This window comes from Labrus bergylta, chromosome 22, assembly GCF_963930695.1.
Source record: "Labrus bergylta chromosome 22, fLabBer1.1, whole genome shotgun sequence".
NCBI classification, from domain to species: domain Eukaryota; kingdom Metazoa; phylum Chordata; class Actinopteri; order Labriformes; family Labridae; genus Labrus; species Labrus bergylta.
The window spans coordinates 11,436,040-11,508,128 of NC_089216.1; the positions used below are offsets into that span (position 1 = coordinate 11,436,040).

Here is a 72,089-nt window from a genome sequence, read left to right on the forward strand (position 1 = left end):
CGCAGCAGCACAGAATATATTGAGCTTGAAAAGCAAGTTGTATGGATGGTGCGTATAACACAAAGTACCCTATTCAAAGCATCTACAGCACATGTTCAAGAGTTTCATATAGCGCTTAAGCAAAATGAAAGTTCTCATTGAACTTACACAAAGAGAAGGTCTTGTAATTTTAAAAGCCACTGCAATTTAAGCACGTTTTATGTTTGACATTGTTCCTTCTTGTTCACAGTGCGACTTCATCTTTGGACAGTTTTTTGGGACTGATTTCAACCAGACCAATGTCATCGAATTTGGGTAATCTTTAGAGGCTTACAAGTCTCAGAAATAAACTACATCACATTATAACAGGGAAACCATCTTTTGGCCAATGGTCAAACGTATTTAAAGACTTCAGTTGGCCATAGGAATTGCAATCTAATATTAAAGTGGGGAAAAATCCATGCAATTTTTAAAACTATTGTAATTTATGTGTGTGTTTTTAATTTTAAATAGTCCGGACATGGAAAACGTCAGAGTATCGGTGGATTTGAAGTTTAACAACACACTTCCAAAGGATGAAATTCCAGAGGCTTCCAAGGTCGTAGATGTCTTAGTGGAGGCTGTGCAAAACAGCAGCATGACCTTCAACCTCACTATTAATACCACCTCCATCAAAGTAATTGGTGAGTCAAAAATTCCTACATGAATTGACTTTTCCATCCCTCAAGTATCAATTCTGGCCAGATCACATCCTAATAATTACCTTTTGTCATCCATCACACATGACCTGTAGACTCAACAAATGGTGGATCAACAACCAGTGGATCAACAACCAGTGGACCAACGACGACTGTAGACACTGAAAGGCTGCCTGTTGTGGCTCTGGACGTAACCTTAACAGGAAAACAATTTGAAGAAGCACTCAACAATCGCAGCAGCACAGAATATATTGAGCTTGAAAAGCAAGTTGTATGGATGGTGCGTATAACACAAAGTACCCTATTCAAAGCATCTACAGCACATGTTCAAGAGTTTCATATAGCGCTTAAGCAAAATGAAAGTTCTCATTGAACTTACACAAAGAGAAGGTCTTGCCAGTACTCTTTGTGATATTATTTTAAAGCCAGACTTGATCCATGATAAGAAGGCTGCCTCGATTAATTTTGCCTTTGTGTCTAATGTAATTTAAAAAGCCACTGCAATTTAAGCATGTTTTATGTTTGACATTGTTCCTTCTTGTTCACAGTGCGACTTCATCTTTGGACAGTTTTTTGGGACTGATTTCAACCAGACCAATGTCATCCAATTTAGGTAATCTTTAGAGGCTTACAAGTCTCAGAAATAAACTACATCACATTATAACAGGGAAACCATCTTTTGGCCAATGGTCAAACGTATTTAAAGACTTCAGTTGGCCATAGGAATTGCAATCTAATATTAAAGTGGGGAAAAATCCATGCAATTTTTAAAACTATTGTAATTTATGTGTGTGTTTTTAATTTTAAATAGTCCGGACATGGAAAACGTCAGAGTATCGGTGGATTTGAAGTTTAACAACACACTTCCAAAGGATGAAATTCCAGAGGCTTCCAAGGTCGTAGATGTCTTAGTGGAGGCTGTGCAAAACAGCAGCATGACCTTCAACCTCACTATTAATACCACCTCCATCAAAGTAATTGGTGAGTCAAAAATTCCTACGTGAATTGACTTTTCCATCCCTCAAGTATCAATTCTGGCCAGATCACATCCTAATAATTACCTTTTGTCATCCATCACACATGACCTGTAGACTCAACAAATGGTGGCTCAACAACCAGTGGATCAACAACCAGTGGATCAACAACCAGTGAATCAACAACCAGTGGACCAACGACAACTGTAGACACTGAAAGGCTGCCTGTTGTGGCTCTGGACGTAACCTTAACAGGAAAACAATTTGAAGAAGCACTCAACAATCGCAGCAGCACAGAATATATTGAGCTTGAAAAGCAAGTTGTATGGATGGTGCGTATAACACAAAGTACCCTATTCAAAGCATCTACAGCACATGTTCAAGAGTTTCATATAGCGCTTAAGCAAAATGAAAGTTCTCATTGAACTTACACAAAGAGAAGGTCTTGCCAGTACTCTTTGTGATATTATTTTAAGGCCAGACTTGATCCACGTTAAGAAGGCTGCCTCGATTCATTTTGCCTTTGTGTCTGATGTAGTTTAAAAAGCCACTGCAATTTAAGCACGTTTTATGTTTGACATTGTTCCTTCTTGTTCACAGTGCGACTTCATCTTTGGACAGTTTTTTGGGACTGATTTCAACCAGACCAATGTCATCGAATTTGGGTAATCTTTAGAGGCTTACAAGTCTCAGAAATAAACTACATCACATTATAACAGGGAAACCATCTTTTGGCCAATGGTCAAACGTATTTAAAGACTTCAGTTGGCCATAGGAATTGCAATCTAATATTAAAGTGGGGAAAAATCCATGCAATTTTTAAAACTATTGTAATTTATGTGTGTGTTTTTAATTTTAAATAGTCCGGACATGGAAAACGTCAGAGTATCGGTGGATTTGAAGTTTAACAACACACTTCCAAAGGATGAAATTCCAGAGGCTTCCAAGGTCGTAGATGTCTTAGTGGAGGCTGTGCAAAACAGTAGCATGACCTTCAACCTCACTATTAATACCACCTCCATCAAAGTAATTGGTGAGTCAAAAATTCCTACGTGAATTGACTTTTCCATCCCTCAAGTATCAATTCTGGCCAGATCACATCCTAATAATTACCTTTTGTCATCCATCACACATGACCTGTAGACTCAACAAATGGTGGATCAACAACCAGTGGATCAACAACCAGTGGATCAACAACCAGTGGACCAACGACGACTGTAGACACTGAAAGGCTGCCTGTTGTGGCTCTGGACGTAACCTTAACAGGAAAACAATTTGAAGAAGCACTCAACAATCGCAGCAGCACAGAATATATTGAGCTTGAAAAGCAAGTTGTATGGATGGTGCGTATAACACAAAGTACCCTATTCAAAGCATCTACAGCACATGTTCAAGAGTTTCATATAGCGCTTAAGCAAAATGAAAGTTCTCATTGAACTTACACAAAGAGAAGGTCTTGCCAGTACTCTTTGTGATATTATTTTAAGGCCAGACTTGATCCACGTTAAGAAGGCTGCCTCGATTCATTTTGCCTTTGTGTCTGATGTAGTTTAAAAGCCACTGCAATTTAAGCACGTTTTATGTTTGACATTGTTCCTTCTTGTTCACAGTGCGACTTCATCTTTGGACAGTTTTTTGGGACTGATTTCAACCAGACCAATGTCATCGAATTTGGGTAATCTTTAGAGGCTTACAAGTCTCAGAAATAAACTACATCACATTATAACCGGGAAACCATCTTTTGGCCAATGGTCAAACGTATTTAAAGACTTCAGTTGGCCATAGGAATTGCAATCTAATATTAAAGTGGGGAAAAATCCATGCATTTTTTAAAACTATTGTAATTTATGTGTGTGTTTTTAATTTTAAATAGTCCGGACATGGAAAACGTCAGAGTATCGGTGGATTTGAAGTTTAACAACACACTTCCAAAGGATGAAATTCCAGAGGCTTCCAAGGTCGTAGATGTCTTAGTGGAGGCTGTGCAAAACAGCAGCATGACCTTCAACCTCACTATTAATACCACCTCCATCAAAGTAATTGGTGAGTCAAAAATTCCTACGTGAATTGACTTTTCCATCCCTCAAGTATCAATTCTGGCCAGATCACATCCTAATAATTATCTTTTGTCATCCATCACACATGACACTGTAGACTCAACAAATGGTGGATCAACAACCAGTGGATCAACAACCAGTGGATCAACAACCAGTGAATCAACAACCAGTGGACCAACGACGACTGTAGACACTGAAAGGCTGCCTGTTGTGGCTCTGGACGTAACCTTAACAGGAAAACAATTTGAAGAAGCACTCAACAATCGCAGCAGCACAGAATATATTGAGCTTGAAAAGCAAGTTGTATGGATGGTGCGTATAACACAAAGTACCCTATTCAAAGCATCTACAGCACATGTTCAAGAGTTTCATATAGCGCTTAAGCAAAATGAAAGTTCTCATTGAACTTACACAAAGAGAAGGTCTTGCCAGTACTCTTTGTGATATTATTTTAAGGCCAGACTTGATCCACGTTAAGAAGGCTGCCTCGATTCATTTTGCCTTTGTGTCTGATGTAGTTTAAAAAGCCACTGCAATTTAAGCACGTTTTATGTTTGACATTGTTCCTTCTTGTTCACAGTGCGACTTCATCTTTGGACAGTTTTTTGGGACTGATTTCAACCAGACCAATGTCATCGAATTTGGGTAATCTTTAGAGGCTTACAAGTCTCAGAAATAAACTACATCACATTATAACAGGGAAACCATCTTTTGGCCAATGGTCAAACGTATTTAAAGACTTCAGTTGGCCATAGGAATTGCAATCTAATATTAAAGTGGGGAAAAATCCATGCAATTTTTAAAACTATTGTAATTTATGTGTGTGTTTTTAATTTTAAATAGTCCGGACATGGAAAACGTCAGAGTATCGGTGGATTTGAAGTTTAACAACACACTTCCAAAGGATGAAATTCCAGAGGCTTCCAAGGTCGTAGATGTCTTAGTGGAGGCTGTGCAAAACAGTAGCATGACCTTCAACCTCACTATTAATACCACCTCCATCAAAGTAATTGGTGAGTCAAAAATTCCTACGTGAATTGACTTTTCCATCCCTCAAGTATCAATTCTGGCCAGATCACATCCTAATAATTACCTTTTGTCATCCATCACACATGACCTGTAGACTCAACAAATGGTGGATCAACAACCAGTGGATCAACAACCAGTGGATCAACAACCAGTGGACCAACGACGACTGTAGACACTGAAAGGCTGCCTGTTGTGGCTCTGGACGTAACCTTAACAGGAAAACAATTTGAAGAAGCACTCAACAATCGCAGCAGCACAGAATATATTGAGCTTGAAAAGCAAGTTGTATGGATGGTGCGTATAACACAAAGTACCCTATTCAAAGCATCTACAGCACATGTTCAAGAGTTTCATATAGCGCTTAAGCAAAATGAAAGTTCTCATTGAACTTACACAAAGAGAAGGTCTTGCCAGTACTCTTTGTGATATTATTTTAAAGCCAGACTTGATCCATGATAAGAAGGCTGCCTCGATTAATTTTGCCTTTGTGTCTAATGTAATTTAAAAAGCCACTGCAATTTAAGCATGTTTTATGTTTGACATTGTTCCTTCTTGTTCACAGTGCGACTTCATCTTTGGACAGTTTTTTGGGACTGATTTCAACCAGACCAATGTCATCCAATTTAGGTAATCTTTAGAGGCTTACAAGTCTCAGAAATAAACTACATCACATTATAACAGGGAAACCATCTTTTGGCCAATGGTCAAACTTATTTAAAGACTTCAGTTGGCCATAGGAATTGCAATCTAATATTAAAGTGGGGAAAAATCCATGCAATTTTTAAAACTATTGTAATTTATGTGTGTGTTTTTAATTTTAAATAGTCCGGACATGGAAAACGTCAGAGTATCGGTGGATTTGAAGTTTAACAACACACTTCCAAAGGATGAAATTCCAGAGGCTTCCAAGGTCGTAGATGTCTTAGTGGAGGCTGTGCAAAACAGCAGCATGACCTTCAACCTCACTATTAATACCACCTCCATCAAAGTAATTGGTGAGTCAAAAATTCCTACGTGAATTGACTTTTCCATCCCTCAAGTATCAATTCTGGCCAGATCACATCCTAATAATTACCTTTTGTCATCCATCACACATGACCTGTAGACTCAACAAATGGTGGCTCAACAACCAGTGGATCAACAACCAGTGGATCAACAACCAGTGGATCAACAACCAGTGGACCAACGACGACTGTAGACACTGAAAGGCTGCCTGTTGTGGCTCTGGACGTAACCTTAACAGGAAAACAATTTGAAGAAGCACTCAACAATCGCAGCAGCACAGAATATATTGAGCTTGAAAAGCAAGTTGTATGGATGGTGCGTATAACACAAAGTACCCTATTCAAAGCATCTACAGCACATGTTCAAGAGTTTCATATAGCGCTTAAGCAAAATGAAAGTTCTCATTGAACTTACACAAAGAGAAGGTCTTGCCAGTACTCTTTGTGATATTATTTGAAGGCCAGACTTGATCCACGTTAAGAAGGCTGCCTCGATTCATTTTGCCTTTGTGTCTGATGTAGTTTAAAAGCCACTGCAATTTAAGCACGTTTTATGTTTGACATTGTTCCTTCTTGTTCACAGTGCGACTTCATCTTTGGACAGTTTTTTGGGACTGATTTCAACCAGACCAATGTCATCGAATTTGGGTAATCTTTAGAGGCTTACAAGTCTCAGAAATAAACTACATCACATTATAACCGGGAAACCATCTTTTGGCCAATGGTCAAACGTATTTAAAGACTTCAGTTGGCCATAGGAATTGCAATCTAATATTAAAGTGGGGAAAATCCATGCATTTTTTAAAACTATTGTAATTTATGTGTGTGTTTTTAATTTTAAATAGTCCGGACATGGAAAACGTCAGAGTATCGGTGGATTTGAAGTTTAACAACACACTTCCAAAGGATGAAATTCCAGAGGCTTCCAAGGTCGTAGATGTCTTAGTGGAGGCTGTGCAAAACAGCAGCATGACCTTCAACCTCACTATTAATACCACCTCCATCAAAGTAATTGGTGAGTCAAAAATTCCTACGTGAATTGACTTTTCCATCCCTCAAGTATCAATTCTGGCCAGATCACATCCTAATAATTATCTTTTGTCATCCATCACACATGACACTGTAGACTCAACAAATGGTGGATCAACAACCAGTGGATCAACAACCAGTGGATCAACAACCAGTGGATCAACAACCAGTGAATCAACAACCAGTGGACCAACGACGACTGTAGACACTGAAAGGCTGCCTGTTGTGGCTCTGGACGTAACCTTAACAGGAAAACAATTTGAAGAAGCACTCAACAATCGCAGCAGCACAGAATATATTGAGCTTGAAAAGCAAGTTGTATGGATGGTGCGTATAACACAAAGTACCCTATTCAAAGCATCTACAGCACATGTTCAAGAGTTTCATATAGCGCTTAAGCAAAATGAAAGTTCTCATTGAACTTACACAAAGAGAAGGTCTTGCCAGTACTCTTTGTGATATTATTTTAAGGCCAGACTTGATCCACGTTAAGAAGGCTGCCTCGATTCATTTTGCCTTTGTGTCTGATGTAATTTAAAAAGCCACTGCAATTTAAGCACGTTTTATGTTTGACATTGTTCCTTCTTGTTCACAGTGCGACTTCATCTTTGGACAGTTTTTTGGGACTGATTTCAACCAGACCAATGTCATCGAATTTGGGTAATCTTTAGAGGCTTACAAGTCTCAGAAATAAACTACATCACATTATAACAGGGAAACCATCTTTTGGCCAATGGTCAAACGTATTTAAAGACTTCAGTTGGCCATAGGAATTGCAATCTAATATTAAAGTGGGGAAAAATCCATGCAATTTTTAAAACTATTGTAATTTATGTGTGTGTTTTTAATTTTAAATAGTCCGGACATGGAAAACGTCAGAGTATCGGTGGATTTGAAGTTTAACAACACACTTCCAAAGGATGAAATTCCAGAGGCTTCCAAGGTCGTAGATGTCTTAGTGGAGGCTGTGCAAAACAGCAGCATGACCTTCAACCTCACTATTAATACCACCTCCATCAAAGTAATTGGTGAGTCAAAAATTCCTACGTGAATTGACTTTTCCATCCCTCAAGTATCAATTCTGGCCAGATCACATCCTAATAATTACCTTTTGTCATCCATCACACATGACCTGTAGACTCAACAAATGGTGGATCAACAACCAGTGGATCAACAACCAGTGGATCAACAACCAGTGGACCAACGACGACTGTAGACACTGAAAGGCTGCCTGTTGTGGCTCTGGACGTAACCTTAACAGGAAAACAATTTGAAGAAGCACTCAACAATCGCAGCAGCACAGAATATATTGAGCTTGAAAAGCAAGTTGTATGGATGGTGCGTATAACACAAAGTACCCTATTCAAAGCATCTACAGCACATGTTCAAGAGTTTCATATAGCGCTTAAGCAAAATGAAAGTTCTCATTGAACTTACACAAAGAGAAGGTCTTGCCAGTACTCTTTGTGATATTATTTTAAGGCCAGACTTGATCCACGTTAAGAAGGCTGCCTCGATTCATTTTGCCTTTGTGTCTGATGTAATTTAAAAAGCCACTGCAATTTAAGCACGTTTTATGTTTGACATTGTTCCTTCTTGTTCACAGTGCGACTTCATCTTTGGACAGTTTTTTGGGACTGATTTCAACCAGACCAATGTCATCGAATTTGGGTAATCTTTAGAGGCTTACAAGTCTCAGAAATAAACTACATCACATAATAACCAGCAAACCATCTTTTGGCCAATGGTCAAACTTATTTAAAGACTTCAGTTGGCCATAGGAATTGCAATCTAATATTAAAGTGGGGAAAAATCCATGCAATTTTTAAAACTATTGTAATTTATTTGTGTGTTTTTAATTTTAAATAGTCCGGACATGGAAAACGTCAGAGTATCGGTGGATTTGAAGTTTAACAACACACTTCCAAAGGATGAAATTCCAGAGGCTTCCAAGGTCGTAGATGTCTTAGTGGAGGCTGTGCAAAACAGCAGCATGACCTTCAACCTCACTATTAATACCACCTCCATCAAAGTAATTGGTGAGTCAAAAATTCCTACGTGAATTGACTTTTCCATCCCTCAAGTATCAATTCTGGCCAGATCACATCCTAATAATTACCTTTTGTCATCCATCACACATGACCTGTAGACTCAACAAATGGTGGATCAACAACCAGTGGATCAACAACCAGTGGATCAACAACCAGTGGACCAACGACGACTGTAGACACTGAAAGGCTGCCTGTTGTGGCTCTGGACGTAACCTTAACAGGAAAACAATTTGAAGAAGCACTCAACAATCGCAGCAGCACAGAATATATTGAGCTTGAAAAGCAAGTTGTATGGATGGTGCGTATAACACAAAGTACCCTATTCAAAGCATCTACAGCACATGTTCAAGAGTTTCATATAGCGCTTAAGCAAAATGAAAGTTCTCATTGAACTTACACAAAGAGAAGGTCTTGCCAGTACTCTTTGTGATATTATTTTAAGGCCAGACTTGATCCACGTTAAGAAGGCTGCGTCGATTAATTTTGCCTTTGTGTCTAATGTAATTTAAAAAGCCACTGCAATTTAAGCATGTTTTATGTTTGACATTGTTCCTTCTTGTTCACAGTGCGACTTCATCTTTGGACAGTTTTTTGGGACTGATTTCAACCAGACCAATGTCATCCAATTTAGGTAATCTTTAGAGGCTTACAAGTCTCAGAAATAAACTACATCACATTATAACCGGGAAACCATCTTTTGGCCAATGGTCAAACGTATTTAAAGACTTCAGTTGGCCATAGGAATTGCAATCTAATATTAAAGTGGGGAAAAATCCATGCAATTTTTAAAACTATTGTAATTTATGTGTGTGTTTTTAATTTTAAATAGTCCGGACATGGAAAACGTCAGAGTATCGGTGGATTTGAAGTTTAACAACACACTTCCAAAGGATGAAATTCCAGAGGCTTCCAAGGTCGTAGATGTCTTAGTGGAGGCTGTGCAAAACAGCAGCATGACCTTCAACCTCACTATTAATACCACCTCCATCAAAGTAATTGGTGAGTCAAAAATTCCTACATGAATTGACTTTTCCATCCCTCAAGTATCAATTCTGGCCAGATCACATCCTAATAATTACCTTTTGTCATCCATCACACATGACCTGTAGACTCAACAAATGGTGGATCAACAACCAGTGGATCAACAACCAGTGGACCAACGACGACTGTAGACACTGAAAGGCTGCCTGTTGTGGCTCTGGACGTAACCTTAACAGGAAAACAATTTGAAGAAGCACTCAACAATCGCAGCAGCACAGAATATATTGAGCTTGAAAAGCAAGTTGTATGGATGGTGCGTATAACACAAAGTACCCTATTCAAAGCATCTACAGCACATGTTCAAGAGTTTCATATAGCGCTTAAGCAAAATGAAAGTTCTCATTGAACTTACACAAAGAGAAGGTCTTGCCAGTACTCTTTGTGATATTATTTTAAAGCCAGACTTGATCCATGATAAGAAGGCTGCCTCGATTAATTTTGCCTTTGTGTCTAATGTAATTTAAAAAGCCACTGCAATTTAAGCATGTTTTATGTTTGACATTGTTCCTTCTTGTTCACAGTGCGACTTCATCTTTGGACAGTTTTTTGGGACTGATTTCAACCAGACCAATGTCATCCAATTTAGGTAATCTTTAGAGGCTTACAAGTCTCAGAAATAAACTACATCACATTATAACAGGGAAACCATCTTTTGGCCAATGGTCAAACGTATTTAAAGACTTCAGTTGGCCATAGGAATTGCAATCTAATATTAAAGTGGGGAAAAATCCATGCAATTTTTAAAACTATTGTAATTTATGTGTGTGTTTTTAATTTTAAATAGTCCGGACATGGAAAACGTCAGAGTATCGGTGGATTTGAAGTTTAACAACACACTTCCAAAGGATGAAATTCCAGAGGCTTCCAAGGTCGTAGATGTCTTAGTGGAGGCTGTGCAAAACAGCAGCATGACCTTCAACCTCACTATTAATACCACCTCCATCAAAGTAATTGGTGAGTCAAAAATTCCTACGTGAATTGACTTTTCCATCCCTCAAGTATCAATTCTGGCCAGATCACATCCTAATAATTACCTTTTGTCATCCATCACACATGACCTGTAGACTCAACAAATGGTGGATCAACAACCAGTGGATCAACAACCAGTGGATCAACAACCAGTGGACCAACGACGACTGTAGACACTGAAAGGCTGCCTGTTGTGGCTCTGGACGTAACCTTAACAGGAAAACAATTTGAAGAAGCACTCAACAATCGCAGCAGCACAGAATATATTGAGCTTGAAAAGCAAGTTGTATGGATGGTGCGTATAACACAAAGTACCCTATTCAAAGCATCTACAGCACATGTTCAAGAGTTTCATATAGCGCTTAAGCAAAATGAAAGTTCTCATTGAACTTACACAAAGAGAAGGTCTTGCCAGTACTCTTTGTGATATTATTTTAAGGCCAGACTTGATCCACGTTAAGAAGGCTGCCTCGATTCATTTTGCCTTTGTGTCTGATGTAGTTTAAAAGCCACTGCAATTTAAGCACGTTTTATGTTTGACATTGTTCCTTCTTGTTCACAGTGCGACTTCATCTTTGGACAGTTTTTTGGGACTGATTTCAACCAGACCAATGTCATCGAATTTGGGTAATCTTTAGAGGCTTACAAGTCTCAGAAATAAACTACATCACATTATAACCGGGAAACCATCTTTTGGCCAATGGTCAAACGTATTTAAAGACTTCAGTTGGCCATAGGAATTGCAATCTAATATTAAAGTGGGGAAAAATCCATGCAATTTTTAAAACTATTGTAATTTATGTGTGTGTTTTTAATTTTAAATAGTCCGGACATGGAAAACGTCAGAGTATCGGTGGATTTGAAGTTTAACAACACACTTCCAAAGGATGAAATTCCAGAGGCTTCCAAGGTCGTAGATGTCTTAGTGGAGGCTGTGCAAAACAGTAGCATGACCTTCAACCTCACTATTAATACCACCTCCATCAAAGTAATTGGTGAGTCAAAAATTCCTACGTGAATTGACTTTTCCATCCCTCAAGTATCAATTCTGGCCAGATCACATCCTAATAATTACCTTTTGTCATCCATCACACATGACCTGTAGACTCAACAAATGGTGGATCAACAACCAGTGGATCAACAACCAGTGGATCAACAACCAGTGGACCAACGACGACTGTAGACACTGAAAGGCTGCCTGTTGTGGCTCTGGACGTAACCTTAACAGGAAAACAATTTGAAGAAGCACTCAACAATCGCAGCAGCACAGAATATATTGAGCTTGAAAAGCAAGTTGTATGGATGGTGCGTATAACACAAAGTACCCTATTCAAAGCATCTACAGCACATGTTCAAGAGTTTCATATAGCGCTTAAGCAAAATGAAAGTTCTCATTGAACTTACACAAAGAGAAGGTCTTGCCAGTACTCTTTGTGATATTATTTTAAGGCCAGACTTGATCCACGTTAAGAAGGCTGCCTCGATTCATTTTGCCTTTGTGTCTGATGTAATTTAAAAAGCCACTGCAATTTAAGCACGTTTTATGTTTGACATTGTTCCTTCTTGTTCACAGTGCGACTTCATCTTTGGACAGTTTTTTGGGACTGATTTCAACCAGACCAATGTCATCGAATTTGGGTAATCTTTAGAGGCTTACAAGTCTCAGAAATAAACTACATCACATAATAACCAGCAAACCATCTTTTGGCCAATGGTCAAACTTATTTAAAGACTTCAGTTGGCCATAGGAATTGCAATCTAATATTAAAGTGGGGAAAAATCCATGCAATTTTTAAAACTATTGTAATTTATTTGTGTGTTTTTAATTTTAAATAGTCCGGACATGGAAAACGTCAGAGTATCGGTGGATTTGAAGTTTAACAACACACTTCCAAAGGATGAAATTCCAGAGGCTTCCAAGGTCGTAGATGTCTTAGTGGAGGCTGTGCAAAACAGCAGCATGACCTTCAACCTCACTATTAATACCACCTCCATCAAAGTAATTGGTGAGTCAAAAATTCCTACGTGAATTGACTTTTCCATCCCTCAAGTATCAATTCTGGCCAGATCACATCCTAATAATTACCTTTTGTCATCCATCACACATGACCTGTAGACTCAACAAATGGTGGATCAACAACCAGTGGATCAACAACCAGTGGATCAACAACCAGTGGACCAACGACGACTGTAGACACTGAAAGGCTGCCTGTTGTGGCTCTGGACGTAACCTTAACAGGAAAACAATTTGAAGAAGCACTCAACAATCGCAGCAGCACAGAATATATTGAGCTTGAAAAGCAAGTTGTATGGATGGTGCGTATAACACAAAGTACCCTATTCAAAGCATCTACAGCACATGTTCAAGAGTTTCATATAGCGCTTAAGCAAAATGAAAGTTCTCATTGAACTTACACAAAGAGAAGGTCTTGCCAGTACTCTTTGTGATATTATTTTAAGGCCAGACTTGATCCACGTTAAGAAGGCTGCGTCGATTAATTTTGCCTTTGTGTCTAATGTAATTTAAAAAGCCACTGCAATTTAAGCATGTTTTATGTTTGACATTGTTCCTTCTTGTTCACAGTGCGACTTCATCTTTGGACAGTTTTTTGGGACTGATTTCAACCAGACCAATGTCATCCAATTTAGGTAATCTTTAGAGGCTTACAAGTCTCAGAAATAAACTACATCACATTATAACCGGGAAACCATCTTTTGGCCAATGGTCAAACGTATTTAAAGACTTCAGTTGGCCATAGGAATTGCAATCTAATATTAAAGTGGGGAAAAATCCATGCAATTTTTAAAACTATTGTAATTTATGTGTGTGTTTTTAATTTTAAATAGTCCGGACATGGAAAACGTCAGAGTATCGGTGGATTTGAAGTTTAACAACACACTTCCAAAGGATGAAATTCCAGAGGCTTCCAAGGTCGTAGATGTCTTAGTGGAGGCTGTGCAAAACAGCAGCATGACCTTCAACCTCACTATTAATACCACCTCCATCAAAGTAATTGGTGAGTCAAAAATTCCTACGTGAATTGACTTTTCCATCCCTCAAGTATCAATTCTGGCCAGATCACATCCTAATAATTACCTTTTGTCATCCATCACACATGACCTGTAGACTCAACAAATGGTGGATCAACAACCAGTGGATCAACAACCAGTGGACCAACGACGACTGTAGACACTGAAAGGCTGCCTGTTGTGGCTCTGGACGTAACCTTAACAGGAAAACAATTTGAAGAAGCACTCAACAATCGCAGCAGCACAGAATATATTGAGCTTGAAAAGCAAGTTGTATGGATGGTGCGTATAACACAAAGTACCCTATTCAAAGCATCTACAGCACATGTTCAAGAGTTTCATATAGCGCTTAAGCAAAATGAAAGTTCTCATTGAACTTACACAAAGAGAAGGTCTTGCCAGTACTCTTTGTGATATTATTTTAAAGCCAGACTTGATCCATGATAAGAAGGCTGCCTCGATTAATTTTGCCTTTGTGTCTAATGTAATTTAAAAAGCCACTGCAATTTAAGCATGTTTTATGTTTGACATTGTTCCTTCTTGTTCACAGTGCGACTTCATCTTTGGACAGTTTTTTGGGACTGATTTCAACCAGACCAATGTCATCCAATTTAGGTAATCTTTAGAGGCTTACAAGTCTCAGAAATAAACTACATCACATTATAACAGGGAAACCATCTTTTGGCCAATGGTCAAACGTATTTAAAGACTTCAGTTGGCCATAGGAATTGCAATCTAATATTAAAGTGGGGAAAAATCCATGCAATTTTTAAAACTATTGTAATTTATGTGTGTGTTTTTAATTTTAAATAGTCCGGACATGGAAAACGTCAGAGTATCGGTGGATTTGAAGTTTAACAACACACTTCCAAAGGATGAAATTCCAGAGGCTTCCAAGGTCGTAGATGTCTTAGTGGAGGCTGTGCAAAACAGCAGCATGACCTTCAACCTCACTATTAATACCACCTCCATCAAAGTAATTGGTGAGTCAAAAATTCCTACGTGAATTGACTTTTCCATCCCTCAAGTATCAATTCTGGCCAGATCACATCCTAATAATTACCTTTTGTCATCCATCACACATGACCTGTAGACTCAACAAATGGTGGATCAACAACCAGTGGATCAACAACCAGTGGATCAACAACCAGTGGACCAACGACGACTGTAGACACTGAAAGGCTGCCTGTTGTGGCTCTGGACGTAACCTTAACAGGAAAACAATTTGAAGAAGCACTCAACAATCGCAGCAGCACAGAATATATTGAGCTTGAAAAGCAAGTTGTATGGATGGTGCGTATAACACAAAGTACCCTATTCAAAGCATCTACAGCACATGTTCAAGAGTTTCATATAGCGCTTAAGCAAAATGAAAGTTCTCATTGAACTTACACAAAGAGAAGGTCTTGTAATTTTAAAAGCCACTGCAATTTAAGCACGTTTTATGTTTGACATTGTTCCTTCTTGTTCACAGTGCGACTTCATCTTTGGACAGTTTTTTGGGACTGATTTCAACCAGACCAATGTCATCGAATTTGGGTAATCTTTAGAGGCTTACAAGTCTCAGAAATAAACTACATCACATTATAACCGGGAAACCATCTTTTGGCCAATGGTCAAACGTATTTAAAGACTTCAGTTGGCCATAGGAATTGCAATCTAATATTAAAGTGGGGAAAAATCCATGCAATTTTTAAAACTATTGTAATTTATGTGTGTGTTTTTAATTTTAAATAGTCCGGACATGGAAAACGTCAGAGTATCGGTGGATTTGAAGTTTAACAACACACTTCCAAAGGATGAAATTCCAGAAGCTTCCAAGGTTGTAGATGTCTTAGAAAAGGCTTTGGAAAATGGCAGTAATATCTTCAACCTGACAATTAATTCTACATCTATTGAAGTAATTGGTAAGTAAATATTTCATATTTTATGAATTTTATGTATTTGTTTTTTAAATCCAAAATTTTCCTTCATTCAGAACCATATTTAATTTTACTTTTCCGTTTTTGTTCCTTAATTTTTTGTGTTATTACACTCTATCCAAATGGGCAACAACAATTTTCCGGTGACACAGCGATCATATTATAACTTTGGGGGCATTGTTTTCAACTAGTCAAAAATAGCACAAGTTAATGAATGTGTGTAGCCAACAGCTAATTATTGAATATGTAGCTTTCTCACAACATTACTGGTATCTAGCACCATCTGCTGTACATTAAAACAGGTGTACTAGTTATAATACTGTACAGGTAATTCCTTGAGTGACTCTAAACTAGCTGGAGTAAAATAATATTTGCTTTAAGTCAAAAATGTTGAACAGTATCATGTTTTTGTTTACCTTTGGTTTAATATAGATTGATATAAGGAGACAGGTGAATAAACATATGTGTTATACTGTTGTAGCGACTGTTGAAGTGAAATATAGAACTAGGGACACGGTTAGCCTACACAATTAGCGGTTCATGTGGATAAGGTGGCCTGGATTGGAGTCAAACTCTCAGCCTGACTGATGATCCAAGTCCGCCATTGGCTGGTTGGTCTATGATTTTTGTCAACCATGATAAGATAAAAAGTGAGCAAAAACAAATGTGTGAACATTTGAAAAACAAAAACTATCAAACCAACAAACAAAGAAAATACAACAACAAACAACCAGACATGACCCAATCAGGTTTGGAAATTAACTTTTAGCCTGCCTGCCACTGTGACTGGTGGATTAAAAAATCTACCACTCGTTCTTTTCCCCTGCCACTTTATTATGCAGCTTTAGCAGAGCCACTATAAGCGTGATTTTAGAAAACGCTGTCGGGGTAAGGGACTTTTGTGCTCGGCGCAGCCGCTCCAGAATTGACTGAGCGCATCGTGGGAAAAAGTCAGCTGGGAGACAAATATATTTTAGCATACATAAAGCTGTTGCTTTTCTCTAAAAGGAGCAACAATTTAAAAAGCAAAAGCATTTAGAAAGCAAAGATAAAGCCTCCTATTTTATTTTCATGATTGCAACGGCCAAAAGTGACATTGATGAGCGCTTTGACTCTGCGTCTTGAGCTGAAAAGTTGAAAATGTTTAAACTTTTATGCGTGCCCAAACCCCACTAGAAAAACCTTGTTCGCGACATCAGCAGAGTAGAACACCCAGCAAACCCGCAGTGCAAATTCACCTGTCACTAAGCACGTCACAAAAATCACCTGCACTTGCCGGGTGACGGGTGTTAATTTCAAACTCTGGACCCAATACAGAAATACAGACAATAGACCTAAACGTGATTTTATGATTATGTACGATATTGGTAAATTGAGTGAATTTTGAACGTTAGTGTATATATATATATATATATATATATATATATATATATATATATATATATATACCAACTTTGTCTTTTTTTACATTTCAGTTCAGGTAAGAACACTATTATTTAATCATTAAAACATGAAACCCCCAGCAACAGATCATGATCATTACACGCGCAACATTTTTCCACCATGTAAGTTACTGATACCTAAGACAGTTTCAAGGCTACGTTCTTTTTGGTTATGAAATTGCCGTTGTTTGTATTACCAAAGCTTTTATGGTTGATTTGGGGGCAATATTTGATGAAAGTGTTTCAACAATTGTCACATCATGAATTGTCATCTGTAATGAATTTTGCTTGCTCATATAATCCATGACAACACAGACAGAACCAGTAATGGTTGAACAATTTTTAAAAATGTTTTAAGCGGATTTTTAGTCTCTTTTAAATGTAATGTTCAAAGAATAGAGCCCATCTGAGTGGCAGATGAGCACAACGTTAGAACTGAAGAGCATTCAGTGGAATATGCTTGAAGAGTTCCTTTACACCCCTGAGACACTCTACAGTTTTTTCAGTGGTTAACTTTTTTTATAAGACTGATGAGGATAGTCTGTTTTGCTTGGCAAGCTTTTGCTAGTAGTTAATAAGATGTTACTCTGCTTGCTAAAGACACACAGTTAACTGTGATGGGAAAACACTGAGAAGGTGGACTCCTTGCTATGATGTGCGACCTGACTTGTAGCTGATAAGTAGCTAAGCTTTTGCCCCCCCCCCCCCCCCCCCCCCAAAAAAAGCACATTCTTAACATTTGAAAAAGAAAAGCAGTTAAAAAAAACACATGATACTTGTGCTGTAAACTTTTGTGACTCAGCATTAAAACAATTTAATAATTTCTAATACTTTCTGCACTCAGTATGATTGCCAGTTAACCTATAAATGTTTGTACCTTTTATTTCTATTTTGAAACACTTTTAGGGTCGACAATATCAAATGGAACAACAACAACAACGGCTGGGCCAATGACAAGTGGTGGATCCACAATAGCTGGTGCTTCAAGTACAGTTGGTGGGTCAGGGGCAACTGAAGCAACCGTGACCACCAGTGGGTCAACAAATATTGATGGATCATTAACAACTCGTGGGTCAACAACAAGTGGTACAACTGGAGCACCCACCACTGTAGCTCCCACAACTGCAGCACCTACCACTGTAACACCCACAACTGTAGCATCTACCACATCAGCACCTGCCACTGCAGCACCCACAGCTGCAGTGCCTAACACTGCAGCACCTACTACTGTAGCTCCCACAACTGCAGCGCCTACCACAGCAGCAGCTACAACTGCAGCACCTACCACTGTAGCACCCACAACTGCAGCACCTACCACAGCAGCACCTACCAATGTAGCACCCGCAACTGCAGCACCTACCACATCAGCAGCTACCACTTCAGCACTTACCACTGCAGCACCTACCACTGCAGCACCTACAACTGCAGCACCTACCACTGCAGCACCCACAACTGCAGCACCTACCACTGCAACACCAACAACTGCAGCCCCAACAACTGCATCACCCACCACTGTAGCTTCCACAACTGCAGCACCTACCACAGCAGCAGCTACCACTGCAGCACCTACCACTGCAGCTCCCACAACTGCAGCACCTACCACAGCAGCAGCTACAACTGCAGCACCTACCACTGTAGCACCCACAACTGCAGCACCTACCACAGCAGCACCTACCAATGTAGCACCCGCAACTGCAGCACCTACCACATCAGCAGCTACCACTTCAGCACTTACCACTGCAGCACCTACCACTGCAGCACCCACCACTGTAGCTTCCACAACTGCAGCACCTACCACTGCAGCTCCCACAACTGCAGCACCTACCACAGCAGCAGCTACAACTGCAGCACCTACCACTGTAGCACCCACAACTGCAGCACCTACCACAGCAGCACCTACCAATGTAGCACCCGCAACTGCAGCACCTACCACAGCAGCAGCTACCACTTCAGCACCTACCACTGCAGCATCTACAACTGCAGCACCCACAACTGGAGCACCTACCACTGCAGCACCAACAACTGCAGCCCCAACAACTGCATCACCCACCACTGTAGTTCCCACAACTGCAGCACCTACCACAGCAGCAGCTACCACTGCAGCACCTACCACTGCAGCGCCCACAACTGCAGTGCCTAACACTGCAGCGCCTACCACTGTAGCTCCCACAACTGCAGCACCTACCACAGCAGCAGCTACAACTGAAGCACCTACCACTGTAGCACCCACAACTGCAGCACCTACCACATCAGCAGCTACCACTGCAGCGCCTAGCACTGCAACACCGACAACTTCAGCACCTACCACTGCAGCACCTACAACTGCATCACCTACCACAGCAGCACCTACCAATGTAGAACCCGCAACTGCAGCACCTACCACATCAGCAGCTACCACTTCAGCACTTACCACTGCAGCACCTACAACTGCAGCACCTACAACTGCAGTACCAATCAATGTAGCTCCCACAACTGCAACACCTTCCACAACAGCAGCTACCACTGCAGCAGCTACCACTGCAGCACCTACCACTGCAGCACCCAAAACTACAGCACCTAACACTGCAGCACCTACCACTGTAGGACCCACAACTGCAGCGCCTACCACTGCAGCACCTACAACTTCAGCACCTACCACTGCAGCACCCACAACTGCAGCACCTGCCACTGCAGCACCAACAACTGCAGCCCCAACAACTGCAGCACCTACCACAGTAGCAGCTACCACTGCAGCTCCTACAACTGCAGCTCCTACAACTGCAGCGCCTACAACTGCAGCGCCTGCCACTGGAGCACCTACCACTTTAGCCCCCACAACTGCAGCACCTACCATAGCAGCAACTACCACTGCAGCCCCCACAACTGCAGCTCCTACCACTGCAGCGCCTACAACAGCAGCAGGTACCACTGCAGCACCCACAACTGCAGCGCCTATAACTGCAGCGCCTACCACTGCAGCACCCACCACTGCAGCACCTACCACTGCAGCACCCACAATTGCAGCACCCACAACTGCAGCACCCACCACTGCAGCCCCCACAACTGCAGCACCTACAACTGCAACTGCAATTCCCACTGGAGCACCTGCAACAAATATTGATGGATCATTAACAACTCGTGGGTCAACAACAAGTGGTGGTTCTGTTACAACAAGAGGGTCGACAACAATTGGTTCCATAGTGACCCAAGCTTCCTCACCAGTTTTTACTCTTGCAGCAACCTTGGAAGAACCTTTTGTGGACGAACTCAGTGACCTAAACAGTGTTCAATTCAAAGCACTTGAAGTACAAGTTGTAACAGTGGTTCGTAAAATTTAAGTTTCTGATTATTCAAAATGCATTTCAAGGCAAATTCCTTTAAGCTTTTGCTTTATTTGATTAAGGGGCTTCTTCCATTGGACTCATTTCTTTTGCCTTTTATTTCCCTTCACAGTGTGATATAATCTACCGTGCAAGATATAGATTTTTCTTTATTCGCACCATTGTGATACGATTCAGGTAATACTCCAAGCCTTGAAAGCATTGTTCTGAATACATTTTCTTATAACTGAAAGAGTACATTGTTGGTTTTGAGTCTCAACTTAAGTGAGTTTTGCAGTAACTATGAATGTTAAAAAACATGCATCAAAACACATTCTAAATAGCTGGAAAAATCTGATTAAGTTTTGTGTGTTTTTCTTCTTATTAATTTAGACGTGCAATAGTAAGGACTCGAATGGAAGGCACTCGAGCGGAGGTTGCTCTCGTGTTCAACAATACAGTTACAGAAGAACAAATCCCTGCAGAGGTTGAATTGGTAAAAACTTTACAAGACGCTTTGGATAACCCCAACAATACGTTCAACATCTCTGTTGATCCAGCGACCATTGAAGTCATGCGTAAGTAACAATGTTTTCGATTTTGTTATTATTATAATGTATTTGATGTTTTTTCTTCTTCATCTTCTAAAATATAATCTGTTCATTTGGGATTTTGTTAATATTTGTTTATATGCAGGTAAAGATATTTGTGAATGAACCCAAGTTTAGCATTTATGAAACAAAAATTTCCAAGACATATGAAAATAATAGCTTTAGTTAAGTAACATTCATGAAGCCTCCAAATACGTCTTGAATCCTTCATTGAATTCGTCCATTTTTTTGTATTACTGGTTTTTAAGAAGAGCATACATTTTCTGAAGTTAGTGACTGTTCTGTACATCAGTTAATCTTATGATTTTTCAAAATCTGAATGACTATTGACATAAAGTATATTATTAACTGCCTTTTTGAACATTAAAGAATTAAAGTTAAATAGAAGGGCTTCCTAGCATAAATGAAAGAGTGTTAACGCAAATTTGATTTTATTGGGGTTGAGAGATTGAAAATGATGTTATGTGTAAGTGTTCCTTTATATAGGCATAAAGGGAACAAAAATTATGAGCAGCCAACTTTATCTAATATTTTTCATTGTTTTACAGGATCTACAAATACAACTACAAGTTCTCCAACTGCAGCCCAGACTTCAATTGCAACAATGTCCTCTGTAACAACAGTTTTGGCAACAACTGAACAACTTGTAACACAGACACTGACTTTCCGCTCTGCTGGAGAGACATTTACAATTGACTTGCTGAATCCATCTTCTTCAGCATTTATCAATCGAGCTGCAATGATCAAATCTACTGTAAGTCTCTATCTTAACAAGATGATCTGCATACAACTGACAAATCACATTAAACACTACCCATTCAAAAATGTTTTTAAAAATGAAAAAGGATCTCTTATTAAGGCCTTTTTCCCAAACATAAACTTAATGACCCACATCTTGGAGCTTTCTTTTAGTGTCAGCCTGGCAGCACTCACAAGATCTAGGTTCTTGGTCCTGCTTGTGTTAACACTGTGTTAACAAATTGGGAAATTTTGGATATCATTTTTAAATAGATACATTATGAAACTATCAAGGCCAATGTTGGTTTTGTTTTACTGCTCTGTGTGTTTAGGTCAGAGAACAGTAAAGAGAATGTTAACATTTACATGTGTAAATATTTAACTTTATGCATTGTGCATTTAAAAGTCGAGCCCCACCAAAAGAGAAGGCTCAACTGAAGCAGTCAAAAAAGGGAAGTGGCTTCAAATCTCACACCACTTAACAGCTCTTTGGTTCCATGTGTGTCCCACAGTTGGCACCCCCAAACGACATCACGGCTGTTTGTCCTAATCTCCCACTGCTTACTTTTTCTATAAATTAAAGTGAAGACCGTTAAGAACCTCACAGATACTTGAATGAAGGAATTTGGAAAGTGTTATTCTTGAGACAATGTATAGTGTAGTGAAAGTACACCATAAGATTGCTGAGCTTAATGGACTTGGATTTGTTTCTTTTATCCCTGCAGCTTGAACCAGTCTACAAGGCAACATTCTCTTCATTCAGGAACTTGACTGTGACTTCATTCAGGTAATTTGTCTGTGTTCTGTCGATATGATCAAGGGGATGTTTTTTTATTAATTTGTTGAAAACTAAAACAGTATTTCTTCTGTATTTCTAATGCAGTAATGGATCGATTTTCAACAACATGGGCCTTTCATTTGCAAACACGAATGTTCCTAATGGCACTCAGATTGCAAATGTTTTGGTTGCAGCAGCTTCAGATATCACAGCCTTTAACATTGACACCAGCTCAATATTTGTGAATGGCATACGTAAGTTATATAAATAAATAAATAACCCTGTAAATTGAATTTATTATTTCATCAGAAAAGAAAATACACAGGCAGAAGAAATAGTTGTATGTTCAAACAACAACTTAATTTCTTTTTCCCCCTCTTTTACAGAAGTTTCAGGCGGAGCGAGCCACAAAATCAGTCTCCTCACTGCATCCTTCCTTGTGCTGCTGTCATTGCTACTGTCAAACCAGCAATAGCGTCTGTGCTGGTATCCCTTTAAAACCATTTAGAAAGTGAATGCTATCACTGGGATAAAAAAGAACAACTGAGAGGATATCCTTTTCTATATGGCTGGGGTTGAATGATCATATATACTATTTAATCCTTAGTTAACAGGACAAGCATAATAATGTTTAATATATAAAAATGGCCTGTTGCCCTTTGCAGGTATAAGGGTTCATTCATGTTGCAAACTTTAAGCACCTTATCTTTAGATGATATTTATTATTGAAATTATAGGCATCAAAATCAGACACAGCAGTCATATTTGGACTATTATTTTGATGATTCCTTACATAATATTTCCAGTTTGTGAAAATAAAAGACAAGGATAACCAATTAAATATTAACTTACTGTAGTCCAGATTGTTGGTTGCAATTAAATGAAAAAAAACGTGCCTTTTCAAATATAATAATTTCCTTGTGGAATTTCACTTGTCTAGTCAATAAAGCTGTCAGACATAAACACCTCAGATAAAGTCAAAGGATTTATCCTGCTCTTTACTCCAACCCTGACAGGGTCAGATTGATGTTCAAGGTCATGTAACTCTTTAACATGCTGTCAAAATAATGCTTCTTTTTCACTTCCTGCACTTATGATGTAATGTCATGATATCTGTGTTCTTAGAATTTAACTTTATTATTGTCATTTTTGTGTTTAAGTTAAGAAAAACAATCTGTCAACACTTCTAACATTCTATAATCATTTTTGATGAACTGGGAAAAACAATTATTTCTATTAAAGCTATTCTATATATCTTCAAACTTTTGGACCGTGTCTCATCATTTCCTTTTAATTTTTTTTTTTTTATGCTATCATCATAGCATATTAACCAAACGATCTGATTTGCTCATCTTTGACGTAACCCACAACAACTGTACATTGATTTAAGATCTTGCACAGAGGTTGATTTAAAAGCACAAAATCCCTCACAAAAAATCAATGTAATTCAAGATCCAGATTGTTTGAATGTGTGAGTAAATATGTTTATGAAATCATTAAGGCAAAAGTAGATCTGACGTTAATTACATTTGATGTATTCTTATTGCGTTGGGTGTGACCATTTTAGCCTTGTTCGTTCAAAATCAACCCCAGTGATTCAAAGCGCTCATGGGAGCAAATAAAATACAAACATAAAAACATCATTCAAAGTGGTGAGTGGCTTACTTTCATAGCTTATAATTACAACAAATACTATGCTTGAATCACTTTCTGTTGTAGGATGATATCGGTATACAAAAGCCCTGGTTCTGGTAAGGGCCACATTGAATGTAGTTTGTGGCCCAGCATCAGGGTCAGGATAGGGGGTCATCAAAAAGGGCTGACAGCTGTAGCCCCTGTTACCCAGCAGCCCTCCACTGAACAGCCCTGTGGATAAATTGAATATTGCCATGATCAGTATCACAAAAGTCATTTTAAAGAACACACAAATTAATATACAATGTACAGTTGCCTAACCCTGCTCAAGTCTGTGGCACAGCACAGACTCCCTGAAGATGCGGGAGTCATGGACCGACCCAGGCCACTTGGCATCAATGCTGGTGACCATGCACTGATGGTCACAAGTCATCTGGAAAATCATTTGGAGTTAACAATAGAGTGTTAAAATAAATGTGTATTTGAAAGGACTCCAAGGTGGAGATAAAGGTGGTCCAACTGTGACACATGTGCTGTGTGAATATGTGCAAAAAGAGAATAAATTACCTTTAATTATCCAGTCAATGTGTCAGTATGACCAAACAATCAGTTTCCATTTGATGAGTAACAGTAATTAATTTTCTCCAAGGGAAACTTTTGTGTTACAGTGGCTACATAGAAAAATGTGTACTGTACTATAAAATGTAAAAAGTAGAAGAAATACAAAGGATATAAAGCCAGACAAGAGCAACATATTGCTATCAATGTGAAAGTTAAATGTAAAAATCTACATTGTGCATTTGCAAGATTTACCTGAATGTTGAGGCTGTGGAATGATTTGAGATTCACATAATCCGCCTTCATTATCACCCAGATGCGCACTGATTGGTATGTGTGTGCAGTCGATTGCACCGATCACTCTGGGGAATCCTATGAAAAAGGTAGTCTGTATTTAATATACAACACGAGATAGGGTCTACATTATATACATATACAAAGTTGATGTATAGGTAATGTAGCCCGTTTTATATTATACTGTATTTGTCATAAAAGCCCTCAAAAACACATCCATTAGTTGTGTGAGAGCCCTTGCTACCTTGTGAATGGCATCGCAGACTGTCTTTTTACTAATGCACTCTGCATCACCCATAGCATACATCAGGGTTCGTACAGCTTTTTAAGACTAAAATTCAAGCACTTTTCCAGCACTTTCAAGATAAAACGTCAACTTTTTCAAGGAAGCTGAAGCTTTAAATAGACTCTATATATACATATACTGTATATGACAAATAATCCTCCCTGTTTACCTTCATTTCTGTTTTACTGTTGCTCTTTTGCAGAAATGACAACCAAATTTACATACCAAGGGAACAATCCGCTATGAATGATAAATAAACACAATAACTTTAATTTAATTGAATCTTTACTTTCAAATTTAGCAAACATGTAATAAACATGTATATTTAATGTACTTTACGTGCAAACAATGCAAAGTTATAACAAATGTACATTCGCGTGCACATTAGGCAAACATTTAAACAAAATTTAATTGAATTCAAGTGCAAATAATGTCCATTTATCAAAAATAAATAAAATACATTCACATTCATTACTATCACTAAATAGTTCACAGCAAAATAAATTCATAGGGCAAAGGAATAAGTGCAATTGTAAATAATTTTCTGTCCAAAAACAAATTTAACCGTCTGTTAACAATGAACATACTGTAAAGTCACAAGAGCACTTTTTTTTGCAGTTATAACATATGTACATTCACTTACACATTAATCAAACATGAAAAAAAAAAAAAATTCTTCCAGTGCAAATAATGCACACTTAACAAATAAAATCTACATTCACTTTTCTTCACTATAATATAGGTCACTGCTATACAATTGAATGGGAAAACATACTGTATAGGGACAATAACACTTTTCTTTGCATTTAGATAAAAAAAGAATGCATGTTTCTATGGCTAATTTATGATCAAAACCAACATAACCCTGACTTTGGTCAACACTGGCCTACTGTTTCAATCGTATGGCAACTCCTTCAGCTCCTTAATCTTATCTCCTAACTGACTCTCCACAGTCTCAAGAGACCTCTCTTTTTCTTTTGCAGCCCTCTGAAGTCCATTCGATTTGGAAACAAAGCTGAGGTTTCCAAGTGTCTCTGCTTTTTCTGCATTGCGATCAGCAGACATGCTCAGAACCTGAATGTCTTCCACCAACCGCTTTTTCTTTGCTTTTAATTCTGCTATCTCCTCCATTATTCCTTTCCTTTTTTCAAACTTTTTCTCATCCCTCTGTAACCTTTCCTTTTCGTCTAGATAAAGCTGATACTTCTGTCTAGCAGAAGCTGCTGAAAGTAGTAGTTCTTTAGTGTAGACTATGTTCTGCAATCCTCCAACACTCTTCACATGGTCAAGAATGACACGCTGGGCCACCAGGGAGTGCTCTTGCAGGTTCTCCACCACCACTTCTTTGTTAACTGAAAAACCTCTTTCAACAGAGGCTTGGCCATGTGAAAGGATCAAGAGATCCCTCACTGTCTCCCACAGATGGCACCACTCTGTTTTGGTGGACAACATCTCATGGTAGAACACATCCAACCTCTCACTCTGTGGGTTGAAGCTCCTGAAACAATCAGACTTCAGGCTGTGGTCATAGAACTGACTGAACTCCTTCAGAACCTCATCACAGGTGCGTCCAGCTTCCACAAGGATCTGAAGAACACAGGTGAGCTTCCTTGTGCTCGTTTCCTTATTTCTAATGAGCACCCTCGGGTCCAGAACAGACAGATGTCTCACAAGAGGATACCTGATTGGAGCCTTCTCAAATAGCTTGGAGACCATCTTCATTAAAAACAGATTACAGTTCTGTCTGAACTCCAGCCTCAGCCTCTCAGCATTTGGGTGCTTCTTTCTGTGCTCTTCTAGAGCTCTCTCCGTCACAAATCCAGCTTTGATTTTTGTTACATCAACATGGTTCTCTGCATTTTCATACTCAACCTGTAAGAGTTTCAGTGTGGTGGTAGCACTCTGCATGACACTTGGCTTTATGAATTTTTCAAGTAATCCTCTCAGCAGACTGGCAAGGTCCTCATTCATGAATGGGAGCATGGGTTCATCAGACTGGTACAACTTAAGGAATGGAGTGATTTCCCTTGCCACCATGAGAAAAAAAGTTGAGTTTTGCCAGGAAGAGGTCATCTCCAACAACCTTTTCTGCAGTCTTGAAAGACTTGGTGGATGGCTCTGCTACAGTTCCCTTTTTTGCAGCACTTATGTATGTATTTAGGAAGGGCAAGATCTGTAGTGCACGCTCTGCCACCTCAACATTTTCTAGCCACCGATGACTACAGAAATTAAGGGGAAAAGATGAGGAACCAGTTACCTCTGTATAGTCCTCCCTGCGTGCTGGGACATCCTTAAATAACTACTTGAGGCTTGACAAGGCATTTCCAAGCTCCCATTCAGTTGCTGCACAGCCTGTTCTGAAGGAATTGTGCAGTATGTGTAAACCACAGCTTCCAACATCCACCATTTTCATGCCTGTTTGATCTTTAATGTTTTGTTGTAACAGTCTCAAAAGCTTTAAGTTCACATTGGGGCCATCCATTGAAAGCTGCATAAGGTTGTGGAACCCAATATCTGAACAAACAGTTTCAAGTTTCTCGTACATTTGTACTGCAGTGTGATGACCCATGAAAACCGAACTTAGATACCTTGTTTTTACATGGTTATCGTGCCAGAATCTCACGTGCATATCAAGCTGACTTTTCCTCATTACATGTTCAAACTTTCATCAAACAGAAGCACATATTTATCTTTCTTGACTTTTTCTTTCATCAGAGACAGGAAATGAGGGGCTATCCCAAACGTGGAAAGATATGCTGCTTTCTTCTCCCCACAAGCAAACTGTTTTGCAACCTCACTGTCAGGAAACATGGTTTTGAAAACAGCTCCAATGTTTTCACATGACTTGTACGAATAATGGCTGGTTATAATTTTTGTTGTCCAACAAATCTCTGCCATCAGAGCTGGGTTTGTGCTAATGAAAGGTCTCATGGTGTTTGCTGAGGTGTCCTTTTCACAACTGGCTGTTGCTGGAGTAGCTTGGGCTGCACCGTTTGATGTTGAAGTTGAGCAGGTCACGTCTCCACTGCTAGATGCATTATGTGGCTGTTGGAAATAAGCCCCAAGGGAAGGACCGGACCTATGCTTTAAATGGTAATATAATGTTTCCTGCCTGAAAAAAAGGGGAAACAAATCAAATGTTATTGAGAGAAGCAAATTGGAGAGTACGGCCTTTAACAGATCTTTATCAGTTTAGTTCACATGAGCAAAATTACCATCTATCAGGTTAATAACAACATGACTATATGACTATGAATGAATGAGAACTAGCTGGCCAGCTAATTGCTAATGGTTTTGAGCGTCAATTTAGCATGCTATTTCTTTGTATCGACAAGTCAATAACACACACACAAACTCGGAATTTGGTGTAACTTACAAAGGAGAACATGAATGAACAGTAATCCAAAGTGACATTGTCCGATATGATTGAACGAAAACTTTGTCTCAACTCACTTACCTTTGGCATGACTTGTAAGTGCCGATTCCCCCATCGTATACAGCTTGATGTCCTTTTTGCAGACCGTACAGTATGCCTGCCGGTCATTTGGGCCTCGTCGTAACCAACTTTTATATTTATCATTTTCAAGCCAGTTGGCATTGAAATGGCAACCTGGCATGGTCGTATCGAGAGCGATAGGTCCATGTGAGCAGCGACGTGGTTCTGGATAATTCCTGAAGCGATCGCCAGGTAAGGCGTGTGCGCAAGGCAAGAAAACACGGGGAGCAACACTCATACAAGACGGCGGAGAAAACATCACAACTTAATTTTTTTTTAATTTACAGAATACAATTTTTTTTATTTGTTAAATTACAACACTGGTCAATATAGAGTAAATCCAGCATTTTCCAGCACAGTGTTCAAATTTCAAGCACATTTCAAACCTTGAAAACACTATATTTAAAATCAAGCATTTTCCAGACTTTCAAGGCTCTTTACGAACCCTGATACATAAAGGAACCAGATGAAAAAAAGCGCAAGGCAATACAAACAGTCTGAGGGATAGTTATTGGCGATAATTAGACATTTGTGTATGCAAGAGCTGGGGATCTTTCAACCCTCCAGTTGAGAGACAACTGACTTTACAACTGAGCCACACACAGCCACCCCTTGGGCCCTCGTGATGTGGTCCAAAACATCGATGGAGATTAACAGGACAGCCTATTCCTTCTCATTAATGCTATGCTGTGGAGCACAAGGCTGTAATTATTCCAAGGTCCTTGTCTGATGTTGTTTTATTCAGTTAAGACACTGTTCCATATACTATCCTTTCTCTTCATTGAAAAACAAAGTGACTGTAGTGTTTCTATTTGCCACCAGAGGGCGCCATAAAATCTAAGCCCTTTGATAAGATCACAATGCCTTCAGGCACAGAAATTCAAATTCAAATTCAAATTCAAAAAACTTTATTTGTCCCCGGGGGGCAATTCAAAGGCACACAGAGCAGTAAATTAACAACAGTGCAAGTAAACAAAACATTTTAACCTAAATAGAAAGTGTCAATTTAAATACAACTTAAAGCTTAAACTTAACTTAAAAATACAAAATATAAAAGAGTAGATATAAGTGGACAGTGATCGGACTATAAGATGTAAACAGATGTAACCAGAACTATGTGCAGTAGTGACCAGATGTAAACAGAACTATGTGCAGTAAACGAGAAATAAATATATATATATACAGAACTATGTGCAGTAGTGACCAGATGTAAACAGAACTATATGCAGTAAACGAGAAATAAATATATATATATACAGAGCTATGTGCAAGTAGGCAAATACTAAATGACAAGTTATTAAGGTGCATGGTGAATAATGGAACAACAGAACTAATATATACAATATAACTGTAAGGTAAGAATTAGATAAATAAAGTGACCGTAGTGCAATGATGGATAAGAACAACAGGAATACATTAACCAGAACTGTATGAATACTGATATAAAATGGATAGAATAAAGTGATGTAGTGAATGAGACCAGATAAAACAGAGGCAGTTAAGGTGCATGTCAATATAAAGGAAATTCACAGCTGAGAGTGTGCATTGGGTGAGAGGTGTTGGTGGGGGGGGGGTTAGGAGTTGAGGAGCTGGACAGTCCTGGGAACGAAGGTTGCTCTTCTCCTCTGTGTCAGGGACAGTGAAGCCGGCGTCCTGAGGGGAGCCACTCAAACACTGGAAAGAGAGCGTGTGATGGGTCCTGCATAATCCGACCTGCAAGCCTGATTGTCTGTTGCTCATAGATCGATGTCAAAGTCCTTACAGGTGATCTTACAATGATCTTAGAGCAGACTGTGACCGTGCTCTGCAAGGCAGTTTCTGTTCTGGAGGGTGGTGGAGTGGAACCAGCATGTTATCGAAAAAGTAATAATGCTCTCAATGAAGGAGTAGTAGAAGGTCAGAAGAATGTTCTTACTGACTCCAAAGGAATTGAGCTTCCTTAGGAGGTATTTTCGCTGCTGACATTTCCTGAGAATCTCCTTGGTGTTGGAGGCGAATTTCAGCAGGCTGTCGAAGATGGTACCCAGGTACTTATACTCCTCTACTAGTTCGAAAGGATTCCCATGGATTGTGGTGACTGCTGATGCAGCCAGTTCCCTCTGCTTGTTGGAGAAGGTCACCACCATGTGTTTGGTCTTGCTCACGTTCAGTTCGAGGCAGGACCTGTCACACCACTCCACAAACTCCTGAAGAACTGGTCCATGGTGCTGAGAGGGGCCTGACAGCAGAGACAGGAGAACTGTGTCGTCCGCGTACTTCACCAGAAATGCAAGAGGAAACACTGAATGTGCAATGTTTTGGACATGTCTGCATTGTACAAATTGTGTATAACCAGACATTTCTGCAGGAAATCATATGAACAAAAAGCTGATCAGGAATGCACAATTGTAGTAACTATTCACATTACTTTTTTTGAAGAAGAAAATCAGTAACTCACACATTTCAACAGGATGCCTATTCAATGAACAAATGTCAATTGCTCCGCAGGATCTAAAATTCAGAAGCTCGACATGAAATACAAGAAGTTAGAGTTAAGATGTTGGAGATAAAGAACAAATTTAATAAACACATTAAAACATAACAGTGTCACACTTTGGGCTGTAAGTTTTGTTTTTTTTGTTTGTTTTGTCTTCATGAATGACTTCATCAGGCACAGTTTTGTCTCAAATTATACAAACTTAACTTTCCCTAAAACTTGGTAACTCCAAAACACAAGTGAAGTAAAGACAAACATAAATACAGATTCTTGTTGAAGTCCCACTGTTCTCACTTTACCTGTAGGGCTGGGTAGATATCTTCCCATGACTCAGCCATTTGAGCAGTCTCTCACGGCATATAATTATAATCTTGTGATGTCACAGGACGTTTCAAGAGTCACTCCGAGGCTCTTTAAAGACTGAAACCTTGATTTCTGATGGCTGCTTGAGGCACTGGTTTTTGCTGTGAGAACATTTAATGCCCTCTTCACTTCTGTTGCTGGTCCTCAGTAGGTTGTCAGCAACAAACACGTGTTTAAAGCTCCTGTGAGCATATTTGGGGTAATGTAGCTTTTGGCACCCCTTGTGGACATCTTATCTCTTTGCTTATCTCTTCCTGTACAAGTCTTAAATGGAAATCCCAAATTGTTCTCTTTTATAAATGTCAAACGTGCTACTCACAATGAAACTTAGGCTTGAACATTTTTACATTTTTATTTATTGTTTATTTTTACAGGGGCAGTGCACAATTAAATGTAATTAAAAAAGTTCAGTCTGTTTCAAAACCAGCTAAGAAGCTCCCCACTTTGAGCTTTAAATATGACATTTGATGGTTAAATTAGATGAAAACATGATTCACACAAGTCAAAATAATGTGTCTTTTGTAGAAGTGTAGTAAACATCATTTCCATTTAAGTGGAAGTTTAGTAACCACTTTAAAATCCTTCAAATAAAATCTATACCAGATCCAGTAGGGGATGATCTTACACTGTTTGTCAAGTTGAAGTGTTTGCCTTGCAAAGATAGAATCAGAGTTACAGTAGCTGCAGACAGCAAGCAATGCTAGTTGAACAGGAGCTGAGTGACATGTATGATAGCCTCCTCTAAACCTCAGTGAAAGTTTTGTATGTACTGGAATGAATGAACGAATTAAATTAATCTTTTATTTTTATGTCTGGCCTCATATGGCCCATCCCTATGGGATTATAAAGACATATTTAAGGAAAACATTTCCTAATGCCATCACACTGACACAAAATGAAACAAATACAAAAATGATTCAAAGATAAAGCTAACAATTCAACAGCAAAACACTGGTATAACTCGATAAATACCTCATTCAAAAGAAAAAGAAACAGAGGGACAGAGATTAGATAAGAAAAGATCTCTATATAGCTGTACATACACACAGGCCACAGAACTGTATATACACCATTAGTCTTTAATAAAATAATCTCTTTAAATCTTAATATTTGTATTTTATATTTCTGTAAATTGTCTGTAGTCATCTGTAAATATTGTAAAAGCTAAATTACATTTTTATCTTGCATTTAAAAAAAACTTAAACCTGCACAGCTCTGTTAGTTTAATATTTAATCTTTGTTATTCTTTAATTGTACTTAATTTTGTGTTTTATTTTGACTAAAATTAGATATTGTGAAATTATGAGGTTTTGAAAAAGACATTTAATGATATCACTATCCTGAAGCATGCTATGTGTGTTGGTACTTCGTCATAAAATGGACAATACAGTAAAAAGTGAGTTTCGCCTTCTACTTCTCCAGGCTCACAGTAATGACATGATCTTTGGTCTTCTTCGGTTCCAGTATATTGACCAGCAATGGTAATATCCCAGAGTGAAACTGGGAACAGAGAGAATGCAGGCTCTTTGATAGGTCATACACAACATATTTTTCGCATTCATGAACAGTTTTAAATGGACAATACGTCCGTAATTTCGCTGCTTAAGCGTAATTTCGGCTTGTGATTAACCTGTTTTTTAAATATTACGGCACGTTCTTTAAACATCCCCACATCCACCTTCTGTCTGTGGCTGTCGAGATGCCCAAGCCCATGCTCATGAAGAAGATCACACATTTTTGACCACATTCGCATCCTTGTGAGAGATCCCACATGGAAATCTTGCTTGCCACTCTGCTGTTTTTAATGTAAGACAACCTCTACGAGAGAGTGTGTGAGAGAGAGAGAGAGAGAGAGAGAGAGAGAGAGAGAGAGAGGGAGGGAGCATGCCATAATACATAGAAGTGGATAATGGCAAAAACATAACTTGGTTGTATGTCCAATGTAGGGCTAACTAAGTTTACAAGTGAAGCGTGTGAACAAAGACGCAGACTCCATTTAACAGATTGACGTTGTCTTCTATAAATAACTTCAACAACTGCCGCTCAATTAACAACCACAACCACATGCATTGAGTGTGCAAGAAGGGTGTCTTAGCCTCCACAAGGGTTGACAAAGGGCTTGACATACGCATATACAAACAAAGAATAAGAACCCAGACACAAAAGAACCCCTACACTTTAACATATATATATGTTAAAGGAAATGCATAGGCAATATAAATATAATTACGACAGTGATATAATGTGAATAATAATATTGTGTTGTTCCTAAGTTGCCATGGTGAGATCCTTATGTCAGTTTTGGAATTTAAAAGCAATATTGGTTGAGGGATTTAATGAAGTGGGATTTGAGAATGAAAATAAAAAGGGGGCTTAATAAATTTGATGAAAGTTGACTTTTAGGCTTTGATTTGGATACAACAAGCTTGACTCAACACCCCAATCTCATAATCATAACGCTTCCTTACTGAGACGTGGTGTTCAATTGAACTCCGCCGAATGGTACCAAGGCTCCCCGTCGAATTTAATTCTGGTGGTTTCGTCAAAGAATTTCGCAAAATGGCTCAGTGGCGCTCCCTTGAAATTTTCAAAATGGCCTCCCTATAAAGGGTTTTTTCACGTACACTCACGAAAATTGGTACGCATATTAAGCTTCTTGGGATGGACTAAAAATCCTCTTGCGGTGTTTCAAAAAACCCGACAGGAAGTCCACGAATTCAAGTTGAATTTCACAAAAATGGCCCAAAATGGCTCAAAATTGCCAATTTCAGCCTTCCTATTTGAAGGAGCTTGCCCGAAGGCGCTCATCCGATCGCCGCAAACTCAGTGTCAGTGCGTTCTAGACAGGCTCAGCATATCTCGTTGTGCTCCGCACATTATTTTGTCAAAGGGCGTAGTCGTGGCCTGTAATAGAACTTTTCTGCGCGTTTTGGCAACTTGCCAAAAAAGTAAATGCTTATATCTCAGCTATGCAGTGTTCAATCATATTACAATTTCTCATGCATGATACGGGATCCGCCCTGAACTCATCAATGATGGACATTTTTTGATTAGTCACAGCGCCACCTGTTGACACCAATTCCCCCTCAAAATTGGTGTGGACCATGCTAACACCTTGGCCATACAAGACGTTCAAGCTCAAACGCCTACGTCCAGCGCTGTCGCCATACGGACGCACTGTCGCCATCGAACAGGAAGTAGTTTTTTCACGTGCTTAACATAGTCGTTCAGTTCCGAAACTTCATACATATGATCCTGGTGGTAAAGTCAAACATTTGATACCGTTTAAATGAGTAGGCGTGGCTTAATGGCTCAGTGGTGCCCCCTACAATATTTCAAACATTCAGCCCCCGCAGCACGTTGAACCTACTGTTCTGAATTTTACAATGCGTATCCATCTTGACAACACCTACAATAAACCCTCTTGCACCCAAATCCTCAAAATCCAACAGGAAGTCCACAAATCACATCGCCATAAACAGGAAGTGGCTGTAACTCTTGCTAGCTAACGCTAACTAGCTAAACTTATAAAAATAAATAAATACAGGTATCAAATGAACCTGCACGAAATACTGCATCCATTGGTACCAAACATGGATGCTATCATGTCGGGAAGAGGGGCTAATAACGCTCTCAAGTTAAGGTAGTTCAAAATTTCTCATGCATGATACAGAACCCGTCTGAAATTAAGGCAATGCTGCCATCTTGTGGTGACTATCCATGATTTAAATATTTTAATTTAGAGTGTGGTTCCAATTTGTTCCACAAGGAGGCGTAACCTCCAAGTGAGACAGCTTAGTGTGCTCGGTAGCAGAGGCAGGACAGGAAACACACCTGTTGCTATTATTTCCCTGTTAGGCCTATTTACAGGTGAGTGTGGTCTATATATTCTTCTATAGCATATGGAAGGTAACGCCATACTTTAGTGTGTGTCAGGATGTGTTTTAAATTTGTTTTGAAGGTTTTAAGGTACTTTAGCTATGATGCTCATGAGCGCTAGCTTAGCTCATCGCCATGTTCATATAGCCTATGTCTGTCATGGCTTGTACCTAGCTCCCATGCGCTTTTGCTAGTTTTGTAAAGCTCCTGCATATCTCTTAAAGTAACCGTAGGTTAATGAAGAGTGTTCGTTTTCATATTTTGTACTTATATTCATGTAAAAAGTGTAGCGCTAACTCCGCTAGCTTTGCTGTTTCTCTATGGGATTTCCCATGTTATTTGTCAGCATAATGCGAGAATTGAACTTTTATTCAGTTAAACTGGAAACCTGTTTGCAACTGTATTACATTGATAAGAAGCTCTTAAGTAGCAGAATCAAATTATTTTACATTTGTGAAAAGAATAATAACACACAGAAATGTTTATTTTGCATTTTTGCATGAAATAAATGACAAGTATAAGTTTATGTAAATTGCTGTGAATATTGTGTTGAACTATGGATAAAATGTTGTTTTTGAAGAAAGAAAAGAAAACGGAAATACAGTTTAAGTAAAACTGAAATACATAAACAGATGTATAAAAATAAAGACTGGCAGAAGCGAAGCCGAAAGTGTTCAGCTGTTGGATGCAAACTTAGTGTCAGTGTGTTCTACTGATCAACATATGCAGTTGTGCTCTGCACGTTATTTTGTCAAAGGGTATGGCTATGGCGTGCGTTCAAAGTTTGATGTGCATTTTGGCAACTTGCCAAAAAAGTAAATGGTCATATCTCTGCCATGCAGTGTTCAATCATATTAGAATTTCTCATACATGATATGGGGCCTGCCCTGAACACATCCATGATTGAAATGTTTTGCTTAGTCACAGCGCCACCTGTTGACAACAGGAAGTTACTGCTTCTCAGTTAGCATTAGCCATTGCTACAAGGTAGCTCATTTCCCGCTCAGATTTGGTGGGGACCATTCAAACTCCTTGGCCATACAACACTTTCAAGCTCAAACACCTACGTCCAACGCTCTCGCCATACAGATGCATCATTCGCTGTCAAACAGGAAGTGGTTGTAACTCTCATATACTTTGTCTGATCTGCCTCAAATTACACATGTATGATCAGGGTTGGCCTCTGAACATACTGACATAACAATAGTCAACTTTAACCATAGCGCCCCCTCCTGCAAGGAGTAAGTACTACATCCTATATACTTTGTCTGATCTACTTCAAATTACACATTTATGATCAGGGTTGGCCTCTGAACACATAGACATAACAATAGTCAACTTTAACCATAGTGCCTCCTACTGCAAGGAATAAGTACTACACAATGCTCAATTTGCGGTCGCAACACACCCCGACATGCACAGGGGTGCAAGGGACCTTCATCACCGCTTGCGGTTTTAATTAGTATTTACACCTGCTATTGCTTGTCAGCCATTGCTCTGCATCAAGACTTTGCCTGCACTGCATGAAGCCCAGTTTTTCATGGCTGACTGTTGATTCACCAATTTCATACAATAGACAATCAATCCCTGTGTATTAGTATTCCACAAGACTGCCTTGATCAGGTATCAACTACAGTCAGTAAAACAGGTTTGGTAAAAAATATGACAACTGGGAGTGACAGTTTATTTGGCTATTAGATTGTTCTTGAACTATTGTAAGAAATGTGTTCAATTTAATATAAAATACTTTAAATAGACACTAGATATTAATAGACATGTGTGAATAAAGCTTGAGCTCATCATGATAGGCGTTATTTTTTTTAGCCATAAATCTAAAACACTTGCTGTGTATCAAAAACACTAGGGACATTGGTTATATTTACACAGTTACCTCCCCCCCCAAAGTATTTATTGCTCTTGGTATATCTCGCAAGGTGTTTTGCACACATTACAACCTTTTTATACAATATATCAAGTGTTTGTTAATGATAACCAAATGATCTGTAAACCTTTAAGAGATCCTTTATAGAACATCTATAGACAATACATAGATAAACACAAAAAAAGAATAAGTGAAGATTATAAAGGGTCGTAGCTGTTCAAATATGATTTAATTGATTCCTTTTATATTCTTTATTACATCCCTGGTTCAGGAGATGCCTTGCAAACAAAAAATATCAAAATGTGTTCCAAAATATTACCATGTTTATACGTATTACAAATATTTAATTTATAAAAAATCTCAAAATATTTTTCGATACATTTCTTCCTTCTTCCCAAAATGTTTTGTGGACCGGATAAAACCTGCTGTCGGGCCAGATACGGCCCACGGGCCGTATGTCTAACATCCTGCATTAAGGAGTTATTGTTGCGTCCTGACGATAGACCAGTTGAGAAGAACTACTGCAAATGGCTGAGTCAGAGCTTAGTTAAAGGCCAGTTATTATTTACAAATTATTATTTAATATACTGCTGGTTTGTTTTAATTACCTGTATAATGATTCACTGAAAGAGCTGACCAATTTCACCCTAATTAAATCAGTGTGAGAGAGCGTCGGGACTGACTCTGGGACAATGGTCGGGCTGCTTATCACCGAGCCCCCATTGGCTGCTAAGGCTTCGGCGATGAGCACCTCAGGGTGGCTCTTGGCCTTGTGGGCAATAACCGAGTCCTTTTTCTCAAACTTTTTGTTGCAAATAGAGCAAGAGAACTGGTAGGAGGCTTCTGCATCATGCTTCTTCATGTGCCAGTTTAAGGAGGCCTTCTGACAGCAGGTGAAGCCGCAGATCTCGCACCTGCCACAGGGGGGAGGCAAAGCCCAAGTTATGATCAGAACTGAAATGAAACTCCACAATTGACTCTATTACGAGTGCAGGTCCTGCACCAACAATTTTACTTCAGAAAACAAATATATTTAAAATATCAGTAAAAAACTAATTATAAAGACATAGCAGTCATATTTTATACTGCATACTACTAGATGTTCAATATTACTTGCATTTCAATACTGTAACTCAGTGTTTCTCAATAGGTGGGATGGATTTCCAGTAAATAAATGTCATTAGTTGAACAAAGTCAGAAATTTGGGTCATGATGTCTCACTAAGGAGTTATTGTTGCGTCCTGATGATAGACCAGTTGAGAAGAACTACTGCAAATGGCTGAGTCAGAGCTTAGTTAAAGCCCAGTTATTATTTTCAAATTATTATTTAATATACTGCTGGTTTGTTTTAATTACCTGTATAATGATTCACTGAAAGAGCTGACCAATTTCACCATAATTAAGTCTTAATAACAGCAAAACAAGTCAAACAGACTGCTCACACCTAGTTACCTGAATAAACAATAGCCAGGAAATAAACAGCATTGCATTACACGTTAAGAGCTGACTGACCCACCCATTACTCCCGAAGATACAGCCTCAGCAATACATACAGTGAGATGGATGTTCATTTATAACGCCTTTGTTCATTCATACTTGGATTAACCATGCTTCAGTCTGCATGTGTTGTACTTCTATTTCTGTGCACAACGTGGATTTATATAACTGAGCTCCACTTAGCTTTTATAAATAGTGCGCTGACAGAAAGGGCTTAAAAAGCTTAACAATAGAAAAAATGAAGAGTTGTTGAAGCACTCCTTCTTTTGTTAAAAAAAAAAAACGTCTTCATGTATTGTACATTGATGGTAGAAGACCACATAGACTGGTGATTTGAAAGCAATTTGGGTTTATTGAAAATAAAGAATTCTATAAAAAATTAGACACATTTGAAATCATGCTGATGACGATCACGTCATGTCTATTTTTAATCTACCTCCTCGTACGCAGCACATGTCGGGGCGTGCATGACACATGTTCACCCTACTCACTGTATCGGCTTCTCCCCTGTGTGGATCATCCTGTGCACAGCCAGGTTGTGGGAACTCTTGAAGGCTCGAGCACAAAACTCACAGATGTAGTCCCTCTGATCTAAGAGACAAACAACAATTAGATTGTGTTATTTTTATCCAACAGTAGATAAGAATAGAAAGAGGAAATGACAGGTTGAAATGACAATCTCTTGTTGATTTGTTATCTCCTAAAAGGCATTTCAAGCAGCTCAGGCACGCGTGGCCTGTTACAGACTGAACAGTGTATGACCCTCACTTCACCTGTGTGGTGTTTGGCATGGCGCAGCAGCTGCTTCTGGAGACGAAACAAGCGTCCGCACGAGGGATGATCACACATGTACTTCTTTTTTAGCAGGTGCTGGTATTTTATATGGTGCTGAAATAAAAAATAAAAAAATAAAACAAGAGAAAAAGGGTGAGTCGGTGTCATTTAAAGGATTCAACTTAAAGTTCCTGTGAAGATCTTTTTCATCATGTCATGTTTGGCGTCCCCTGTGGACAAAATGTATATCCTATCTCTTTGCTTACCTCTTCTTGTACAGTACTCATTTCAGTCTATGTCACAGCAGTTAGAAACTCCATACAGGAGCTTTAATTAATTAAACATTAACACTGTTTTCTGAATATTACAGTCAACACAATCGCTGTTTCTTTGGCATAAATAGTTGCTATTGCATTGTGCCAAATTTGACAAGAGTATTTGGTGGTTGCTGTGGCTAAATTTAAAAAAGAACACCAACCTGTAAGTAACGTGGGTGTGCGAGGACCGTCCCACAGCCCTCTATTTCACAACGGACATACTGCACTGTGGGCTTTTTCCTACCAAGTTAACAAAAGTTGAATATTAGTCGTCCAGTTGGTGCACCTCACGTGCCACAATAACGCAACGAAGACTGTTACCTCCGTTTTGGTGGCCGGGAGGCTTTGTCATCTTTTTGTTTTCTCCCCCTCCTAAAATAAAAAAAAAGATTCCTTAATTGTAGGGGCGGGACCCTCACAACACAAAACACATCACATGGGTAATGATATAATACTAATTGTGATCATTTGCAATACTCTACATGATTTGCTGCTTGGTTTAAAGGGGAGCTGATAATGCACCTTGTGTTATTGAGTCAACATGATACACATGTAAACATTTTTTTAAATGTTTTTAAATTTTCCATTCCAATTTTCTTAGAACATAGGGTTCACACAATATCAGAATTGTTATGATACTAGGAACAATCTAACCATATCAACACAATTGCAATCAAAATATAAGCCCATGGGTACCCGAGATTGTGACCTGCACACAGCGCTGGTACAGAAATAAAGGGAGTAAATTTTCTGCACAACTTTTTGATTAAGATCTAGTATCTTTGTCATTTTTGTATGGAAGCGATTAGTGATCAAAATTCAAATGTTAAAGCTAATTTGAAAATTCAAATGCATTAACAGAAATGCGTTTTAATTTTCAGAATGAGTTAATTATTTGACTCAAAAATAAAATGATGATTAATTTATCTAATTTGAATTTTGAAAAAAATTCACATTCTTTGACTAAATTAAAATGAGGAAGAAAATTACATTTGCTTTATCATTTTCAAAAAATGCCCCGCTACATCTGTATCATAATTCAAATGAAAAATCTAATTTTAAAATTAAAATACAGTAACAGAAAGGCGTTTTAATTTTCAGATTATAGGTGCATTATTTTACCTGTATTTAAAATGAATATTCAGTCATCCAGTTTGCATTTTTCTTTTACTCTCTATGTATGCATATTGTATGACATCATTCAAATGAAAACGAAAAGGTCTTTGGCTTTTCGTTTTCAAACTTGCCGTGCTAAAAAGTGATCATAATTCAAACCAACTCGAAAACGAAATGACCAAGTGGACGGCACAGGAAAGTGACGTCAGACTCCAGCTCCCAGGCAGGTGAACGTAATATTTACAGTCTATGAGGCGAGCGGGCAGAACGCGCAGTACGATGGGTGGCGGGGTGAATCTTTGCTTTATCTTTGTCATACAATATGCATACATAGAGAGTAAAAGTATAATGCAAACTGGATGACTGAATTTTCATTTTAAATATAGCACTATAATGCACCTATAATCTGAAAATTAAAACGTCTTTCTGTTCCTGTATTTTCATTTTAAAATGAGCTTTTTCATTTGAATTATGATACAGATGTAGCGGGGCATTTTTTGAAAATGATAAAGCAAATGTAATTATCTTCCTCATTTTAATTTAGTCAAAGAATGTGCATTTTTGAAGTTGAAAACTAAAATTCAAATTAGATAAATGAACCATCATTTTATTTTTGAGTCAAATAATACACTCATATTCAGAAAATTAAAAAAGCATTTCTGTTAATGCATTTGAATTTTCAAATCAGCTTTATCATTTGAATTTTGATCACTAATCGCTTCCATATTTTTGTGTCTTTTTGAAATCTCTTTTATTGGTCATGCATGTTCACTCTGACTGCATGACTGCAGAGTTGTGCTTCTGCACTATTCCAGCCGTGCGGACGTTTCTTTATACAAGTAGCCTATGATCTGTATAGCTGATATGTAATTTAGGATGACATTATTTTTTTTTTGTTTATGCACTTGGCAAATGAATGGCAAACAACAAGAAAATCCAGAATGCAATTCATTTTTTGTGACACGGTCATGCAGTAAAGACGTGATAATTTTTATTTTTCTGGGTTCTTGTTTTCTTCTTGTGATGAAAGCTTCAACAGAAAACTCAAAATAATTGGCCTTTTTCGATTCTCTGATTTTTTTGACATTTTCAAAATCCAAAGCTAAAATACGCCAACTAGAATTTACAATTTTAGACACTTCAAATCCATTATTACCCCTTTTTTTTTAAAGAGGAGTTCGGATAGTTTCAATGACGGACACACTCGTACCTGCCTGCACACGCATTGAGAGAGAAAGAGCGAGAGAGAGAGAGCTGATATGCTGCACGGAAATAATCACCCAAGTCCGGACCTCACTGAGAACACTGATTTGTAAACACTCACGTGTTAAAAACAGGTGAGCCTCATAAAAACATACCTGGGTGGCTTTTAATATTCCTCAACGGTATGCCTAGCATGTCATGCTCACACGACATCTAATGAAACCTGCGCTTCTCTGCTTCTGATTGGCTAGTAATGTTGGTAAGGTTGAAAGCAAGTGTAGAGTTATACGCATGTTGACTCCATGGTGATAAACCGCATCCATAACAACTTCCTTGTTTATTTGTCTTGATTTGTCTTGATCACAGCGCCTCACGTCAGAGAAAAAGCACGGTGCCAGGAAACTTTAAGCCCTGCATACCAACTCCTTTCATCCTCTTGACCAAACATAGACATGTTTCCTATCAGGAAACTTAAAATGGGTTGCTAGAGTAGAATTACTTGTATCCACATTAGTTATATAAAAACATGATCATTGTTATCCACTGTAAAAATTGAGGACTGGTGACTCAGACTGAGGCTATCCATCTGGCAGGTCAGCATTTTTTCAACATTGTGGTTGAGCTTACGTCATGTATGTAGCTGTGAAGCTAGCCTGAGAGTTTACTTTGGCAGCATCAACAAAAGGTTTTTTGGACACAGTCTTGGGTGGTGCCTTGTACGTGTATTGTGTGCGTTAGTTTCACTAAATAAATTTTGTTGTTGCATAAGAAGATTGAATACAAATCAAGTTGGACAAGCCTTCTTGTTCTCACTACATCATATAGTTTTAAATGTGTTCAAAATGACTGAAAAGAGAATCTAAAAGGACATGTTTTTCTCCAGCAATGATGTCTGGGCTTTAATTTGAATTAAAAAAAACAATCTTACTGAGATTGTCATTATGACATGGAGGTGCTGTTGTACCAGTGTGAGGCTCATGAATGTGGGTCTTGTGTAGTTTAGTCTGAATTTACAATAACATCATATTTTCTGTCTTAAAAACTGAAAAAAACAACAACTGGTTGTATTTCATAAGCAGACCTGGTGTTGTATCTGTGTTGTTTACTTGCTTTATTGTGCACTAAGGAAACCCTATGGTATGTTCCCTGTGCTTTAATAAAACAGGTTTGTGTTCCACGCTTCAGTGAAAAATGAAAAACACCCATTGTTGTCATCGTTAGTGTTCAGTCCTTTTGCACATTACTAATGTTGAATCCAAACTTTTCTTACTTCCTGGGTGTCTCAGTGGCATCGCCTGCTCCATCATCACTTTGCTCGCCAATCTCAGTCGATTCTTCTTTTTTTATGTCTTCTTCCTCCGTATCCGACTCCTCTTTCTTGACCTCCTTTTGCAACATTGCACGCCGCTCCGATTGTTCACTGAGGAGTTTGACAATTAAGCATCATTTACATTGAAGCCAACATTTTAACATCAGTCGTTTGAGAGGTTTTTCTGTAAAGTATGACTAACACCAATTGCGGAAAGGCAGTGCATCTTACATGTTTGTCTCGGGTGGACAGATGAGGTCATTGGGGTCATCCCTGAATGGAGGGTCCTCATCGAGGGCAGCATCTGGATCCGAAATACTGTCGTGGACATCGACATCATATGGGCCCCTATGGAATTCAAATTGTAAAACTGAACACTCAAAAACAAACTAACACAATTTAATAAGTTGAATTCTTCTCACGTGTTATTGTTTTCTTCAGAGGCACCTGTTTCCTCTCCTGAAAAACAAACACAATGTCATTTCAGTTTAAATAATCATTGTATAGTTGTATGTCTTATTTTATATTTATATTGACAATGGTAGAGACTGTATCAAGACAATTGGAATTGGTCTTTTCTTTTACCACTTGATGAAGCCTCAGCCTCTGCTTCTGGCTTGCATGCTGTTGCTAGTGAGGTGCGAGAAGCTCTGCGTGGAGGTCTCCCTTTGCCCTTTATAGACTTGTCCGGCTTAGTCCCCAGACTGTTTTTGGATACTAAGAAAGTCAAAGTGTGAATGTTTTAATAAAATTAAAGGAAAAAAATCCCTGCTCAAAGATGAAAGTCACTCTAATGTGTGTCTTTGTACCTTTTACAGCTGGGGATTCCTTTAAGGGTCTGCAGGAGGAGAGAAAGAGTAAATGACAGCAAGGTGCATGTTGAAATATATCTGTAGTATAACAAAACAATGCACAGTGTGCTTAGACTCCTTTGACTATGACAGGAGAACAACAGCTACATTCAACTAATTCTTGGGGGTTTCAATTATCTCGGGTAACCCACGTATAGCTTTAAGAAACCTGAGTCCGACAGGCACAAGACTTCTTGCAAATTACTCGCAAGGGTTCATCAAACAAGCCTCTTTCAAACGATGCAGCTATCCTCTCGCAGTAGCAGACCACAGCTAAAGTAGTGGATGTGCCTTTTGTTCGCGCACTTACTTCACTACAGGTGCATTTTTAGAGCTCGATCCAGTTGTTCTTCTTAGTCCACGATGAAGACACAGAGACTTGTTCTTGGTTGAGGTTTTCTTTGACTCATGACAGTCAGATACAGCTCCTCTGGCTCGCAACACACGCACAGTACCAGTTAAACAGTCAACGCCGTCCGGGGGGGTCACTGCAGCTTTAACGCGCTTTCTACTTCCTCCTCTCCCGCTGGACTGCTCAGTCGAGTCCGCGGATGCATCTGCGGCCTGCATTTAAGCTCCTTTCTTTACTCTTTTGGAAAACACCGCAAACCTCGTCCTCCTATGAATTAGTTGTTATGGAACTGCTGCGGTCCTTTAATACTTTTGTAAATAGTTAAGTTATCAACATGGAAAGATTAACACCAACGAAACGTCGATGGCCCCGATGGAGGCAAGTTTTGTTGACTCGGTAAATTTCACCAAGCAGGCATTTTATTACTAAATTATGAGTTAAAAATGTTACGGAATATGATAAATGTAATATTTACAAACATTCACCAAATATTTTCTTCTTAAAGCTATAGCAAGCCTCGTATTTCGTTGGCTTGGACTAGGCCTGTTAGGGATGCGTCTCCTTTAAGAGCAACAACAGCGAAGGTGCGTGGTTAGGCGAATGTATTATGTTTGGACTCGCGAGTTTCCATACTTGACTAGGTTGGTTGTGGGAAAGGTAGTTCAAATATAAATTACACAGCTATTTGATTAATACATCTAAAATGTTACTTGTACAACTCTTTAAATGTTTCAAGAACATTTGCATATCTCTGTATACACAATGCATAATAATCTTTTGGTACCCCCCCCCCCCAGTCTGCAAATAGAACCTGATCCTTCATTGCTACATCCTTAAATTAATTTCATTAATAAAACTGAGATTCAAAAAAACATGGATGGCTACTCAAGGTTAGGAGAAAATAACTGGTATTTAAAATGCTTCTTGATTGAAAAACATATTATTGAAGTTTGAAGACCCAAGTTGTTTCTGAAATAAAGGATGGCTCATTAAGCTTGAGAAGGTTTTGTGACTTGGAGCACTTCATTGTTGACATAGGATGAAAGATGACAATTAGGTTGTTGGGACATTAACCAGTATGTTATATGCATAGCATGCAATCACACAGAACAAGGGTCTTTGGGACAGAGGTCAGGGGCCTACAGAGAGTTGTCATGACTACCTAGAAGGTCTTGTTAAATTCTTGAATTAGAATATTTTACAAAGCAATGGAATGAGACAGAGTGATAAAATAGCCATAGGTAATCATAAAGAAGACACATTTAAGTAAACATGGTGGTTTACAAATTGTTCATCGATATTTTTTAACCAACATAGTCCAGGCCACCTCTACAGAAGGAGGGAAAACATCCAGTGGATTTAAAAATAGTAAATAATAATAGGACCAAAGTGTAATAAAACCTTTGTTAGAATTCAAACTGGCTTAAAATCTGACAGACTTGAGGCATCACTATGCTTGTTTTTAATCCTCTAAAGTGTGAAGCCATGATGTTATTGTCAAAAGAAGGAATGTTGGGATGTGAAGGAGGGTCACCTGAATTAGGTCTACAATTCTTTAAATTCAGTAAAATTTTTTACTAAGGATTAGAATGACAGATTCAATTGAATTTTCTCCTCTTTACTCATAATGAACAATTATTGTATTTGTGTAGCACTTAAAAACAAAACAAGGGTTTATAGTGCTTTGATACAAGCAGAAGCAAACATAACAACAAAGCGAACTCAAATAACAACAACAACATAATATATAATTTAATGACTTCTTAATGGCATGCATGAATTAAATGTAAAAATCATAAACAAATTATCTCTTTTATGCGTGTGTTTGGGTCCTGTGTGTTGATTCAGTATCTCTAGGGGACTAATAAATGGTCAGATCATAAAGGTGAGGTTGTGCTGAAATAAAAAAAAAATACCAGGCACTTATATGATAAACATTTTTGATGTAGTATACATAAGTAAAATGACAATTAGAGTAAAACGGCCAAAATAGGCCTCAGAGGGTGTAATGCGTGTGTTGCCTAGTAACCAAGTTGAAAATTATGTAATACATTGCCAAAATTAACATATTTATTTGATCTTGGCACAGATAATCATCTAGTGATATTTTCAAAAGCTTTAATGAATTCCTTGACCCAGAAAATGTATATATTGACACCTAGATTGACCTTCTAAGTGGCTTGGAAGACATATTGGCACATACAGACTTTACATGGCCGCCATCTTGGAACTGCCATCTCGATGGAGCAGCTCCCCCCAAAAATTGAAAGCTATGGTGATGGAGACTATGTGGAAAAATGTTGGTGCTTTTTTCAGGCGTGTTCCCATTCTTCCCAAATCTGGACCTAAGCCACCTGACTATTGGGTGTGGTCCAAAGCTCACATGATAAGATATGATGGGAAAATGCTGATAGTTCCTCATGTCTGAGTAATGTATCAAGTCATGTACCCAATTGTCTTTTGTATTATCCATTGGACATACTGAACATATCAAGTTACCCATCAGTCAAAAATATCTAACTGTTCTGGTCTGTCAAGTTTGAACACTCCTTGAGAAAAGTTGATAAATGCAGCTCAATGAAACTTAGCAGCATAGTAAATTATTTAAATCCTAATGTAATTAATCATGAAAAAAAGGTTATCTTTGCAGCTTGTGCATGTGTGAGTATGTGTAAACACAACACTGTATACACGCTGGACACACAGCAATGCCCTGCACCCTGACCCCAAACACATTCTGCAGATATTTTACGAGTCAGACTACAAATTTGGAGCCATAAAAGCACAAATGTGATACGCCTGTTTTTTAAAAGTTCCGAGCCAGCTCTGTGCCACAACAGGATGTTAAAAAGTTACTAACAACAGAATGGTAAGGTGAGGTTCCTCAACAACGACACACATTTTTTTTCAGGCCAGTCAGCATTATTTTAAAAGTAATGTTCTTGAATTAGAGGTGCATTTCATACTCGCTACACACACACAAAAATCCAAATGACCTTTTGTATAATATTACTTTTTGGAACTATTTTAGATAATGAAATGCCATTAGGTTGACCTCTAACCTTACTGTAAAATGTTAATGTTGTCATTGACAGAAATTATTTGCTGATTTTTGTAGCAGTAAGAATTAGATTTTTTGATGCTATCCGAGTCACAGACAGTGACACTCAAATATGAGATCAAGGAAGTGTGAATCATCACTCCACCTGTCAGATCCCTGCACTTGGCTAGACATGTTTCTCTCCAGGGTCAAATCAAATACAACACAAGAGGAAGTGTTAATTTATATAAACATTAAGGGCAAAACTACAGTCTTTCTCAACTGTAAAACAAAACTTGGTTTCACACTGATAATGTCCACTGTCATTAAATATGCCTTTGCATAAATGTGCTTCAGTACTGCTGCTCAGGGGCTGACAGAGCCGACTTGGGTTTCTATGGGTTTAAATGAGCGTATCTTGGGAGTGTAAGCAGGTAGATTAGGGGGAAACATTTGGTCTAAGGCAGTGGCGATTCTTAAGTCTTTTGGTACCATATATGCAAAAATCAATTGGGGGGGGGCTCCAACCAGTGTTCATCACCATCAAGTCTGCAGTGTCTCTTTACGCCTCTTCCTCTTTTTTCTTTTTTCCTCTTTCTTATTTCTCTTCTATAGACCCATAATTCCTCTTCATTTTTATTGGTTGACTTCATTGTCAAACTTTGGTTTTCACAGCAATAATGCATGCTACGGTTAGCATGCAAAGAGAGTGAGTGCTGTCAGATGGTGCCTCCTAAGGGAGGTTTCCTACTGTCCTTGCAAAAAATGCACATTTTGGGTCCCTGATTTGGTTTAAGGTTGTGAGCCCTCAGGGGCCCCCTACTGGTTTGCGGCCCCAAGCAGTTGCCTGCCTTGCCTGTTGACAAGCAGCGCCTCTGGTCTAAGGTTTAAATGCAATAAATGGGCAGATTTCAATCGTTGAACATAAACTCTCAAAATCATTTCACCTCACATAATTCACTGGGGTCTCCAACCACCAAGTTGCTTTCTAGAAAGTCCAATCACACCTCTCAAGCTCTGAAATAAATCAAATCAAATCTATTTATAAAGCACATTTAAAAAACTGACCAAAGTGCTGTACACATAACAAGAGAGCACCACAGCACAAAAAGTACACAAACAAACAAATCAAAAAAACAAAATAACAACAAGACAAAAACGTACACATACATGTGCACCCACTCACAAATGCACACACAGATTACCAACAACACAACCAGACAACAAGATTACATGACACTTGATAGAAATACATTAGAAAGAAACACAAGCAACCTTATTATGACTCAAAAGCCAACATGTAAAAATGTGTTTTGAGGCTGGACTCCACAGAGGGGGCAGACCTGACTGAGGAGGGAAGGCTGTTCCACAACCGTGAGGCCTTGACCTTGACAAAATTTATAACGGGGCTGAGGTACAGCCAGGAGGCCCATGTTTGAGGATCATGGGGACAATCTATAAAAATAAAGGTGAGAACAGATTGTTGCTGAATGTGATGGTTGTCATTTTGTTTGCTGGCGTTAGGCCAAATGTGTCAAACAAACTGAACTGTGACAGCTTCTTTTCTTTGGAAATGTATCTCAATGAAAACCAAGTTGAGCTTATCCAGCTCAAACTTATAGAGCGTTATTTCAAGATATAAAAGTTTGCACAAACTGAAACTTAATATAACATTGAATTCATGATCACATGCACACGGCAGCCAATGTGGCTTAAGATTCAAGTTGTACTTTAAATAGTTTGTCACATCACTTCATATGAAATGTGCAGATATTATCAGCCTTATACCTTCTGTTTCCAGGGTATGATTAACCATCATATTTTAATATCTTCACTCGTTCCTCTTGTTCCTGAGCATGAAATAAAAAAAAAATAAAAAAAATAGTTTGTCACTGCTATGAGGTGGACTGACAGGCGTTATTGTAGCAGGTAGAACTGGTTTGACGAGACAACTAAAGATGGCTCTTCTTTTTTGGTTTTGACTACGCTGATCAGCGAAATGGGAATTCACACAAGCTATAACAGGGCATAAAGGTGATTTGTAGATTTCAGATGTAATTGTTGATTTTATGGCTCACAATCTTAACATTCTGTAACTCTTCTGAATTCTCATGTTAGATCAGTTAGGAGTGCAGCCTACTAGTTGGATGAGTAAGATCAGTTTGAAATATCAAAGTTTTATATTCACGGCTTGAATAGACTGAAAAAAAAGTGTTTTGTGTTTTGTGAAGGTAAATCTCTACAAGTTAAGAAGTGGACAAAAGAGAGGAAATATGTTTGTTGCTTTGTGCGTTTATATACAGTATGTGTCCATGTTGCGCAACAGAGCGAGACAGAGCGAGACAGAGAGAGAGAGAGAGAGAGAGAGAGAAAGAGAGAGAGAGAGAGAGAGAGCGCTGCGTTCACATGCAGGCAAAAAGTCTCTTTTGTTTGCTTTATTCCTTTGATCAGATTATTTTAATGACACTGTGAACAGCACAAGTCACAATAAATATGATCTTTTCAAATCAGATTTGGGCCACTTTGCCGTCAGCAGTTTGTCATATTTCATAAACTCAAAGCAAACTATGATATTAAAAAAAGTATGATGAAGTTAAACACATATAATCCAAATTAAAAATTCAGCTGCAGAGATGAATGCAGGAGGAACTGAGAAAAAAACGTAGGCTCATACTGTAGGCTATAACTGAGTACACTCCTTGAATTAATTATTTATTATTGACTAGTATGCAGCTGAAAGCAGTGATATGCTTAATTTTATATCTTATACATACAAAAAGTAGAAGGCTTCAGTGCTTTGTTTGAGTCTCTGTTGTAGAACGGTAATAACTTAAAAATCATCATGTTTGTGGACCTCTCCCTCCGCCCCTCTGACGATCAGCTCACAGAGTACCATTATCCAGAGATCTGATTGGTCAGTAAACAAAGTTTCATATAGTTTGATTTTTTAAATTTTGAACATTATCCTAGCATTACCTGCTCCGGTGCAGGTTAGGTGTTCAGCATAAGTAACCATGGTAATCTATCCCAGTAAGAAGTGAACCACCTTCATTTTACTGAACAAACTATATCTGCAAAGAATGTCACTTTCGGGTTCATCAGCTTTACAAATTATGAATTAATCTCTCTTCAAAACGCGAAGCATGGGACGTCTTTGTTGTTCTTTTGCGCATGATGGTCAGTTCAGGACCGTGACCAGTTCACACAGGAGTCTGATACAGGCCACATTTAAAATGTGAACAGCCCCCCAGTGAAAAGAGTGAAAATACTGTAGTCTTGGGACAAAGTCACGCACACTAACCAATGCGCCACCAGCGCCCCGAAATGTATAACTGTATATATAAAGCAAGTAAAGTTTAAAAAAAACCATCATGGTCCCCTGAACACAAAATGTTAGGAATTCAGTTGAAGTAAGAAAATGGACTTTGTAGTTCTTCATGGATGTTTGCTTGACTCTAGTTAAACTTTTGGGGTTCTTTATGTCTGTGCACACAATGAAAATGTGAAAACCCTGAACATTTATGTTGGACAGTTTAGTTTTTTATTGGGGGACTTCAGCAATATTGCACAAGTTTTCGATATTTTGGTACTGTAGAATTGGGTACTGTAGAATTTGAAAGTGGATTTTAAGACCTCTAGGGATTGAGGCTACCTTTGACTGCAACACATAAATAACAACTTCTGAATAGCAATCATTTGCCACCATGAACTGTGGATTTTTCCTGAGCCTACTGGCAGGTGAGTAAGGTTACACTGTGTCATTGTTCCATGATGTTACTTTTCATAGCCCATCCAATGTCGTAAACCAGCTTCTACAAAGTCCAGATACAATTCCAGGAATGATTTAGGGTATAGATCGCCTTGTTAATTGTAACCTTCTGTCAAACAGAATTTGAATTCTTCAAACTATTTGTGTCAAGAACACTGATGTTACTGCAGTCTTTGTGCACAGAAAAAAAATAAGAGACGTCTGTTGAAACAGTTTACCTTAAAGAATTAGAGGAGCCTTTCTAACTTCTACAATCACTTTCTAATATTAGATATATAGCTTTTTCTATTTAATGGAAGACCGAGGTGGACATCCTGAAAATCCAGACATTTGATTTTACTGTTTTCTCATGATAATGAGTACATTTTTATGGTTTTCCAAAGATTCCCAACTTATTTATGTCATTTTCTTGTTGTAAAAAAGCTGGTAATTACTTTGATAATTTGTTAATTTCTTGAGATCTTGAGAAAACACGAGAAATAAAGTTATAAACGCTAAACCAGTGTTGTTATTCCAAGATAACGAGATAAAGTTAGTTGAGAACTCAAGAAAACAATTAAATTTACTTTTCATCATGCCAAGATATATCAAATATATAGATGGATGTCTGCATGGGCTTCTGGGCGGTTGTGGCTCAGTGGTAGTGTCGGTTGATGTGTCCTTGGGCAAGACACTTAACCGCAAGTTGCTCCTGCTATATATGAATGGATTAGTTAATACTGATGGAATATTTACATGAATGAGTTCGTGTGACCTGTGGTGGGGGGCTTTGAGTAGTCAGACAAAGACTAGAAAGGCATTGAAGTCCATTTACCATTTCCCGTCTTATGTAAACATTAAATACATTTTTAGCAACATATGTCAAATGATCAGTACTCTTTAACACTGCTATTTTTATTACGTAAAGCCTGTTGTGAACAATTAGTGTTCATGAAAATGTCTTCTTTCCCTTTATTACAGCTGCCTGCCTACCTCACTTTGGGGTCACAGCCTCTACTGAGGTTCCTGGAATCAGTACAGCAAATGAATTGACCACTACAGTGCCAGAGATCAGTGAAATTTCTACAACTCAGCCAATCAAAAGTCAACATAGACCTACATCAACAACACGGACAACACCTACAATGCCCCTCAACGAGTCCAATATGTTTACTTCCACTGAGGTAATAACATATTCCTCCAACAGCAAAGCGGACACCATGGGCACTTCTGGACCAAATGTAACTGGAGTCAACAGAGAAACATCGGTGGCAATGGAGGAAATAACTGCAATAGCTTCATCAGAGGAAAGTCCAAATGCAACAGCTACAGAAATGAATAATGTTTCTCAGGATCATTCTATGACTGCTGTTCATGAATCCGCACAAACCAGTACATCAACTTACATGTCAACAAGCAAGTCAACGTCAGAAACATCATTGGAAAATCATGGCACTTCTCTAATGGTTAGCAAATAACAATCATCTTTTCTTGAGCCTGGCACTTCGACAGTGGTGCATAATGCTTAAGAACAGGTGAATTCTTCAGCAGAGACAGTGACAGCAACACAGATTCTCATTGACTCAAAACAAAGTCTTTCAACCTCAACTGCAGCTCAGTCCAGCCATTAGCTGACAATTCAAGAATTTAGTTCACCTGTACCAAATTCAACTGTGATAGTTACAGTAGTGTCTAGTGATATCTCTTTATCATCAGTTGACAAAACTACCACATCATCAACCCTGGAAAATAGCCATACTGTGGACTCACCCACAAACATATTTGCAACTGACATGCAAACCACACCTAAGCTCTCAGAGATCACAGATCAAAACACACCAACCAACATTCCAGATGCTTCACAAGCTGCTGCTTTTTCAGGAAGCACTCCTGTACTCCAAACTCCAGACGCAACACAGACAGAAGAGCCAAATTTGATCTCTAACAAAACTAGCACTATAGCTTTCAACCTCACCACAGCAATATTTGAAGAGGAGATGAATTCAGTAAGTATACCACCTGAAAAAGTGACTGAAATGACCTCTATGCTAAAGAAAACAACAAGTACAGGCAAGACACAAACAACTTCCACCTCAAACCACAGAACAACTCTACAAACAACTTCCTTAGTAACAAACAACACAACAACTTCAGAACATATGTCTTCCCCTGGAGATGAAGTTAATGTCACTGAAGGTCAGAATTCAGAATATATCAAAACCACTAAGAAACAAACAACACCCATTACAACACACAATTCTGCATTAGCAAATTCAGAAGTAACTCCAGGAGCAAATGGTAACATTTCGTCTATAATGTCTGTAATCGCTGCTCCAAATCAAGGCACACCCTTTGTAACAACTATATCTGCAACATTATCAATTACAACAGCAACAGAAACTACATCTGTAGAGAAGGCAACCACCAAACCATTGACAGAACCTAAAAGTTCTGAAACAACAAAAAGAACAACACTTATGGTTTAAGAACTCCACACCTCACCAATACAAAATATGGTATCACTGACAAAAATATCTACTCCAATATCTGCAGCACCAACAACACTATCTGCTGACAAATCTGTTCATACAAACATTTCCTCATCTGCACAGAAACAACTCACTGAACTTGCACCATCAGTATCTACCCCAACATCACCCCAATCAGTTACAAAAGCTACAATGAACTCCACAACAATAACACAAAGCGCAGATTTAACAAACAAATCAAATAATGTAACTTTGGACCCCAAATCCAAAACAACCCAAGTCATTACAGAGTCCATTTTAACATTGAAACAAAATGTATCTTCAGTGAAAGACGTAGTCACAACTGAGAGTTCACCTTTTTTAGTAACATCAATCACCACTGCATCTCAAACTATCACATCTACAATTACCGACACTATAACTCCAATACAAACTAAAGCATCCATAGGAACAGCATCTACAGCCATGGCGGCACAATCCATGGTTGCATCAACCCAAGAAACACCCAAATGTAAAGTACTGACACCAAATAACAGAACATCTATGCCAATTACAGAATGGACAGCATCAACAACTCAATCTAAAGCAACTCAAACAGAAACCTCCAAAATCTCAGTACAACCAACACTGTCCATCACAGCAAACATTGAGATGACTGTAGCAGCAGAATCAACCACAACACCATTAAATATCACATCAACACGAACTAAATCACCTGCATTTGCTTCAACAGAATCAGTCACATTACAAATGTCAATAGCTGAACAGGTGACAACTTCTGGATCAAAAACTGATCACAGCACAGAACCAACATTTAGTGGACCATCATCAATTCCAACGCAAACTACAATGTCAATATCCATAACAACCCAAACTCAGTCTAATCCACCTTTAACAACACTAACATCAACAAAAACTTCACCATCTGTGGAAACTGCGTTACAGACTATATTTGGTAAAACACCTGTTGAAACACAACCCACAAGTAAAACACCACTATTTACAGGGCAAACAGCAACCAATGTGGGGATAAGTAGCAATGCAATGCCAAAAGACAGCACACCATTCAGCAGAGAGTCAACAACTCTTCAAAAACAGGACATAGAATCCTCAACAGTGCCTTTAGAGAAATCTTTAGTGTCCATGACGACATCATCCCCAACAATGCTCAATCAACCCTCAGAATCTGCAACTTTATCACCCATAACATCGACCGAACACATGACAACAGCTCCACTACAAACAGTATCTTCTGTAAAAGAAGAAGCACCAAATAAAACATCAACCAACACCCATGTATCTCCAACATATTTTCCAAGATTGACGAAAACTGAAGTAACCATGTCAGAAGCAACAACACTTATGTCTACTACTAATAAACAAGATGAAGATTTTTCATTAGCACTACAATCAACTACAACCCCATTACAAATGACTTCAACACAAACTAATTTATTTGTTCCAACACTGCCACAAACAACAATAGAAGAAACATCAGAAAACAAATCAGCATATGTCACAAATGAATCCTCACATGTACAAATGACAGAATCAGTTATAACACAATCTTCATAAACCATGGTACCACCCACAACCACAAAACAAAGTGCAGGATTCACAACAGTTCACAGCATAACACCATCCCTGAGTGGATCAGAAAGTACATCAACACAAACCACACCATCTACGGCAACAGTATTAAGAACACAAGATGTGTCTAAAACCAAACATGCACAATCTTTTCCACCTACAATGGAATCAGCAGCAACATCAACAAAAAAGGGGACATCTGCATTAGCAAGGCCATCATCATCATCATCTTCATCATCGTCATCAGCAACAGAACACCTCTCAACTGCCAAACAGGAATCAACAGCAAGTTACAGCTCAACACCAACTCAAAGTAAATCGATAGTTACACCAACATTAACTTCACCAAACACAAACATAGTGTTTACACCAAACAGTGTCTCCACAATGGTATCAATACAGTCTGTTTCACCAATGATAAACTCTGCAACAACATCAACACAAGCTACACAATCTGTCTCAACACCGCAGCAAACTACAGATATGCAAACAACAATAAACGGACCAGTGGTCCCAACACAATCTTTTCCACCAACGACAGAATCAGCAACAACATCAACACAAAGTATGCTGTCTGCCCCAACAACGCAACAAACTTCTGATGGGCAAACAGCAGTAAGAGAAACAACAGTAATTGAAAACACACAATTAACATCTCAAGCACAAAGTATAGCACATGTCACAGATTCACCAACACTTAAGTCAGCATAATTTTCAACAACACTGCCCACAGCCACGAATGCACAAACTGCAAGAGTTAAAAGCTTAACACCAACAAACAGTGGACTAGACGCTAAACCAACAGTAAACAATTTAACAACAGAAATAAAAGGATCTCTGGAATCAAGTGCCACAGCAGCACCAACAGAGCTATTTTCACCAACAAAGAAACCAGGAATAGGATCAACACAAACTATAACTGCAGCTGCAACAATTCCAAAAACTACACCATCTGACACGTCAAGTGTATCAAAGACAATCCATACAACTCCAATTCAAAGTACAACTTTTAAAAAAGAAAAAAATTTACCAATTCATGCTACAGAATTTGTCTCAACAACAGCCAAACTTACTACCACATCAAAAGGAACAAAATTCACAGCCCAGAAACCCACCACAGCTTACAGCTTAATGAAAGATACGCCAACAAACATGTCAACTCCTGTGCCACCAGGCTCATCCCCATCATCTAGACTTGTGTCTCCAACCACTTCACCCTATTCCTTAACATCAATCTTTAAACCCGCAAAAGGAATGACGGATAATGTCACAGATACAAGTTCTCTTCAGCCCTTGCCCCTTTTTTCTGAGGATGCATCAACCACAAATCCCACCAAAGCCAAAACAGCACAGCACCAATTTGATCATACTTCTGGTCCCTTACTACTGCTCAGAATTCACACTTCTGATGACAATGTTGGTATCTGTGAAATTTGAAAAAGAAAAATAATTTACTGCATTGAAGAGCGTCACACTAAAACATCAACCGGTCAATATAGCCTGTATCTGTTAGTCCAAAAATCCAATCAAAGTTCAAAACCGGGCAAGCAAACACGAGGAAAATAAGGCTGGAATGCATGAAACACTAAGGAGACAATGACATTCTGTCAGAGGGCTCGTGAAAACACAAGTGTATAAAAACAGGTGTAATGAGAAAAGGCAGGAAACAGAACAATGGCAGGAAGTCAGACTAGAAAAAATATTCTAACAGCAGATAAAAAAATCTAAGAGGAAGATTTATTATTAACATAAGACACAAGAAAACTAAATCGGGGACTGACAGAATATCATATTATCTGTTCAGGCAATATAGAAGGTTTATAAGCATGCTAAAATACAGGATAGGAGTGGATTTTTGGCTATTTTGCTTCTATTAACCATTTCTAGCCTCTGTTTCAGAAAGGTCATTAACTGGAAAACAGTAGCCTACACTGGCTGGAGTAGGGCTTGAAGCTCTAAGGGTAAAGCTAGTAATGCAAAACCATTCATTTGTAACATTGTACACTGTACCTCACTTGTGTTGTCCTGGTCTGGTTACTCTTCATTGAAGGCATCAGAAACAGGGAATGTGGTCCGGATAACATTTGGGTAATCAAAGACAAGAGGCCTTACAGCAGCCACTTTTGGGTTGTATTGGAAAAAAAAAGTTTTTTCTCCAAGCAAGGGAATTATTGCCTTCAGTCTTGGCAATGATCATCTACAAGTACCTTTAGCTCGATACTTCACAGGTTTATTCAAAGGATGCTGAAGTCAAATGTGTGTCGACAAAGATGGACTGCTCTGCTTTCTTAAGTAAGATTCAAATGACTGTTCCTACCTTATTGAGTTATTATCCAAAAGTAAGTATGTCATGTTGATGATAATGCTGAGGCTATTCTAAATGAATATTCTTTTTTTTTTCTTTTTTCTCTGCTGTCCATTTCTTATGTGCAGCAGATAAACTTTAGCTCGGAAATGTCTGCAGCAACAAATAGACATGTCATTCATCAACCAATGTCATGGATGGCTAAAACAAAGAATGTTAAAGTAAACCAGGCGATGATTCACACGTTTGTGGAGATTAGGCCGGCTACAGCCCCATTACTTAATTTTTCCTGTGTCCTTTTCAAAGATAATCTTCATAACCTACCTTAAAAAACATACTATTAAAAAACATGCTGATAACAATGAGAAGAATTTAAAGGCCTTTTTTCCGGGTGTAATTATTTTACTTTTTTTGTTGCTATGTCGTGTCTTTTTAATTTTCTGCAATGCAGGAATTTCCTACTATTATTCAGACATTGAGGTATAATATGTTGGGGACCAATCAGATTTCTTATCAAACAAAATAAAACATTTAAATTAAGTTATGCCATGCATTTTATTCTCTCTGTTCTCCCTGTACCTAAACTAATAAAGATGTCCTTTACTTGGCAGAGGAATGCCTTTTCCTGGGTCTTTCTGTAGTTTTGTAGATCTTATCTGTATAATTAACTTCTATTTATAGTGTCTGTAAATCAGAATTATTCTTATTTTAATAATCTGAAACTATTACCACCTTCAATAAAATATCCATTTAAATCTGTGCAGTATCATGTTTTGTCACTTTGTTTTGAACTAGTAGACAGGTCAAGTATTAGCATGAGTGTGGAAGCTTGGCTTTAGATTTGTACAACAGATTTCTGCCACTAAATTTGTGGTGCAGTGGATCAATTTTAAAAGGAAACAGTGTAATATAATAAATAAATATTGCCTTTAATTATCTTTTTTCCCCATATGACTGTACAGATTGTGTTAAAGTGTAAATTTACTGCCTTATAATTAAATATACAATGACACTGACCCAGATGTCGTTTAGATTTTATTGTCTTGGGGCCGATTAGATGTTGGCTTTGTGAAATTCTTTCAGAAGTTTTGTTAGAATAACAGCAAGTTTGTGCATATTCAAGCAAATACCACTCAACTGATAACAACGTCACTATCTGTTAATATCAGGGTTATCAGGTTGGGTTAGAACTAAATTTGGTTGTGACGTTGTTACCTTTGTAATCTTTCATAACATGTTCCTCACATGACTCTCAATGGACTTTGAAAAAGGAAAAGTGTAAAGGCATTCCTGACAGGACATCTAAGTATGAAATGTGTTAAAGTCATTATTTATTTTGGAATTTTGATTTAAAAGTTAGTTTGGATTCAACATAAACATACAGCTATAACCTTTACCGGTAAGTAACAACTAATCAACCTCCTGCTTCAACGAAAAAAATCTAGAAATTTTTAATAAAACCCTGTCAAAATAATTTCCATTAACATGAGTTAGTTAAACACTGCTCTGTTAGTGTGAGAGTTTATAGTTTCTAAAAATTAAACTTTGATAACCTCTTTGACGTCACAAGTAAAAGAGTGAAAACCACAGGCAGTTAAATCCTGATAAAATTCTTAGTCCCAAGTGCCCGTCAGGGCTCAAGGAGCAAACGGAGGAACATAGAATATTCTTTAGGTAAAAAATAACAATCCAAGACATTTACAAAGACTGTGTAGGTTTGTTATTGCAAACATATAGTAAATAGACATGAATTAGGCAACGTCTGTGAGCTAGTTCAGGCAGACAACCTGAGCTGCTTTGATTTCACTCTTGACATGCGTCCCTATCCCCAGTTGCCTGGCAGCACATCCTTTCTAATTGACAGACTATTTAAGCCGCAACATTTCCAGTCTCTCCTTCTGCTCTTTTATTGTTATGTCTGACCTTTTTCAGTACTGCGCTCTTGCTTTCAGCCCCACCACTTTTGCCGGCATCCACCTGTAGGCTCCAACTGGGGCATTTAAAGTATTATATCATCATTCCTCACATTTCTGCATGTAAAATAATCTGCATGGAGTAAACAAGGTTGCAGCTGAACTATGTTATGACTAACTATATGATATGATATTCATTGGAACATCATTGTAAGATGTTAACAGCTAGTAACTCGTTCCTTTGGTATAAACGCAAGTTCACATCCATATTAATAAAGTGAGACAATAAATGTTAGGAGGTGAAAGGTCGAGGGTCGAGACTGGGAGTCAAACTTGTGACCAATCTATTGAGAACTATAATCTCTGTACATGTGGCGCCTGCTCGAACAGTTGAGCGAAACCAGCACCGTGAAAAGGATTTTGTTGTCCTGGCACTAAGATAATTTGGTTTTGACATCTGCTCTGTAGGCCATCACCCATGCTAGGTCTGTGAAGACTGGGTATGGGTCTGCCTCTCCACAAAGCCAGGGGTCTACCATTCAGTAAGTTCAGTATCCGCTCACTCAAATTCTCTGAGCCTGATAAAAAGCTTGCTGTATCAGAGGACAGGGCTAATGCAGTCGACTACTACCATAAATTATGAAGTTAAGATCCCAAAATGTGGGTATGCATGGATCAATGCAAACAGACTGCAAGGACAAAGCCTCACTCTTGCTAAACCAGCTTCCTGATTATAGTATCTCCCTTTCTAGATTTGCTTCTCGTACTTCTAATCTGTAAATATGGCTTAAAAAGAGTTACACAGCAGCTCTATCATCTACTGAAATCATGTTAAAAAAAACCATATAATTGTTTTAAGTGACATTTGCTACCTCTTAAATAGATTCATGTTCATTACAAAAATAAACGGAAATATTTTTTATTTTTTTAGTATCTCAGGTTTTCATATGATAAGATATGATAAGGCCATCTGGTTAGTCCACTTTAGAGGAATGCATGAAGAACCTTGCATTGTATTGTCTAGTGACTCATCAAAAGCCTTTTACACAGAATTTGTTTTTTATTCACCCATGTCCAAATTTTTTTTTTTTTTTTTTTTTTTTTTACTTTTGAGCAACATATATAAGGCCTGCATAGACAGGTAGCGTCAGCAGAGATATACTTTACACCAAGGTAGATTAAAAAGACTGAAAGGTTTGAAAATAATGCCAAAGGAATAGACTATTTTCTTAGCATTTTTTATCACAATCTTTCTGGGTAAGTACATTTGGATGATACTATTCTATTATGAAGTAATATTTTTTAATTTAGTATTCTTAACTTCAATGTCATTTTGAATAATTTTGTATTATTGTATTATATTATTATTATGAAAATGTTTTATGAAAAGTTGCTTTGTGATAGTGAGTGAATTTGATATTTGGCCAATCTGGGAATAAATTCGTTACCAAGAAATTTCTTCACAAATGTGTTCATAAAGGTGTCTTAAAACATATATAAAAATATTTAAATGAAGATGTTAACCTCTGCCTTAGGTAGCTTTTAAGGGGTCAAACTAGGAGTTTCTCAGGATTCTGAATCCATTGCAAGCATTTATTTTTCACAAAATCCACTCCTTGGTGGAAAAACGCCCCCACACTCACTTATACTTGGACATTGACAAGTAGCTTTACATGTTGGTTTCAATATCTCAAATTGTAGTTGGAAAACGATACTGCTAAATATTAACAAGTTAGAGCTTAGTGGTGATCTATCAGTGTGAGTGTACTAGTATATTTCACTGTGGATCCCTGTGGTTATATGTTTCTTCTTGTTGTTATTACTATAGACTATAAATATTAAAGGACAAAGCCTGAGTGATATCATCAATATGCTATTGAGGAGACATGAGAAGCCACTCTGGTTCACATGCTGTAATTGTAATGGAGATACTGTAGAATGGTGTGGAATGTATCTCCGCATGCAGAAGTTATAAATGTTTTACATGCAAAAACTGTATGATGATGTAGGGCAGAGGTTTCCAAACATTTCAGCTCGGGACCCACAAAAAACTGTGCATATATCTACATCATTGTTAGGAAGGGTTCAAATTTGTTGGGCAACTATCACCATAGGCATCAGGTCAGGATGCATCAATCCAGTCAGGAAACTTCTGTTGTGGTTTGTAAGATTAATTTGGTTTAATTCAAAGGAGTTTAAAAAAGGAGTAACAAAAACACACATGGGGTATTTTAAACAGTAGTGCTGAACAGCCGCCCCACGTGAAGGTAAATAAAAAGTGAGTGCAATCTTTAAATAAGCAGATACACAGGTGGGTTGCTTTGGATTAAAGTGTAAGTGTAACATTGACAATCTTACATATAAAGGATTTTTGTACATATCGCTTCCATTTCAGCATAAATCTTACTTAACCACTATAGTTGTACTTTAAATTCAACTCCTTTTTTGTTTGGATTTTTACAAATGGGTAAAACATGCAATTTTGAATGATTAAAAATGTTAGTTATAGAAGACATCTCGTGACCCCCCTCTCAGTGTCTCACAAACCCCCAGGGGGTCCTGACCCCCGCTTTAGGAACCACTGACGTAGAGTCTGTAGAAGACTCAGACCTGGACCCCTGATACCTTTAACAATGTGGAGCAGTATTGTTTTCAACCAGTATTTGAGATATTGAAACAAATATCAACAAATAAAGCTACTTTTAAATGTACATGTAAAAGTGGGCGTGGCTGTTTTCCCACCAAGGAGTGGATTTTGTGCAAATCAAATGCTTGCAATGGAATCAGAATCCTGAAAAACCCCTAGGTTGACCCCTCACAAGGTACTTTAGGCGGAGTTTAACGTAACTATTTTTTCACTAATAAGGTTCCAGGTATATAGAATAGAATGTAATGACTTTATTGATCCCAAACAGGGAAATTGTGGCGCTACAGAAGCAGGTTATCCAAACAGACAATATTAGCAAGAAACACAATATTAGCAAATTTAAACACAATATAATATTAAATACAAAGTAAATAAGCACTAAAAATATCAAAAGTAAGAATGGGAATATATACAACCGGGATTTAACTAAGCATTACTCGTCTAAAAGTCTAAAAGTCACCCAAACTTTAAGCAGCTGTGAATGATATTCTGACTGGAATTGGATTTAGCACAGTTAGACACCATTATTAACACATTTGTGAATACATTTTTGGAAAGGAATTAATTCCCAGATTTTTGCACTATGCCCTTACTATAAGGTTATTTTCAGGTTTTATAGTTTCTCCAAATATTGCTAATACTAAATGTATCCTAGAGTGACATTATTACAGCATGCCATATTAATAATAAAACAGGGATACAATAATGTATGTGTTCATGGTGGAAATTCTTTTTGTGTATCATATGAATAGTATTATATTACAGCCCCATTCAGTATATATTTATTTTTTTGGTTTTATTCAAAATGGTTGCAAATGCATTTTGAACTTGCATCTCTTCTCCACTGAAATGAGTGGTTTATTTGCTTTAAATTTTTAGTTTAAATATCAACTATGAGTTTCTAAATGTGCATATCACAACACGTGAGTCACTAGTGAGTCAAGAGTTATCAGAATAATTCACATTTATTGTCAAAATCAAAGAAACAACAACAAATAATCATTTAATACTTGGTAACATTTTGTTAACTTTTTACATCAAGGAAAATCATCCTACAATCTGAAATAAAATATAATGTCATTATTCAAAGAAGAAAGTTGGCCACTTGATGACTACACTGCGAAATGTTCAAAAAAATAGATAAATTATCCTTATTTTATATTAGGGAAACAAAATCTGTACTCATGAACATTTTTGATATACTTTATTAATCCCCGAGGGGAAGTTCGGTTTTCATTTGGGCTGCATAAAAAGGCTTTTAATTCTATTTATTTTCATACCTGTAGAATTTCTTCAATTAACAATTATAATTACAATTATGAAATGGCATGGATAATGTTGATGTAAGTGGCTAAATCTACAAATCCACTATATTTTAAAGTCTACAATTTCACATTTATTTAGCAGACGCTTTAATCCAAAGAGACGAACATCAAGCAAGGATCTATAAAGGAAGAAACAAAGTCAGCTCAGTCAGACAACTCACATTTGTATCTTTAAAATATTTATTGCAGCAGCATATCGTTTGTGTTTTGCGTCTAGGCCTGACCTTATCAGTCCTCATTGTTTTATTTCACATGCAGACGTTTGAGGAGTAATGGGATGATAGCTTAAACCAAAGATATTTTAAGTCAAAGCCTCTAATAAACAAATAATTGAAAAGAGGTGTTGTCAGGTGATTGTTGAAAATGAGGCATAAGTGTGAAATCAGTGCTGCTCGAGTTGACTGCCTGAACTAGCTTGCAGCTGTTGCCTCATGAAGTTCAAACAGCTTTCAGTCTGATCCGACCCAGGTGCTGACAAGCACTGGACAGAGGCAAAGCACATCAACAGCTGTTCTTGAGAGTTCTAATCAACATCAAACCCATCCTAAATATTGTCATGATCAAACAATACCACCCTCATCATCATCATTATCATCATAATCATCCTCATCATCATCATCATCATCATCATCAATATCATTAAGTGCCTAGGTGTTCATGAAAGAGCTGGGTCTTTAGCTTTTTCTTAAATGTACAAAGGGACTCTGCAGATTAAATGGATTTTGGTAGTTCGGTCCACCACCGGGGTGCGACAGAGGAGAAGAGTATAGAGAGACTGAGAGACTTAGGGCGCACTCACACTTGGCAAAGTTGTCCCGGACTGTGCTTAAGCATGATTGCCCCCTCCCCCCCCATTTCCCCACTGACCTGCACTCACACTGCTACAGGACTAACTGGGGCTGACCACGGTTACCTCTTTTACGCAACGTTGTACTACAACACATGAATGGCTTTATGTACTGATGAAGCGTGCTTAGTATTCAAGACAGGCAAACTCAAAAATTAACAAATTCAAAAATTAAAGGGTCCTGTGGTCGAGTTCGCGTCCGCACACTTGAGAACAAGACAGAGAACATGACAGCTACTTTACTGACTTTGTGGCTTATTTTGAGTCATTTTAGCCAGATACAGCCATAACACGTCAGGATTTCTCCATAATGAAAACTGACAACGTTGTGTCCCAGTGCTTGTGCTCGTGAGTGTGCCATTATAAGGGCTGTGTTGTGAAGAATGGATCAGATGCCTAGTGGGCGGTAGGAAGTGTAGAGCTTGATGGGAGAGTTTAGGTAAAGAGGGGCCATTTTTGTCGCTGTTTTGCAAGCAAGCAAGCAGCAGGGTTTTAAATTTGATGAGAGCAGTAACTGGTAGCCAGTGGAGGAAATGAACAACAAAGTGACATGTGCTCTTTTGGGTAGGTTGAAGACCATTCGCTGCTGAGTTTTGCATGTTCTGCAGGGTTTGATAGTGCAAGTAGATAGACCTGCTAGTAAGGAGTTGTAATAGTCAATGCGTGATATCGCAAGAGCATGTACCTGGATATTGATCTGTGGTTACATAGAAGGACTAGCGGGGATGATACAAAAGTCTTTGAGAGGTTGAGTTGAAGGTGAATTGCAGTAATCTATTTAGAGATGTCAGAGATTAGATGATTTTAAAACACATATTCAAATTTAAAGGGACTATATGTAACTTTTTACATGTAGAAATTGTTTTTTTCGCCCATTAAAGAGCCCATATTATGACCTTTTTGGGGTTTGTATATTTAATCTATGTACCTACTTTTGTACGTTCACAATGGCTAAAGTCCGAAAAAAGTGTCTGTTTTCATGTACTGCTCTTCCTTGCTCCCTCTATGCTCTGAGTCAGTCAGCTACGCTCTGCTGAGCCCCCACTGTTAGACCCCACGTGGGCCAAGTCTGCTCTGATTGGTCTGCCGATCCGCTCTGTCGTTATTGGTCAGTTGCTCAGCACGCTTCTCGGAAATTTCAACATGAGCTGCAGGGCTTGCCACAACGAGCCAATGGGCTTAGATCAGTGATCTCACACTGACAATGACGCCGCACTGACAAATTTTTATCGAGGGGGGCTAGAACCGAGTGTTAGATGCGGCTAATGCTACAGCTAACAGGAGGACGTAGGAGAAGCCGCGTTTCCGCGGACTTTGAATCTTTGCACATAGATGTGCCTAAACATGCACAGGACACATAAAAACACACTAAAGGGCATATAAAACCAGAAAAAGCATAATATGGGACCTTTAATAAGCAAACGGTTAACTGATGTGAAAAAGTAGATGTTCACTGTCTATCTGTGTTGCCTGTCTAACATTTTTCCCCTGGTCGTATTTTCTGCGAAAGCTCCAGGGAGTGACATTTTATGCACGCGAGGGAGAGTGAGCAACAGGTTACTGGTGCAGTTCGCCTAATGGCCATGCAGTATCACTACAAACGCAATATTTTTGAAAGTTACATATAGCCCCTTTAATGTTAAGATCAAGAAATATTGTGAAACTATAAATCTACCTTTAGAATGTAAAATCATCTTTTAAAAAAAGGGCAATTTAACATACTCAAATATTTCTATTTACTATATCTTTGGTTACATTCTGCAGGATCAAAAAAAGACACAATGGGTGTTGGACCAATCCTATTGGTTTTGATTCTGATATTTGGAGGCTCAACAACAACCGGTGCATCATCAAGCACAGCGGCAACAACAGTTGAAACATTAACATCTGGTGGATCAACAACAACTGCTGGGTCAATAACAAGCAGTGTTTCAGTAACAACAACGGAGGGAACATCAACCATTGGAGCTTCAACTACAACTGGACAATCGACAACTGGAGCTTCAACAACAACTGGACAATCGACAACTGGAGCTTCAACAACAACTGGACAATCAACAACAACACTTGGAGGCTCAACAACATCTGGTGCATTATCCAGCACAGAGGCCACAACAACAACTGAAACATCAACATCTGGTGGATCAACAACAACTGATGGGTCAACACCAAGCAGTGTTCCAGAGAAAACAACAGAAGGATCATCAACAACTGGAGGTTCAACTACAACTGGACAATCAACAACAACACTTGGAGGCTCAACAACTGCTGCATTATCCAGCACAGTGGCCACAACAACAGCTGAAACATCAACATCTGGTGGATCAACCACAACTGGCCAATCAACAACAACACTTGAAGGCTCAACAACAACTGCTGCATTATCCAGCACAGTGGCCACAACAACAGCTGAAACACCAACATCTGGTGATTCATCAACAACTGATGGATCAATGAGAACTGGAGATCCAGCGACAATCGGTGTATCAACATCTGGTGGATCAACAACAACTGCTGTATCAACAACTGGACAATCAACAACAACAACAGTTGGAGGCTCAACAACAGCTGGTGCATTATCCAGCACAGTTGTCACAACAACAGCTGAAACATCAACATCTGGTGGATGAACAACAACTGATGGGACAATGACAACTGGAGGTCTATCGACAACTGGTGTATCAACAACTGGAGGTTCAACTACAACTGGACAATCAACAACAGCAGTTGAAGGCTCAACAACAGCTGCTGTGTCAACAACAAGCAATGTTCCAGAGACAACAACAGAAGGATTATCAACAACTGGACAATCAACAACAGCAGTTGAAGGCTCAACAACAACTGGTGCATTATCCAGCACAGCGGCCACAACAAGAACTGAAACATCAACATCTGGTGGATCAACAACAACTGATGGGACAATGACAACTGGAGGACTATCGACAACCGGTGTATCAACAACGGGAGGTTCAACTACAACTGGTATGTCTACAACTGGAGGTTCAACTACAACTGGACAATCAACAACAACACTTGGAGGCTCAACAACTGGAGCATTATCGAGCACAGTGGCCATAACAACAGCTGAAACATCAACATCTGGTGGATCAACTGCTGGGTCAACACCAAGCAGTGTTCCAGTGAAGTGTCTGATGTAACTAGGACAGAGATAATATAAGTTTACAACGGGTGCGTCTTGTGATAGTATCTGAAGGAGATTTAGGAGTCCCCTCAGGTGGAATGTTTAAATTGAGGTATTGTATAGGAGTATTGCCACATGTGGTTGTGTAACGTGATGTTTTATGACCCATGACGAAAAGCGGATGTTTGGATGCATATAAGCAATTGTCTCTGTGTGTTCGAGAGAGATCATTATTGGCTTCTTGATCCTCCTGGTCAGACGTGACCAGTGACTCTGTTTCTTGCTTAAATAAAATTATACTCTTTGAAAGCAAGTCAGTGTCAACGGCGAATTTCTTCATCATCAAACATATCAACAACAAGGAAAGCCACATCAATTTTGGCGTCACGGAACAGGATCAGTTGGGGCCTTCTGCAGGGGACCACAGCTTGTTTATTATTTCCATCACTTCGTAAGTGTTTCTTTCTTTTTTTCTGCACATATTGCGGAGCTGTTTCTGTCGTCTATCGGCAATTTTGGCCGCACTGTCAAAGAACTGAAGTGCAATGATGTGTTGATGTTGGAGTATTTCTCCGTCTAAATTGGGGTTTATTGAGTTAAAAAGTATATAGATAAAGGGGAATAAAATAAAGAAGAGATAAATAAGAGAAGAAGAGATAAAAAGTTGAAAGGTAATGATAGCATAAGCGCAACTAGTAACGAGACCAGTTAGCTAAAAAACTATGCAAGTTTAACAAGGACAGGGCCCGTATCCTCTTAACAGTAAGTCATGTGTAAATTAGACACTGAAGTGAAAGTTGGCTTTAAGAAGTAGTCAAATTTGAGTAAAAATAAAACAAAGGGGATCCCTGGCCAGGGTATTTGGATAAATTATAAACGTATAATGTAGGAAAATAAAAGAGAAGAAATAAAGATGAGAAGTGTAAAGATGAGAAGTAAAAAGATGAAAAGTGAAGATAAGGAATAAAGATAAGAGTTTTGAGAAAAGTGGGAAAAAAGCGCTGAGTAAAGGAAAAAGTGTACATTGAAGCATGCAGTGTGAAGTAATTTGTTAAAAGACAATTTGTTAAAAGTTTGACCAAAGTAAAAATTTGATAGAGGAAAATTATAAATAAGTCGACTTCAAAATTTGAACTGAAATGTGTGTGTGCTCACTGAGGCGCGGCTGTTCTTGGAATGTGTGTGCGCGCAAGCTCTATACAGCCTGAAGTGTTTGTGTGGCTGCTGGACGGTCTCTGTCTCTGTCTGTGTCTTGTCTCTTGTGTTGTGATTTGGATGGTTTTGAGAGGTCTGTGTGGTGTGGAGATGTGTATTTGATCCGGAAATGTTCTTGTATATGTGTGATTGATAAATAGAATAGATGTATTATTAAATAGGCATATATAGCAGGTGATTGGTTAAAAGGCGATTTAGTAACTTATAAGAGGGGACATTTTTGCTTCATCAGTGTTAAAAAATATGAGCCTTTGTTTCAGAGGACTTTTACTTATCTGATCTTCATCAGTGTTAAAAACCTATGAGCCCTTTGTTTCAGGGGACTTTATATATTAAATTTGATAAAAATCTATGAGCCCCTCAGAGGATGTTTGTTTAATCTGATAAATACACATGAGCCTAATAAAGGACGTTTATACATAGCATAAGTGTATATAGTATCTGTTTTTAACAGAAGTGGAGAGACCAGCGAGGATAGTCTGTACCCATTCAGGTAGCAAGTTTCGAGAAAAGAACAGAAAAATTCCTGATAAAGTTTAGAACTGCCGGCTGATTGGAGTGTGAACTTCTCTTTCTGTCTGTTTGAGCGTATGTGTGTGACCACATTATGCTGCGAATTTTGTCTGTTCAAAAAGAACATATAGTTTGGTTTAAAATAGGTGAAGAAGTGGGTTTTGACTATTAGAGAATATATTTTCTATTTGGCTGTTGATTGGGAGGATACTGTGCTGATTTCTGTGTGCGTAGACTCTGTGCACAGGGGTGGAGCAGTGATCTTAAAAGTGTGTGTGTTCTGTGCTAGTATATTACCACCCTCTAGGAAATCAACACATTCTGTTTCATTTAATGTCCAATAACTAAGTTTAGCTGAAACATCATATAACAAGACAAAGTTACAAAAGATAATTAGACACTAACTTTATGAACGTCCATTGTGAGTAACCCAGTCAGCTCTAGAAACCAGATTCAAAACGATTCTTTGTGATGCCATTATTTTGCTTTTCTTATTGCCTTACGCCTCAGTCTCTTTATTTCCGGTCTTCACATAAAATGTGCTTTTATTTAGAAAAACTGCAAAGGGGACTTCTGCTACATCGTAAAGTTATGGGAGTAAATACATACAGCTAAAATAACAACCAAGAGAAGAAAATGTTACACTTATGCTGGTTTGTGAGGTGGATTTATCTTAAAAACCTCTGTTTGGGTGACTTACTCTCTTTCAGAAGGATGCTACATGCAGCATGTTTCCATGTGTTAGCTCTGAGCTCTGACTCAGTGATGAGTGACAGGAGGATTAAATGCAAATGTAACCTTACCGTGCTTCAACTGTAATCAAATAGATATGATTGGCTTAGTTGTCACTTAATAAATCTTACTTGACCGATAAGTTTCCTTTTAATGACTCCACTAGTAAAAAGTGTACATTTTAGTGAAAGTAGGGGTGTCACAGCACCCACAACACCCACAGGTGAGATGCGCCTGTCTGTGCATTAAATGCACTAGGTTTGGACCATAGGGTTTGGAGACGATGTTAACCCTTTGACAGCCAGGTTAGACTGGAAGCCCTTGCTAAAATTAGGAGGCGGGTCCAAGAGGCGTTGCCTCACATAGAAAGCCAATTAGATTACTCCTTTTGAAGAGGAGTGGAGAGAGAGCCCTTCCTCCTCCTTCTTCTCTCTGTGGGACACAGAGGGAAGGAAAACACACCCCCAGTAGGGAGACAGCCTTTGCAATAGATAAAAAAAAAAATAGATAAAGATTACAGATAATGTGTGCATATTTCACTGAATTGTTATTGCATTGTCTATATGGATTCAGAGTGATTAAACTTTTGTTTTGTTTTCTTTCTGTTTTCTCTGTTTCTCTCTACTATGCTGTGTGAGAGCTAAAGGGAAGACAGACAGATGGATTGTGTCTGAACTGGATCAGTCCAAAAAAAGGCAGATGAGGAGAGACCTGGGGGGTACTTCACAAACACTGGAAGCTTGCGGATGACAGCATGTAGGGATCCTGAATCCAGCTTGATCAAGGCCAGTGTGGTTTTATCCACAAACTCTTTCAACAAACACCTGAACTTTTCTATCTGTGTATACACATTTTTTATAGTCAACATCTTTGATACATGCTTAGTCTGTTTTCGCATAGAGGCTTACATTGTTTCTTCTATGTATCACATTACAATTATATAGGAGGAAGTCTTGGCAACAGACTGACTAATTGAAGCATTTGGTCAATAATGGAGTATTTTTGATTTGATTGATCATGTATGGAAAAGTTGATTTGATTCAAATGCAGTTGAGTGCTGTGAATGCTGGTTTCATTGTCTGAGTATGGTCTAGCTTGACCTGGGCTATTTTGAGATGGAACATTGACATTATTTTCATAATTTTAAAGATAAATAAGTGTGATTAGATGCATTAGGTGATAAAGAAGTGCTTTTGCTTTCATAGTAAGAAGGCTTTGGTCTCCTTTGGGGTTGGCAAATTCATTCACTTTAAAGTGTGGTAACAGTACTTTCTAAATAGTTTGACTTACAATACGAGGAACTAAGAGGGTCATTGTAATGTCAAAGATGGACACCAAAATTACAAAATCAATCACTCCTGTTGATGTAGTACAGAAGACTAATCCTCTTGTTAAAGATATTCCAAAAATATCAGAAAAATGGAGTAAGCGTTGGCCTGACATTGACCAGCCTTGGCCAGTGGAGGGGACTTTGAACCCGGATGTGATCTAAACAATACAGGTACTTGTGTCTATATACAAGGTAAAGCAGAAGAAGGGGAAAAAAGGAAAAAGGCGTATGGAGAAAAGACAAACTGAGCTTGGAGTTCTGCAGTTGTTTGAAAATGAAGGACAGAAACTGTTAGAAGCTGCAAATGAAAAAAG

The 72,089-nt window shown here is 38.4% G+C and overlaps 2 protein-coding genes across 2 annotated transcripts; one reads left to right on the forward strand and one right to left on the reverse strand.

Moving 5' to 3' along the window:
• The first annotated feature begins 15,603 nt into the window (after positions 1-15,603).
• LOC136177354 (ice-structuring glycoprotein-like) lies at positions 15,604-23,913 on the forward strand. The gene is made up of 8 exons (XM_065950343.1): positions 15,604-15,768; positions 18,132-20,527; positions 20,658-20,722; positions 20,918-21,102; positions 21,684-21,889; positions 22,599-22,660; positions 22,757-22,905; positions 23,038-23,913. The coding sequence occupies exons 1-8, from the start codon at positions 15,606-15,608 to the stop codon at positions 23,124-23,126; spliced, it is 3,315 nt and encodes a 1,104-aa protein (XP_065806415.1). The 5' UTR covers positions 15,604-15,605; the 3' UTR covers positions 23,127-23,913.
• Positions 23,914-32,097: 8,184 nt separating this feature from the next.
• LOC110002628 (E3 ubiquitin-protein ligase ZFP91-like) lies at positions 32,098-45,500 on the reverse strand. Its single transcript, XM_065950345.1, has 11 exons — positions 44,898-45,500; positions 44,546-44,574; positions 44,322-44,453; positions 44,159-44,195; positions 43,968-44,084; positions 43,698-43,847; positions 40,430-40,480; positions 40,270-40,348; positions 39,791-39,905; positions 39,509-39,608; positions 32,098-38,434 (listed from the first exon to the last, which is right to left on the reverse strand). The coding sequence occupies exons 1-11, from the start codon at positions 45,155-45,157 to the stop codon at positions 38,125-38,127; spliced, it is 1,380 nt and encodes a 459-aa protein (XP_065806417.1). The 5' UTR covers positions 45,158-45,500; the 3' UTR covers positions 32,098-38,124.
• Positions 45,501-72,089: the final 26,589 nt, after the last annotated feature.

Coding starts and splice junctions, on each gene's coding strand:
- LOC110002628 (XM_065950345.1), bottom strand. CDS start 45,157: ATGCAGGCCGCAGATGCATCCGCGGACTCGACTGAGCAGTCCAGCGGG. Junction 43,848..43,967: donor TGTCCACCCGAGACAAACAT/GTAAGATGCACT, acceptor CAAACTCCTCAG/TGAACAATCGGAGCGGCGTG. Junction 38,435..39,508: donor ACAGGGGAGAAGCCGATACA/GTGAGTAGGGTG, acceptor CCCCTGTGGCAG/GTGCGAGATCTGCGGCTTCA.
- LOC136177354 (XM_065950343.1), top strand. CDS start 15,606: ATGGAAAACGTCAGAGTATCGGTGGATTTGAAGTTTAACAACACACTT. Junction 15,769..18,131: donor TACATCTATTGAAGTAATTG/GTAAGTAAATAT, acceptor AAACACTTTTAG/GGTCGACAATATCAAATGGA. Junction 20,528..20,657: donor AAGTACAAGTTGTAACAGTG/GTTCGTAAAATT, acceptor TTCCCTTCACAG/TGTGATATAATCTACCGTGC.